A 72,089-nucleotide genomic window follows, 5' to 3' on the forward strand; every position below is an offset into this window, starting at 1 on the left:
AGAGTTTTCAAACACACCTCAATGGTTGATGAAGTTATCATCCACCAATTTCTGACGGCTAATTGGTCACATGGGTAAGTCATCCAAGCTGTCCAAAAGCTGGTCCCCAACATGAACATCAATAATCAGTGAGAAAATCAGGTGATCCACTCATCTAAATCAGCTTCCGATGAGTGAATTGGTCACCTTTGGACAGCTCCGATGCTCTATACATGCCGCATCGTCCATATACGAGTATATCCATTGAGGTGTATCAGAACACTTCATTTCTGGGTTTGATTAAGACAGCAATGGTACTACCTTCAATTCAAGCTCTGGCTGACTGATGTACCAGATCCAATTGATTCTTTGATTTTGGAGCTCATAAAGCACGCTGTGGGTCCCAGTGGCGAGATCAAAGTATAAGCATTTCCCAAGATCTGGATACACTCTTCGGAGGCCAGTGATGGTGTCTGAATTCTCATTTCCTGAAAAATCAAGAACCCCCCTCCACGCAGCATATCCCGAATACCTGTATCAGTGAAATGAAAACAGAATTCAATAAGTAAATGGACGATTGATCAGATAAATTATAATACTATGCGATTCGTGGGGAACAGAAAATGTAGAGTTCTACTCTCTACAGCTGAATTGCTATTTGAATTGTTGGATCAATCAATATCTCTTTAATCTATTTAGGGTGTTTTTGGATGCGGTATCCAACTGAATTGTAATAATGAGTTTAATAAGGTGGAGGTAACCCAATTGTGGTTATGTTTCTTACCATTCATGTTATAATCATGTTACTTCCAAGTTGGATTTGAAAGGAATGTCATTGCAGCTAGAACTCTAATTCCTCACTGTCCACACTACAATCCATCATTGGTTTTTTGCCATCTCTTGATTAAATTGAACATTTTCGCAGTTCAATTTGTTTGTGAACCCAAACGCAGCCTCAAGTACATTGTACAAATCACACGGGCAACACATGAAAGAAGTGAATTGATGGTTTCTCAAGGTACATGACATAATTCTTCTATTTGAGGTTTGCTTGCCCCACCTGTGAAGATCGATGTATACAAAAAGCAGCGTGGTTCACTCATCGGGAGGGCTACAGATGTATGTTGATGATTGACGATTTGCAAGTTTTTCAAATGGTCTATTCATTTCATATAGGGGTGGCCCACCTGATGATTTGATCCCCTTGATACGCACTTATGGGCATATCATGAGAGCCAACTAATGCATAGATCAGATGCCCCTTCTTCGCTAATTGCCATATTTCATTCACATAATTGAAAAGTTCATGCAACTGATTGATTAAAAATCTGCTAATGCAAGGTCTATCTTGAGAGCAAAATGCTTATTTCTTCATCCAAGCTGCATATAGAAGTAGGATTTCTGACATTTCATTCTGAAGCTATGATGAAAGAATCAATGTTAAAATAATTCAAAGAAAATCCATGTGGTGATTTATTTCCAAGATTCATAATACAGTATGAGTGAGAAACGGCGAATGCTCACCTTGTAAGCAGAAATGAAAATCAAAGCATCAACACTGAAGAAGACATCCTATGTTCTACTATATAATTCAAAGAAAACCCATGTGGTGATTTCCAAGATTCATAATACAGTATGAGTGAGAAACAGCGAATGCTCACCTTGTAAGCAGAAATGAAAATCAAAGCATCAACACTAAAGAAGACATCCTATGTTCTACTATAAGGGAGAACTGCCCACCTGTGTCTGAACTGCTAAAGTCAAATGTCTATTAAATTTGCAAGAAACCCAATGAAATTGGGTAGAGAATTGCATTTGGATACTCAATTGAATTGATTGTAATAAATCAATTTGGTAAGGAGAAAATGACCAGAGTGGTGTTGACACATTTTAGTTCATAATGCTGACCAAATGCTTAATTACAATTCCATGCATCTCAAGTTGGACTTGTAATCGATCATTGTGGTAATTCGGGTGCTAGGACCTCACTATTGCAATTTATTTAACCAAACGCACCTTAACACATGTATTGATACTTAAAAACTAAAACATGTCAGTATTTCCATTAAAGAAGAAAAACCCATTTGTGTTTCCAAATCGGATATCCAAACATCCATTCAAGCTTTAGAATTCCCAATTTTCCAAATCAAAGCATCAGCACTAAAGACATCTTCATATTCTACTAAAACCAAATGTTCCTTGAATTTCACAAAACCCAATGTAATTAGATGCAGAATTGTGTTTGGATGCTCAATTGATTTGAATTGCAATAAATCAAATCGATAAAGAGGAAATGATTGGTGTGGGGTTGGCACATTCTAGTTCATAATGCCAATCGAACCCTTGATCAATTCCATGCATCTCAAACTGGACTTGAAAAGATTATGATTGTAATTCAGGCACAAGGCTATTCTTTTCAACCAACATCCAACATTCTATATACATTTTGTTTTGAAATGAGATATCCAAACATCCAAACAAGCTCAAGAAATTTCAATTGCACTGGGAAAGAAGAACTGATTCTAAAAAGAACCCCACCACACAAATCAAGGGGTGTTTGGAACGCAAACCTCAATTTAAGATGGGGCAGGAAATGCTGTCTGATTGCAGATAGGCATCCATCTGCTGCAATGAGTAAATTCCCAACGATCTCAACAACCTCATCTGTTTGGAGGACTTTGGCTTCAGCTCTAACAGAGGCTCTGTCATGAGAAGTCTGGAAAGACAGGAACTGGTGGCCCCACAGAACGACATTGGACGGTAGAGATTTGTAAAGAAGGCTGTGGAGTTCAGACCAATGGGCTGCCCGGAAATTGAAGCTCTCATCTCTTGTTAGAGTCCAGCTGATCTTCTTCTCACTATCCGTTACTTGGTTCTGCTCGAAAATTCAAAATTAGGAGGGAAAATTAGTTGAACAATGCAAGTGGGAAATCTAGACCGTTCATCTGTTGGGCCCACCCTACTTTGGTTTGGAGATACCACAGAAAATCGTACATGTGAAGTCACTAACTACTGATTGGATGATTTTCGAGGGTTAGGATTGTGTGGTAGGGAAAATGTACAATAAATGGTCCACATTCCTTCCAATCGATGGCTAGGATCATCTAACCGGTATGAGTATTTACATATGGCCCACCAACAGTAATCTCCAACAGATGAACGGTTTGGATGTCATACATGTGTCCACGTGTATTAATTATGAAAATTTAATGTCTCTAACACACGTGTACAAATTCAGACCCTTCATTGGGTGTACCAAATCATGCGTGGGTCATTTATATAGCAATCAAGGAATCTCTACTATTCCTTTTAACTACAAGTGTGGCCCATCTGATGAGCGGCTTGGATCTCGCGTGTCGGCAATCGCAGGGTGAGAACACGTGTTAAAGAACACGTGACGGCTTGGATCTTGCTCTTTCCCACACGTTCTTACATGTTAAAGAGGTTTGCTAGCCGACCTGCATCTTAATGTGCGAAACACGTGCAAAAAGTCATGTGCGTGAGACATCTAAGCCGTGCAAAAGGTGGATCCGGTCGTAGATGATGATTTGGCGTGAAGATAAGGCGATTCCACTCATCAACCAAGCCACAGGCGTACGTCAAATTCAGACCGTTAAAGTTGTTATCACGTTTTCATACAGGTGGACTAACCTGATGAGTGGACCAGCCTAGCCTGCCAGTTCAATCTCACGTGGACCTCACCTCAGATCAGATGTCCACACACATGCCAGGTTCGCACGCGTGAAATGATGCGCTGGGGATAGGGAGCGGTAGCAGATGAGGCTCAAGAAAAACTCCCGTACTCTGGAAGAGTGGAGAAAATGATAGTTGATACGCAGGCGCTACAAATTGTATATTTGACATCCAAGAAGCTCAAACTGAGCCGTCCAAATTGCAGTCCCTAATTTAGATGGACCATAAACAAAAATTTTATACTGGTACGATTTCCTAACTGGACAATTGATGGACATTTACTGGACGGTCAGATGAAAACGATTCCATGCTACGAATTCAATCAGAGTTTGGATCATTTTATTTATCCGGTTTTGATATAATTACTGATAGGGCCCACATATGGGCGGTTCAGTATTAAGTAAATATATGCCAAATGTACAATATCCATGTACCTGCGCATCAACCTAGCACTCTATTAGAGTATCAAATTACGTTTGGTTGGAAGGGAATTTATCCAGGGATCCGTGCAACAAAAAGCTCTGTGGGGCCACATGATGAACGTGGATTGCCTACTGACACTGCTAGTACGGACTCGCTACAGTGCTCTGTTGGCCCACGATGACGGATTTTATTTTATTTTATTTTTATTATTATTATTTTTAATCCAAACCGTCTGTACATTTTGTCAGCTTATTTCAGGCATGAGGCCAAAAATGAGGCAGATCCAAATCTCAGGTGGTCCACAACACAGGAAGACCGTGGTGATTGAATCCCACCGTTAAAAACCTCCTACGGCTGTTGCTACCCAACCTGCTGATTAGATCACAAAGACCTAGATGATGGGAAAACACCAATGTGAATAGGTTAATGAGAATGGTGGGTTGGTTATATATTATTATGACCGATCTTTCTTGGAACCTTGTGGTATGTTTCGCCCTCTAAGCATATATGTGTTGCCTATTAACTATATATCAGATGAGAAACTCAATTCAACACTGCTGCTGAATCGTTGGACTTATCCAAGGTTTGGACCATATGATTAAATGGTATGGAATTACATTAGATGGAATTAACATCATTATTACACATTGATTACATGTCTGAAAATACATGATATTTTGACTGTCCAATCCGACGTTTGAGATCAAAATCTTACCTTGACAAATATATTGTATTAAGTGAAGCCTATGTTTGGTGGACCATGAAATTATAATCAACATATCAAATTTACGAAAGTTGTAAAGGGCACACATGGATTGACATCATGGATAAAACATATGCATCAATGTGGGGGTCACAAATACAATAGATTTTAAAATCCACCAAAAATCCTGTAGTATTTATTATTGGCTCTAGATGATATGATACTGCGATTAATCCAATCCTACTCGGTATTTGATGGAATTTGCATGGGACTAAATATAATTACATACCACCTAATACCATGTGCCAAGCAGGCAAGGGATTCATGGAATTTCAGTTTATGGATTGCTTTGGGAGAATCTACCAAAGCTCTGCAAATAGATAAAGGGAGAGCAAGAAACAAAATCAAATAATTATTTTAATGGCGGGATTCAATCACCATGTTTTTCCTATGATGTTGTCCACCTAAGATTTTGATCTGCCTCATTTTTTAGCTCATGCCCTAAAATAATAGTCCAGAAGAATAGATGGACAATGTGGATAAAACACATACATCATTGTGGGGCTCACAAAGCACCATCGAATAGCCACATTGCTCCTAGCAGTATTACTATGCAATTTGCGTCCACCATGATGTGTGTGATATCAACTGAATCCATTTGCACCAGCTCAAAAATTAAGCCGTGAGCTCAAAAATTAGGACGTGAGCCCAAAATTAAGCCCATCTAGAACTCAAGTGGGCCACACACACACACACACATGTGGGAAATGGGATGCCTCCTTCTTGAGTCCTAGCACGGTTTTAGATCAAGATGATAACTGGTTTTCCTCTCCATCCTAATGGAACACAACTTATGAAGGGGTTGGATGGCAATTGAACATCACGGCGGACCCATGAATTTCAATAATGGGCACTCCTATCCATGTTGTTCCCTCCATTGTGACCCACTTAATTCTTGGATTGGCATTATATTTTGGGTTCACATCTTAGCATGAGCTATCTCCAATGATGGGCGTTGTAGATGCAACACACCCATCACAATAGGTGCCACAAATCTTTTTTGTTGCACAAACTTCAAACATCATCATGTGATAGAGGTAGGTAATTGTTAGGCTAATCGCCAACACCTTGGCTGTAGATAAGGGACATTTTTAAAGGAAAAAACTATCATTTTACGTATGTCTCCGAGTTATTGTAGCTTATATAGGCTAAAAAGATTGTCATTTATCTTTGATTTATTTTTTTTTCCCTTGTACTAGCAAGAGTGGGAGGAGAAAGGGGACGCCATTTCTCTTCAATGGGATAGCTTTCTCTAAGGGCCTATATGGATTCATGGAAACGAAAGGAAAAGAAATATCGTTTTTAATAAGAGTCATTTTACATTGTTTATTTGCGCAGCTATGCGTACTAGGGCTGGAATGCTATAGCTGTCTTACGCAGACAGCAGTTTGAGTTGAACTAGGATGCTACAACATAGAGCATGGGAGAGAGAGTTGTGATGGGTTTCAAACTCCCTCTCCACAGACTCTATAAAAGAGAGTCGGGTCTTCGATCCTACACCACGGAAGAAATTCGAGTCCCATCTTGTGTATTGCAGAAAGGGTGTGAAGGAGAGGAAGATCCTAAGCTCTACAGGTTTTTCTGGTATTCTTATCCGGCTTCCATGGCGGCGTCTCAGCTAGGTAAGCTATCCGACCCCTAATCGCCATGTCCCATGCACACATGATCCGTGGGCCTATTCCGCATATAGATTAGATCCCACAGTTGGTAAAGACATATGTGCATAGGTATGGATGATCACATTCAACTATATCCGATCATATCGTGGATTTTCGAATTCTGAAATAGTTGTGATCGTATTTCCGAGTCCTCGAATCCGAAATATTAAGGTCGTGGATTTGAATTTCAAAACCCTAAAGACACATAAAGCAATTAGGAATTTCAATTTCCACATCCAGAATTTGGGATTTGAATTCGAATCCCCTATTCAGAGATCAATTGGGTTGTTCAATTAATCCCCAAAATTTGAAATTAGGGATTTTAATTCCAAATACAGAGCAATTAGGGATTTGAATCCCAAATCCAAAATTGGGAATTTCAGATGAATACCCCAAAATCCAGAGTAGATTAGGGATTTCAATTTCGAATCCCCAAATTAAAATATTAGGGGCTACAATTTCCAATCCCTAAAATCAGAATTTCAGATTAGGGATTTGGATTCGAAACCCTAAATTCAGAGTTTCAGATCACGATATTAGGGATTTTGAAAATCCCAAATCCAGTGGTTCAAATTGGGATTTCCATTCCCGAATTCGAGTTACCCGAAATCCCCTACCTTGATCTGTTGGACGGCAGCCATTGTTGAACCTTGTTCGTGCAGACGATGGTGATGGTTTTCGATCTCTTTTTCTTCCTCTGTCCGGAGCCATTGCCAGCGTCTCATGCTTTCGTGTCCATCAAAGGCAGCCACTGTCTCCGCCGCAGCCACTGCTTCCGATAAGGTTTGCAGAGATGAGAGGATCTCGATCTCTACTACTTGTATCGGACGGACAAGGGGAATAGCTAGGATTTGATCTTCCTTTCTCCCTCCTTTCAGACGCGGCTTGGAGTAGGGTGAGAACGATTTTTTTTTTTTTCTTTCTTCTTCTCGCTGTGAGTAATGGGTCGAAATCGACCTTATATGGAATCGGGTCTTCGGACCCGATTAAGCACATTTGGATCCGACTCCTATACCCGCGAACGGGAGCTATTCCACTCTCTTGTGACTTATCACTGGGCAGTGTGCTCACTGTTTTGATGGTGGGCCCTGAGTTAAAACTGGTCCATTAAATTTTTAAATATTGACCATCAAATATCGTCTCATGTTCATAATCTGGGCTGACTTATGGATATATTATGTCTAATTTGCTTGGTAGATTATTACGTGAACTTCCATCTATATTAAGTGTTTAAACTAATCTGTCCATCTTGTGGACACCTATGCATGGACCTAACCATCCAATTGCATAGTTCCGTACTATTTGTCTATCATGTGGATATTAGGAACTGGATTAGTCATGCTCATTGAACACTTTCACATCGTAAAGAGTACAGGTGCGACCCTATTATTGGCCCATCACCCATCTTTAAACGTTGATATGGACCGTTGGAATATAAAATGTGAAACCTATTTCACTTTAAGGAATTTCAAAAGGTCAGTATCAACTAACTTATGGACCGCATCGGACTAATTAAGAAATAATCCATAGAGAGGCAGGATTATAATAGCAATCTTAAAGTCTATATTTGTAGTTTTGGATTTAGTTGTGTTAGCCACCATAGTAACCTCAATCGATGAAAACTTTACAAGTACAGACTTGTAACATTGGGATTAGAAAGATTGCATACAGTTGCGTTCACTTTTTTCATGCGTACGGTAACGAAAACACAGACGATTACCGTTTGGCAGTCAAGTGAACGGGTGGAGTAAATGGTGTAGGTAATGTAAAGCTGAAAGACTCATCTCACCCACAGGTGTTGAGTGTCTCAGATTTACATCACTGACATCACTTAGCTTCATATTTAGGAGGATTACTAACATGTTGTCATTACCACCCACAGGAGGAATGATGATGATGTAACAGATTCTCACCAGGATGAGATGGTTGGGCCCATTGTCATCCTGAATGATTCAGTTGATGCCTCCCTTAGCAACTGAATTGATTAACTTTGCCTGATATTTATTTACATTCACTAAATTGCTTTGTGAAACTATGAACTAATGTGAGTATATGTGTATCTCTTATATTTCAGTCTCAATTCCAACTAATACGCATCAAGTTCCTGCCTTAAATGGGTCTAATTACACTCAATGGAAGAACGCCATTGAAGTTGTATTGGGCTGTCTTCAATTAGATCTTGCCCTGATAACACCAGAACCGCCAAAGCCATCTGATAATGCCACTGAAGCTGAATATAATAGATGGGTTGCATGGTTTAGATCAAATGATACATGCCTGAAAGTCATTAAATATTCAATTTCTGAATCGATGAAGGGTGCCATGCCTGAAACAGATAAGGCTAAAGTTTTCCTAACTGAAATGGGAAAACGATTCAAGAAATCTGATAAATCTGAAGTAGGCATTCTTCTGAATAAATTGACTCGCTCGTCCTACGATGGAAAAGGCAACATCCGTGAATACATTGTAGAGCAGATCGAAGTTGTTTCTAAGATCCGTGCTCTAGGGCTTGTACTCACTGATGATCAACTGGTTCATTTGATCATGAACAACCTACCTCCCCAATTCGGCACGTTCCTGGTAAACTATAACACTCTGAAGGACATGTGGACATTGGATGAACTCATCACTCAGTGCGTCCAAGAAGAAGACAGGATCAGACAGATGATAAAAGTTCAAAATGTTAATATGGTGACTTCAGGACAAGGGCATGGGCAAGGGAATAAAGGTAGAAAGAAGAGAAAACAAGGTTCTAATAATGGATTCTCTGGTCCTCCATCTGGAAACCATGAGAATCAATCTGGAAATGGATCTAAACGCAAACGGGTAAAAGGCAAGCCGTGCTACTTTTGTAAAAAGACGGGTCATCTAAAGAAAGACTGCGAAGGTTTTAAGGATTGGCTCATAAAGAAAGGTAATCATTCTGTTCTTGTCTGTTTTGAATCTAATCTGACCGATGTGTCAGTGGATTCCTGGTGGATAGATTCAGGAACTACTATTCACATATGCACTTCTATGCAGGAATTACTACAGGCCAGGCCACCAACTGATGCGGAGCGCTCAGTATACGTAGGCAATGGTGTCAAAGTTGACGTGGAGGCAATAGGAGTCTATAGGCTTAAGTTGAAGTCTGGTCATTTTTTGAATTTAGTAAATACATTGTGTGCCATCTATAAGGCGCAATTTAGTTTCAATTTTCTGTTTGGATAAGTTGGGATATTCGTTCCACTTTGGAAATAAAAGTTTTAGTATTTACTTTAATTCGATTAAAGTTGGAACCGGCTCTTTAGTAAACAACTTATACCAGTTAGACTTGATTGCCTCTCACGTCTATAATATTAATACCTTGCATGGAAATGTAGTGGGATCCAAGCGAAGATTAGACTATGAGAATTCCTCCATGTTGTGGCACAGGCGGCTATGCCATATATCTCGTGAGAGATTAGACAGGCTTGTGCGAGAAGGAATTTTGCATTCTCTAGACTTCTCTGACTATAAAGTATGCATTGATTGCATAAAAGGCAAACAGACTAGAACAAGAAAGAAAGGTGCAACCAGGAGTGTAGATCTATTAGAGGTTATACATACAGATATCTGTGGACCATTCCCTACAGCCTCATGGAGTGGCCACAAATATTTCATTACCTTTATAGATGACTACTCTCGCTTTGGGTACCTATACCTTATCAGTGAGAAATCAGATGCCCTGGATGCTTTTAAAATCTATAAAGCCGAGGTTGAAAATCAACTCGATAAGAGAATTAAAGTTGTCAGATCTGACCGTGGTGGTGAATACTATGGCAGATATGACGAATCAAGACGCAATCCAGGGCCATTCGCTAAATACCTACAGGATTGTGGCATTGTTGCTCAGTACACTATGCCTGGTACTCCAGAGCAGAATGGAGTTGCTGAGAGACGTAATCGCACCCTTATGGATATGGTGCGAAGTATGGTTAGCAATTCAACATTGCCAGAATCTCTGTGGGGTGATGCGATCAAAACTGCAGTTCATATATTAAACAGGGTTCCCAGCAAAGCAGTAAGCAAAACTCCTTTTGAGTTGTGGAATGGGAGAAAACCAAGTCTCCGATATCTACATGTTTGGGGTTGTTCTGCTGAGGCCAAAATTTATAACCCGCATGAAAAGAAGCTTGATCCTAGAACCATAAGTTGTTTCTTCATTGGATACCCAGAAAGATCAAAAGGCTATCGATTCTACTGTCCTTCCCACTCCATCAGGATTGTTGAGACTGGGAATGCCAGATTCATTGAGGACACTGAAAACAGTGGGAGCACGAACATAAGAAATTTTGTATTTGAGGAACAAAGGACTGTGACTCCTGTCATAGTCAATCCAGATCACGTGGACATTAATGATGCAGTCGATTCTGCAGTCACTGCAGAGCACCACGTAGAACCTCATATACAAACCACTGATGAGGAAAATCAAGATCAGACCCAACAAGCTGAACCATTAAGAAGATCTGAAAGAGAGAGAAGGCCTGTAAATCGAGACGATTACATCGTATACTTACAGGAACACGACTTTGACATAGGGGTGGAAAATGATCCTGAATCCTTTACACAAGTCAAACAAAGTGCTGATCCTTCTCGTTGGTTTAATGCCATGAAAGATGAGTTGAAATCCATGCAGGACAATAAAGTATGGGATCTTGTAGAGTTACCCACTGGAATAAGGCCGATTGGTTGTAAATGGATATTTAAAACCAAACGGGACTCCAAAGGTAATGTCGAACGATATAAAGCCAGACTTGTTGCCAAGGATTTTAACCAACGTGAGGGCATTGACTTTAAGGAGACTTTCTCACCAGTATTTAAGAAAGACTCATTCAGGATCATAATGGCTCTTGTAGCTCATATGGATTTAGAGTTACGTCAGATGGATGTAAAGACTGCATTTCTCAATGAGAATTTGAATGAGAATATGTACATGTTGCAGTCCGAAGGTTTTGTAACTACTAGCTCAGAACATTTGGTTTGCCAACTTAAGAAGTCCATTTATGGGTTGAAATAAGCGTCGCAACAGTGGTACCTTAAGTTTCATGAAGTAATTTCTTCATATGGCTTTGTAGAAAACACTGTAGATGAATGCATCTACATTAAAACCAATGGGAGTAAGTTCGTTATGATGATTTTGTATGTTGATGACATTCTGTTAGCTAGCAGTGATACCAGGATGTTGAGCGACACCAAGAAATTTTTATCTCAAAAGTTTGAAATGAAAGACCTTGGTGAAGCTTCTTACGTCATTGGCATTGAGATTCGCCGTGACAGAACACTTGGACTGCTCAGCTTGTCACAGAGGACCTATATTGCTAGGGTACTCAAAAGGTATAGCATGCAAAATTGTGCTTCAGAAAAGTCCCCCATTGTGAAGGGCGACAAATTTGGTTTATTTCAGTGTCCAAAGAATGATTTAGAAAAGAATCGAATGAAAGAATTTCCGTATGCATCGGTAGTAGGGAGCATCATGTATGCTCAAGTCTGTACGCGACCGGACATTGCCTTTGTCACTGGAATGTTGGGAAGATATCTATCTAATCTATGAATGCAACATTGGATCGCTGGAAAGAAAGTATTACGGTATCTTGAGAGAACGAAAGACTTCGGGCTCACATACAGAAGGATCTGATCGGTTGGAGTTGATCGGATATTCAGATGCAGCTTCGCAGGCTGCGTCGATACTAAGAAGTCTACTTCAGGATACATCTTCATGATGGTGGGAGGAGCGTGTCGTGGAAAAGCGTGAAACAATCTACCACTGACCTCATCCACTATGGAAGCTGAATTTATTGCTTGCCATGAGGCATCTAATCATGCACTATGGTTACAGAGTTTCTTCTCGGGTTTGCAGGGGTACCGGAGCATATCCCAAAACCATTGAGAATATTTTGTTATAATTCGGTTGTTATTTCCTTCTCTAGTGATAACAAGCATTCGTCAAGGTCGAGGCATATCGACATCAAGTACCTTGTTGTAAAGGAAAGAGTTCAGAATCATCAAGTGTCCGTGAAATTCATCGGCACTAAGCAGATGATTGCAGATCTGCTCACTAAAGGGCTCCCTATCACGCCATTTCAGGAGCATGTAACATCCATGGGAGTCATTGATCCCATAGATGTTTTCAGTTAGTGGGAGTTGAGTGTACTTTGATTTTCACAGACACTTAGAGATCTCGTTTTATACAGTTTGTTTGGATGATTTTGATATAAAGATTTATTTATGCTTCTCTATATATATGCGCAAATTTTGAGTAAGTAGAACTATAGTCGTGTCTCGTTGGAGACATGTAAAAGCTTCAGGACCTCTTAAGGATAGATACATAACACACACTAAAGTGTGTAATCCTTATACCACATTTCCTAATTCGTGATTTATGTCGTTAAGATTGAAAGTATTTGTGATCGCGCTTAGACTCACTTCGCCTAAATTAAATGTTGTGATGACTACCGCGTTTCGATACTGGCTATCTTGATGGACCAGATTGAATAGCATTACTCATACTGTCCAACTTTTTTCATTGGTTAACCATTTGGATATTTTCTTAAAAGTCAAAACTTGTTTTCAAAATTATTATATATATGACTATCATTGACGTTGCTCAATGAGGCCCAAGTGGGAGAATGTAAGAACTCTATTTAGTGGGCCTCACTGATCAACGGTCTGGATTGTCATACAGTTAGACTGGATGATTGAGTAGACCAGTGGGCCCCACTTCAGGTGACTGCGCAGCTCTGCGTACTAGGGGTGGAATGTTATAGCTGTCTTATGCAGACAGCAGTTTGAGTTGAACTAGGATGCTACAACGTGGAGCATGGGAGAGAGAGTTGTGATGGGTTTCAAACTCCCTCTCCACAGACTCTATAAAAGAGAGCTGGGTCCCCAATCCTACACCACAACAGAAATTCGAGTCCCATCTACCGATTTGCAGAAAGGGTGTGAAGGAGAGGAAAATCCTAAGCTCTACAGGTTTTCTGGTCTTCTTATCCGGCTTCCATGGCGGCGTCTCAGCTAGGTAAGCTATCCGACCAAGATTGTCATTTATCTTTGATTTATTTTTTTTTCCCTTGTACTAGCAAGAGTGGGAGGAGAAAGGGGACGCCATTTCTCTTCAATGGGATAGCTTTCTCTAAGGGCCTATATGGATTCATGGAAACGAAAGGAAAAGAAATATCGTTTTTAATAAGAGTCATTTTACATTGTTTATTGAACCTTTTTTGTAAGAATTTGTGGGAAACATTATTTTCTACCTTATATTTTTATTGAAAATTAACAAATTTATTTTCCTGACTCCTAAAAAAAGAATTTTCCCATGATGGAAGAAAATTGGTTTCTCAATGGTTAAGCCTAAATTTGCCACCATTCATCTTCAATTGCATCACGTGTGTCAAATGAGCCATTGTCCATCTTCAATTATGCCCCACATGTGCCACATGTCACATGTGTCACCATCCATCTTCTCTTGCCTCCTAAATGGGTAAAGCATTCCACATGTGCTAATGTGCCACATGTGACATCATTCATTTGCTCTTGCACCCCAGGTGTGCTAATGTGCCACATATACCACCATTCAAGGACTTGGATTGGGTACTACTCCCGCCTATTCCAAGCTAGTTTTGAGGGGCTCACCATGATGTATGGGTTTATCCACATTGTTCATCCATTTTTCTATATCATTTTATGGTATAAGCCTAAAAAAATGATGCATATCCAGTGCTCAAGTGGACCAAAGGGGATTAAAAATGTCCACCATTAAAAACTTAATTGGAGTTGCAGATCAAACTGGATAGCATGGATAAACTCATACATCACGGTGGGCCCTAGCATGTTCCAAGCTCAGGATAAGCAAGGTTAGTAATCATATCTGCATCAACCATTCATCTCATCTTGTGCCCCACTTGCATAAAGCACTCTAAATTAGCCACCATGTAATATATGCTATCATTCATCTTCAATTACTCCAAATATGTCACATGTGCCAATGGTGCCAATGTGCACAAGTGTTGTCACCTCGCTTTAAGCGCCTATGTGTCAAATGTGTTAATGCATGTCTTGTGCCAAAGCGTCTGTGTGTCAAACACACCTAAATCCATAACTCAACTGGCAGACTGAGTGGAAATACCTCGTTTCAACACTCGAGGTCTTGGTATCAATCCCTAGCGGGGGTGGCTAACATGGAGTGTATGTAATGACATGGGTGTGTACTAACAAGCTAAACCCCCACAAAAAAAAAAGCACCTATGTGTCAAATGTGTTAATGCATGTCTTGTGCCACATGTGTTAATTATTTGTGTCACAATTCAACTTCAAACACCCACAAAAGTAGGGTATACCTAACCTCTCACTATCCATTTTCAAGTCTCACATATATCATGTGTTGTAATTTATCACTTATTAGTAACTATCTATGATTTTTTTTGTGCAAAAAGATTTTCATTTTTTCAAACAATAAATTTAAAACTAGATCTTAAATTTCTAATAAAATCTTATTAAAAAATAGAGGAAAAAGCAGTTTTGAAAAATTTTTCTTCCTAAAATTTTTCATTGAGCCTTATTTTGGGAAGCGCACGTGCGAGTGAGAGTTCTGTTCGTTTTGAGTTCCCGTTTTTTCGCCACTAGAGTGACTTTGGAAGGCAACTTGGTAAATATCAAAGAGAACGAGGGGTAAAATTGGAAAAGTTGAAAAAAAAAGTTGAGGGTAAATGAACGGACCTGGTCGATTTCGAGAGGTATGGTGGAGGTGTGGAGGAGATCAGGTGAGGCGAGCCATGAGTGAAGGAATAGTTGGGACTGAGGATCCAGACCCAGACCAGCACCCGTCGGACTGCCCTTCGGAGGTGCGCACGTTTTCTCTAGGACCACTACTTCCCATCCTGCTGCGATGAGCGCATGTGCGCACGATAGACCTGCTATGCTTCCACCCACCACCACGGCTCTCCCTTTCCTTCTATCCATTTCTCCTCTCTCTCTCTCTCTCTCTCTCTCTCTCTAATTATTCGCCACAGGTGAATGCCGATGTGTGTTTTTGGCATCTACTAACCTGTGGAAGCTCAGCACTGTTCACATGACTCGAGTCCGTGCAGGCCAATTGGACGCGGATTGCGTTTTGAGTAACTCAGTACGCTATAGTAAACTTTGTGGGGCAACCTTGATTTATGTCTCTTATCCACGCCGTTCATCTATTTCACCAGGTTATTTTACGATAAGACTCTAAAATTGAAGCATGTTCAAAGCTTAAGTGGACCACACCATGGGAAACAGTGGGAATTGAATGCATGCCATTGAAAACTTCTTGGGGCCGCAGAAGTTTTGGATAAGCTGATATTTTTCTTTTCCTTTCATCCATACGTGTATTATCTTATGAATAGGTTGGATGACAAATAAACGTCTTTGTAGGTTCCAGGAAGTTTTGACAGGTAGATAGACGTCTCTATCCCTACTGTTTCTTTTTTTTTTTTTGTGGCCCACTTGAGATTTGGAACTACTTCAAATTTGTGACAATACCCTAAGATAATATGGTAAATTGGATGGACCGTATGGATAAGAGGCATAGGTGACGGTGGGCCCAATAGAGTTTACTCAGTACGCTTTCTGTGTCCATGCCGATCCAGACCGTACGAGCAGCGGGGCCCCATTTGGATAAAGCATGGACGTAAATCGTACTGATCAGACCGTCTTCTTTGTGCGAATGGTCAGACAGATGGTATATGAGGGGTATTAGAAGATGAGGTTAACATATATCACAATGACATGTGTGGTGTTTTAAGATGATCAGTGGCATGTGCCCCACATGTAAGATGGATGGCTACGCTGGTGCAACACTTGGAAGATATTAAGCAGCAAAGAAAGTACAAAAGACAATTTTTAAAATAAATGAGACAAGCGAAAATAACATTTCAAAAATTTTATCAAAATAAATAACAAAAACATAACTTCCTAGAAATAATATTTCCTCATTTATAATTTAAAGAACCCAAACCAGATTTTTTATTTTTTTAAAAAGCAATTTCTATTTTCAAGGTTTTCATAGTAGTATGGATATTAATTTTTTAAGAGAAATGTTAAAATACATGTATTCCACTCTACTATTAGCCACACCTCACTTGAGAATTGATATCAAGACTTCAGTATTCAAATAAGGTTAACTTCACTTAATCTACCACTTGAGATATGGATTAGTGTATAAATTCTCTATATTTTTACATACTCATAATGAAAATTTAAAAATGTAACTAATATGAAATTATTTAGCGATAGGATATCCTAAATAGGAAATCAATTTCCATAAAAATCTAATTTCCTTCCAATTGAGTAAAAAACAGAAGTGCGATGAAAACTGATCTCATTGGAAAAGTGCATGATGCTTTACTCTACAAATTAATTAAATAAAAACATGTTGGATTTTCTATTTTCATGATTATGAGATGAAGTAATTACTATGACAGTTGACCTTTTAATATTTGCATGAAAAACATCATTTCAAACCAAACAACAAAGTCATTATTGGATTTCCGAGTACTCAATTTCCTAAGATTTTATTGGGGTTTCAATTTCTCGAAGATTCCATTGAGGTTTTCCATGCTAATGTTTTGGATTTTCTCATCTGGATTGGAGCCAGAGATGGGACAATGGGATAATGGGCCGAATGCATGCAATCATTCCCTTGCACATAGTTGCATATGGAATCTTTGGTATTCACATCACTCTATACCATCCATGAGGTCCATTCCCCTCTTATTGCAAAATTCACAGCAACCAGATGGTCCTAACATCTGTCATGGGACCTATTTTTCATGACTGATCTTGTCCATTCATTTTTTATGCCATTACTGAATGGCTTGTATCATCCATTAGTCTGATTTTTTCGAGGCATCTTACAAAGAGTGGACTGATGAACCTAATAGATGATCCAGATTGGTGATGTAGATACAAATTGGCCCAATTTTCCATACACTTGGTCCACTTCATTTCCCTAAAAAAGAGGCCTCCCACACAACTGGATGGACAATATGTAATTGTCCAACTAGCGCTTAAATGTCAACCTGTTCAATGTGTTCAACGTCCAACCTATCTGAAAAGGTGGGCACCACCATGAAGAGCACATAGAGCAACAATTAGGCAAATCTACTGATAGTGGGTCACACCATAACAAACAATGGATATCCATCCATTTGGTCCAAAGTACAAGTGTGGCCCACCTAATCAGCTGGTTGGCCTATTTCTGTGTATTAAATGATCTTTTTGGATTGACCAATAGTTGTATTAAAATGATCTTCCTAGTGGGGCCAACTTGTTGAAAGGGTTGGATGGCATGCACACATAAGTGGGCAATTATGCACTAGTTAATTAGATGACAGTACTATAATCCTAACTGTTTCTGAGACTCTCTAAAACTATATGCATTGGAAGCACTTTATTCTTCTTCTTCTTCTTCTAAAATCATTTTAATAGCAATGAAGAGGGGTTGTTTGGATGACAATAAAAAGCTACTCCAACCCATTTTTATGCGTGATAGGCACAACAGATGTGCCAGTGCCCAGAGTTCAAACGTACCTCTCTAGAGCAAGGTTCTAAATCAGTATTCGGGTATCGCATCATTCACCACCAATACGGCCTAGTATCGCCCCTGTATTGGTCTGTTTTGAGCCGATACAGCTGTATCGTTCTTGGGAAATACCGGTATATATTGGAGGATATGTACCATTTTTTTTTTAAAAATAAAGCTTGCTCTATGGTGACCCGGTTGAAGAATGAAAGGCCCTGATTTTTTATTTTTTATTTTTGTATTGAGAGAGACGTCACGTGATGGCACACTTAATAGATGCTTTCGATCACACACGTGCACGTGCTGGGTGGCGGAAAATGATTACCTCCATTTTTTTTTCCGCGAAAGAGCTGAGAGCAATTTTCAGACAACATCAAACATGCCAAAAGAGATAATTAAAAAAATAACAAAGGGTAGTCATCCAAACAGGCCATGAGAAATGACCTTGGTGAGCTTTATTATTATTATTTTTACACACGCACTCACACCCCACACACGCCCACGCACTCACACCACACAGTGGGATTTTACCACAATGGGTACTCGAACCCATGACCTTGGTGAGCTTAACTTCATGGGTCTCTCTCAAATGTCACATTAGTCCGAGTGGCTTTAAATGTCACAGTTTGCTATTTGTTTCTCTACAATTGATTTTTTTTTTTTTTTGGTCATTAACTTTCTTTATCCAACCAAATCAACCTCAAAGAAGACTAATTTCTCAGTGATTATTATTATTATTATTATTATTTGTTGATAGATAAGCTGGGCTTAAACAAGGTCTCACTGCACGGCTCAGTGACAGACACGTGACATTTCAATACTGAGATCATGAGTTTGAGTGCCCATGTGGGGGGTGTGTGTGTGGATGTGTGTGTAAATTCAAAAAAGAAAAAGAAAAGAAAAGCACCACCTCAATGTTGAAATACACGCCGTCTGCCACTGAGATATGGGCTTGAACTCAAATGGCTCTCTAAGGACAGATAAATAATGATTTGATATCCTAAATGGCTGACTGGTGTACAGTTAGTGGACGAACCTAGTGAAAACATCAATGGTCCAAATTTCCCAAATAAGTGCTTATTAATCACATATTAGGATCTCTAAATCAGTCTGAGCTTTGGAAAATAATGTCTCTAACATGAGTCTCACAACTTGATGGTTTGATTGAGCTAATATATGCCACACGTACAATTTCAAGGTGCCTAAGCATCAATCATCATGCTACACAAGAGTAACAAATAACTCCAACTCCTCCACTCTCCACGTCATAAAAAAAAAACTTCATCTCCCTCCATGTGCATTGCCCGTGCCATATACACTATTAATAAGGAACTGAGAATCAATTTTTAAAACGCATATACTTAAAACTTGGATTGTGTAGTTTTGGTACTCTTTCAGAGCTCTATGGTAGCAGATCATTTCCATATGTTTGACATACGTATGTGAATGTGAATGTGCATTTTGGGTTAAATTGGATGAGTGGAAGATGGTTGCAAGGGGAAGTCTATATCCATGGATCTTTTAAATCCTAGATGAGCACAATGGATGTTGAGATTGTCCTGGATACCCACATCTGGAGTTCCATAGATGTTGAGATTGTGTTGAGATGATTACTGTGCCAAGTCATGTTCATGATTGAGAATTCAAGTGTATCACATCGCTAACATGGCACGTGTAGGAGATCAAAGTGGGTCCTGAAATGCAAACATGCTCTCCTGAATCTGGGCCATGTACCATTAGGTTACATCTATTGGAGTATAGTTACAGAATAGATGCGAAGCAGTGAGGAATTTTTGCAGATTATTTCAGATTTTGGTTGAAGCCTTGTGCGTGTGTCAAAACCTTTGTCAAATGGATGCTCTATTACTCAATGGTGGTCTACCCCAGCACACATTGTATGGATCATCTGCCAAAATCTCCAGTTTGAAGATCCGAGCCATTGGATCTTTGGCTTTTTTGTGACTGTAGACTGTTGTGCAGTTTCTTATGTTGATTTGCCTGATTGGTATGGAAGTATTTTGATTTTCCCATTTGGAAGATATTGGCATGGGCAATGTGTTTCACCGTATCAACTGTTTGGATAATCGAGGCTTGGGGCTTGTACAAACTGAAAATGAACAGACTCTCTAAGATGACCGCTTTATAATATTTTTTCTTCCTTGGCCTTCTGGCAAAAGAATGTATCACTAGATAACTACAACCAGCTACAGGTTAAGAAATAATCCATTTTTTAACTCTTGAAAGGAAAATGAATTTATGATTATCATTATTATTATAATAAAATGAGATTTCAGGGGCAAAAGTCCGAAGGCATAAAAAATTGGCTTGAAGAAAGAAATTTGTGTAATTGGTCCTTTCAGGCGATACCATTAAGGGGGTGTTTGGATCGTAAGTTACTTAAGATAAGCTACTCATGCCTCATGTAGCTTATCTTGGTTTCTACTAATTAAGCTGAAGTGATTAAAGTACCTTTAAGTAAAAAAGTTTCTCATAATTGATCTTAAAATGAACTTGCTTATCTCAAATATGTTACTTATCTGCTGCTGAAGTAGAAAAAATAATTTATTTGGTGGTATCCAAACGGGCCCTAAGGGTCTACGGACAGTTAGCAGTATCAAAATGAGTTCCCTTTGCAAGAATCAGAAGCTTAAAAATAAAATAAAAATGGTAGAATCATCCAAACACCAGATCAAAGATGGATATACCTCTCTCAAGCCCGATACACACAACTATTACATGTCTGCTTGCACTAGACTAATTTGTGGGTGGCAGAACAGTCACAATAGCTCCAGAGCCCATTTGAGATACAAAAAGATTTAATCTCCTTTTTTTGGTAAAATAAAGAGCCAGGCATGTCAATGACAGTACTCACCCTGCCTTTGATGGCCACGTCGCTTGAGCTGACATGATTATTCCCACGATCACTCCAAACAGCCCAAGTGCACTGCCGAAGATTTCAATCACTAAAATCTTCACAAAAAGCGTGGAATTCTGAGCATCAGATAGCGCGCAGCTGCTTCCAATTATTCCCACACAAAGCCTGTTGACAGAAAACACATATACTGCTGAGTGCACACAAGATTCCATTTGCATTTCAACTTTCCTGATATAATATGCTTTGGTTGAAGAGGAAAAGGCTGACATACCCACAGACCAGGTTAGCAAAACCTACGATGATCCCGGAAGCAAAAATCGCATATCCAGCTCGAAGAGACTCCGGTGCATGGATCTGGGATGCTGGCACGCTCTCTAGTTTTGTTTGTAAAATGATTGCCACTATAACACCGTATATTGCAACAGCCTCGCAGAAAATAACACTGGGAAATTTGGCTTTGTTAGGGCTATTGAGAAGAACATGGTAAGTGTTCTTCATACTATAACAGCAATGTCACTAAAATTCAATCACAGGCATCAATAACCAGCATGCATGCACATGACATGTACGCACAGTTCACATCATATACAAACATGGACATAGATGCACGCATACACAGATCATATATTCCAACCGTCTGCATGTATATGGATGCATGTATGTATCCAGGTATCTATATATGGGCTAGCTGGAAGCTGCTTTCTTCCCAACCTATTGGGAATGGCTAGCAGCCACTAAAAAAACATAGGATGTAGTTTATGCATGTTACTACAGAAAAACATAGGCTATGCATGCACAAACATCCATTGGTGGAAATATGAGATGGGTTGCCACTCTTGTCAAATATGGCTGTATGTGATATCCATAGAAGTTCCCAAATGGTAAATCACACGAACCCTCCCTTCCACCTTGTGTTTGGATTGGTAAGATGGGATTTGACCCCATTGGCTCTGTGGTGAAGAAGACCCCCACCTAATTGAGCCATATTCTCAACCCTAATTCTCACCTTTTTATTATACCAGTCTAATGTTGGTTTGGACATGATGATGGCCCTTTCAAGACCAGCGAATTAGGGACCCACGAAATGGATTTTTCTCATTCAGTCTAATTGTCTGAGGTGATTTAAGCAATGCTATCCCCTGGGCAGCAAGCCATCTCTTTGAATCATAGCACATTACCCCTTGAACACTTCATTCATCCATGTGCACCAAAGATGGGTGGGAATGTAGACAAAAGTCGGAAAGGTTGAATGCTAAGTCGTGGCTCAGGCAAATTTCCCCACTACAATAGAAGAGCTCATTGAGAAAGGGCGACCCTGGTCTTCTTCTTCTTCTTCTTCTTCTTCTTTTTATTTATTTATTTATTGAACCAGGCCTACCATCAGATTTTCAGGAAATCCCATGGCATGAAGAGGGTGGCTGCTGGTTCCAATCAAATCTCGTATGTCCAGGTTATGCAGAGAGGGAGGCATGGATGCCAGCTATGGACGAAAAGAGAGCGGGAGTTTGAGTAGGTAAATCTAAGTCATTGCAGGGTTTTTGTGGGTAAATCTGAACCATACATTGCCAAGCAGCCACGCTTCTGAATGGACCCTACTACCCTCAAATGTCCATTCAAAGCTCGAAGTTTGAGACTTTTTAAAGATTAATTGCAGGGGTTGCAGGGGTAAAATTGTCCATGGCTACTCCTGTTATATATTGTAGGGATAATATGCTTTATAAAGGACATTCGTTCAGATCAGTGATATGCACTAATTAGAAATGTAGGACACAGCAAATCAAAATATTTTTTCCAACCCAATAATTAACTTTTGAAGACCCACTCATCACCTTGTAGGTTCCAATAATCACCTTCACAAGATCCACTTATCCCCTTTACTAGACTCACTGTGTGGGACTCCTTATTCAACTTTTTAGGAGCTCTTAAACCATTCCTATAGGACCCACTAATCACCTTTCTGGGGCCAGTCTTGTGGAACCTTCAAATCACGTTTCTGGGGCCACTCTTGTGGAACCTTCAAATCACCTTTATGAGACCAACTTATCACCTTTGTAGGAGCAAATACACTTTTTAGGCCAATTAGTCATCAATAGATATGAATTCTTTAACCTTTTGGCCCAACCAAAAAAAAAAAAAATTTCTTTTGCTTGTTAAACCAAACACTTTGTTTTACTGCTAAAGCAATTTCTAAGAAATTATTTTTTAAATATATGTTTGGGAAACACGTTTCTTTTTGCATAAGCAATTCTAGAGAATTGGTTGGCAATGATAACGCAGTTGGCTGATGGGAAAGATTCACCCAAGTGTAGGCACCTTCAATCTAAGCATAAGAACCACAAACAAAGTAGAAAAAAAATCTGGAAATTTTATTCAATTCAAAGGTGCCTTGAGCCCTTAAATAGGCTCCTTAGATGTGCAAAGAAGGTAGGTTCATAATGTTATTGGCAATCAATAACTTATTACAAAATGAAAAAGTAATAAAAAGACAGTTAAGGGATAAGAATGAATTTAAGAAGATATGGCTAATTGATTTTGCATAGCTAGCTGTCTAACTAGGAGGCTTAGGCCTCCTTATTGATGGGCCAACTGTGAGCTTGGGCTTGGCCCATGGATCTTGAGCCCATTTCAGCCTACACTATCCTCCCCGGCTTGAAAGAACTCGACTCTAGCAAGTTAATGGTCTGATATTGCTCATAGAGGTAAGGATTCAGGCGCTGAAAATCTGTAGTTGTGATCCATGTAGCATCGGAGAGAGATCATGCTTGCCAATGGATAAAAAACGTATGGTAACCAAGATTGCAGCCTTAGATGACACCAATTCAGAAACAATCACACCACTCCCACGTCCCATATGAAACTCCAAACATTCAATCAAAGGGGAATCTATGCGGGTCCAAGCCCACACAGGCAAGGACGGGACCAATAACATAAGAAGCCAAACGATGTCAAAGGGAAATAAAATCAACTACTCATGCATAAAAATCAGTCCCTAATCCAAGGGATTCCCTAATTTCAATTCAAGGAACCCTAAGGTAATAAAAAGGGGTAAATCAATTAGGGATCATGTAATCTAAGGTTAGGATTCATGAAAAATGGCTATGAGAGGATAAAAGAGGATAAAAACCTGAGCCAAAAGATGATCTCGCTTGTGGACAGTAACAATGGCCCGGATGGACATGCGTGTGATCCCGACTGCACATGTATGGGGCCCACTATTCAGAAAAAGGCCACCTTGGCCCTGGTCGACCAGAGATGGAATCCAAAACCCCCAAATCTCAGCTCGATCCGATGTACGGTTTGTGCATGGTGCTTCGCTGAAGTTTCAGCTCGCCTGTGGGCCGAAATCTGAAAACCTACTGTAATGAAGAAATTTGTTGCAACAAAAGGATGAATTCAAAGTACGGATGGTGGGGGAAGATGAAAAAAAAAGATGATGGAAGATGGAGGTGAATTGGGATCGATGTGGCTTCGTACCACGGTAGTTAGCCCTTTGAAAAGGGAGGGCTTTGCACCCACTTTTGAATTCTTCCACAACTCACGAAGAGAGCAGAAAAATAAAGCAGAAATTTTTTATTAACTTCAATGAATAAAAAGAATTACAAGGGGTGCCTATTTATAGGGAGAACCCTATACCTAAAAACTCGCACCATGTGCGACACCTATTACTTGGTGATGAAGTAAACTAAAATAAAAACCAAACAAGAAAATCTAAAGCGTTTACGATATTCTAAATAATAATAATAAATAAAACCTAAAATGTAAAACCAATCCAACGAGTGGGCCACGATCATGAGATCCCATGGTAGGCTTTTCTTGACTATCGGGCCACTTTTCTGAACCAAAACTTGACTTCTAGCTAGAAGGCCCTCTCTGGACGTCGTCATCGAGCCAGATCAATGGTGGGGTCTTCCTTCTACGTACGTACGTGCGTAGGGGGGGCGGCATGAGCGCGAGTGTGCACGTGATGTCCCCATCAATTCTCCCCGGCTTAAAAGATTTCACCACTGGCAAAATAAAACTCCTAAACCGTTACAGGATGTCAGGATTAAGTCTTTGAAGCTCCTCCTCAGTGAGCCACGTGCTGTCTGAAGCTGGGCATGACTTCCATTTAACTAGGTACTTCTGAAACCCGCTGTCCGACGTTGAAACTATCTGATGGTCCAAGATATCCTCTATTTCCTTTTTGGGTGTGTGAAGGTTAGGTATGGGAGATAGAGGCTGGGAAAATGAGTCGGGAAGGATAGGTATGGGAGGTTGAGGCTGGGAAGATGGGTCGGGACGGGTAGGTATGGGAGGTAGAGGCTGGGAACATGGGTCGGGACGGGTAGGTATGGGACGCAGAAGCTGGAAAAATGGGTTGGGAAGGGTAGATATGGGAGGTAGAGGTTGGAAAAATGGGTCGGGACAGGTAGGTATGGGACGTAGAGGCTGAGAAAATGGGTCGGGAAGGGTAGGTATGGGAGGTAGATGCTGAGAAGAAAGGTTAGGAAAAGTAGATATGGGAGGTAGAGGTTGGAAAAATGGGTTGAGAAGGGGCCATGGTTCAAGGGATAAATATGGGGAATCAGGATGGGTGGGCGAAGGGCCGGACAAAGTATCAGTGGTCCCCTGAAAAGTAACTAAATCCTCCACATCAGATGTGAAACTAATTCCCATGGAAGGTGGAAGATCTACCTCATATACATTGAGACCGTTTCGTTTTATAATTTTGACGGGTCCAGCGCTACACACGTGTAACTTATGAACGGCCCTCGAAGGATACCGCTCGGGCCTGATGTAGACCATCACAGAGTCCCCAATATTGAATCCTTTGAAACATTTATACTGGTCTCTAGAAAATGTGTAATGTTCATTATTAGTCATGATCTTCTGCCTGATTTCTTGATGCCATGAATGAATGTGATGCGCAAAGGACTCTGCAGACTCTGACGGCCTATGGGACAGTGACATAATGACAAGATCAATAAGTTTCCTAGGTTTATAATCAGTAACGACTTCATGAGGACTTAGACCTGTGGACCTATCGACAAAATTATTCAACATAAACTCGGTTGTAGGTATTATGGTGTCCCATGTTCTGGTGTGCTCATATCCCTCCTAGTGGACTCATCAGGTGGATCATCGGGACAAACATCACGAAACTCATCCACTACCGGCATGACCTCAGTGGGTAACTCTACACTAACATCTGGTGCACTCTTTCCAGTCACAAGGCTACACATGTTGTACCCCTCAAAATAGTGGTCTTGATGTCCCTCATGGGGTGGGTACACGGGTGCACGCCCATAACTGATTCCTTGGCCAACTCCATTCATTGGTCTATCCTTCAGGCCACCTGCCTGAGATTGGACATCTACCCCAATGGTGGGGTTTGTCCTGGCGATGGTCTTTAGTCGGGCAATGCGTTCATCAAGCTGCTCAAAGCATTGGTCCATTTCCAAGCGCTTAATCATAAACTCCAACTTCTGGGACAACTTGTTTAGTGACTCTTGCAATTGTTCCATGTTTAGTGTAGGGTGCCAACCAAAATTCAGCAATATAGTTGTCAAAATATAAGAGTTTTTTTTTTTTAAAAAGAAACAACCTAGTTTCTAAAACGAAAAAGGAAAGTTTCTGAAAACAAATTAGGAAAGTTTCAAAAAAAAGCAACCTAGTTTCTAAAAACGTAAAAAAAAAAGTTTCTAAAAAACAAATTAGGAAAGTTTCTAAAAAAAAGTAACCTAGTTTCTAAAAACGAAAAAAGAAAGTTTCTAAAAAGCAACCTAGTTTCTAAAAAAAGGAAAATGAAAGTTTCTAAAAATAGAAAGTAAGCTAGTTTCTAAAAAGAAAAAGGAAAGTGAACTAGTTTCTAAAAAAGACAAAGGAAAGGAAATTAGTTTCTAAAAACAGATTAAGAAAGTTTCTAAAAAATTAGTTTCTAAAAACAGAAAAGGAAAGTTTCTAAATCTAGAAATAGAAAGCTAAGCTAATTTCTAAAATAATTCAAATAAGGGGATAACAGAAAATTTGAGCAGCTTATGCCAGGGTTTATGGACTTCTAAACAGCCATATATGATGAGAATTGATGCGTAATGGACATAAACAACCAAACCCTAAACATGTAATGAATTCCCCTACAAGAACCTTAGGCTCTGATACCAAATTTGATGCAGGACGTGAATTTAAATATGATATGCAAGATTGCAGGCTTAGATCACACCAATTCAGAAACAATCACACAAATTCCACATCCTACATGAAAATCCAAACATTCAATTAAAGGGGAATCTATGCGGGTCCAAGCCGACACAGGTTAGGACTGGACCAATAAAATTATAAGCCAAACAATGTCAAAGGGAAATAAAATCAACTACTCATGCATAAAAATCAGCCCCTAATCCAAGGGATTCTCTAATTTCAATTCAAGGAACCCTAAGGTGATAAAAAGGGGCAAATCAATTAGGGATCATGTAATATAGGGTTAGAATTCATAAAAAAAAGGGCTATGAGAGGATAAAAGAGGATAAAAATCTGAGCCAAAAGATGATCCCGCGTGTGGACAGCAATAATGGCCCAGACGGACGTGCGTGTGATCCCGGCCGCACGTGTGTGGGGCCCACTATTCAGAAAAAGGCCACCTTGGCTCTGGTCGCCCAGGGATGGACTCCAAAACCTCCAAATCTCAGCTCGATCCGATGTACGGTTTGTGCATGGTGCTCCGCTGAAGTTTCAGCTCGCCTGCGGGCCAAAATCTGGAAACCTGCTTCAATGAAGAAATCTGATGCAACAAAAGGACAAATTCGAAGTATGGATGGTGGGGGAAGATGGAAAAAAAAGATGATGGAAGATGGGGGTAAATTGGGATCGATGTGGCTTCGCACCACGGTAGTTAGCTCTTCGAAAAGGGAGGGCTTCGCACCCACTTTTGAATTCTTCCACAACTCACGAAGAGAGCAGAAAAATAAAGCAGGAATTTTTTTTTTAACTTCAATGAATGAAAAGAACTACAAGGGGTGTCTATTTATAGGGAGAACCCTATACCCAAAAACTCGCACCATATGCGACACCTATTACTTGGCGATGAAGCAAACTAAAATAAAAACCAAACAAGAAAATCTAAAGCGTTCACGATGTTCTAAATAATAACAATAAGCAAAACCTAAAATATAAAACCAATCCGACGAGTGGGCCACGATCATGAGATCCCATGGTGGGCTTTTCTTGACTATCGGGCCACTTTTCTGAACCAAAACTTGACTTCTAGCTAGGAGGCCCTCTCTGGACGTCGTCATCGAGCCAGATCGATGGTGGGGTCTTCCTTCTACGTACGTACGTGCGTAGGGGTAGTTGTGATCCATGTAGCATCGGAGAGAGATCATGCTTGCCAATGGATAAAAAACGTATGGTAACCACCTTGGCGAATGGAGATGATCTAATTGTCAAGAACATCAACAATCGTGTCTGTAGGTGGTAAAATGGTCGGAAGTGTGTAACTTATTGCTCGAACCATCATTAGTATGGTGCCCATAATAGATGAAAAGATTTTCTACATTGAAAGTAAAATTGATAGGTAAATCTGATGGGAGATCTAAAACATAAATATTGGCACTAATCTTTTTTATAATTTTGAATGGTCTAGCATCGCAGGGATGGAGCTTTTTCGAGGTATTGGGGGGTAACCATCAAAGACGAATATGGGACATAAACATATCGCATTCTGCAAATTCAACAAAACGACGTCTTGCATATGCATGTTGCTTACAACTTTTATTACTTGTGGCGATATTGTGTCGGACTTCTTCATGCACCTACTACATATAGCGGATGAAGTCATCAGCTTCTGCGCTTAGTCTCGACTCTATGGGTAGAGGAACCAAATCAATTGGAAAAAGCGATCGTATAACAATTACTGGTACAAAAGGTGGCATCCCTGTGGACCTATTGACTGAGTTATCGTATCAAATTCAGCCATGGGTATTACTAGGTCCCATGTCGCTATATGATCATGCACAAAATACCGTAATGACTTGTACAAGGTGCGGTAAACTACTTATGGCCAACCATCAGTCTGGGGTTGGTAGGCACTAGAGTACTAAAGTTTGATCTCCATTGCCATCCAGAATCTTCTAAAAATAGCTCATGAATTTGGTATCACGATCTGATACAATTGTCTTCGAAATCCCATAAACATGAACAACCTCTTGAAAAGTACTTGAGCAATCTTGAGGGAGTGTTGTATTTGAACATGGTATGAAATGAGCCATCTTTGAAAATTAGTCAACTACCACAAATACTAAATCAACTTTTTGAGCGGTCTTTAGCAAACTCGGGACGAAGTCTATGTTGAGATCTTCCCACAAAGCAAGTGGTATCGATAGTAGCTAATACAATCTGCTATTTTTCTTTTGACCATTAACAAGCTGGAAAACCCTCTACAATTGGTAGATCTTTGCAATATCTTATTTTAGACGCAGCTCAAAGTATCTATCTCCAATGACAGGTAGGGTCTTATAACAACCCAAGTGACCACTACACCCACTGACATGTAACTCCCTCACAACATACTTGCGGATGGATGTACAGGATAGGCAAAGTTATGTCCCCAGAACAAGTAGCCACCATGAATGTTGAAATGTGGGTATCTCTCATGCTCTCCACTAAGAATGTTTGTATAAATATGTCAAAAATCCTTGTCGTTAACATACACACGCCATAACTCTTCGAATCTTAGAATAGTGACAGACATCGATGACAAAAAATGTGCACAACATCTCAATGCATCAACAACCTGATTGTCCTTACCAGCCTCATGACGAATGACAAATGAGAACTTCTGAAGGTAAGTGGTCCACTTGACACAACGAGAGCTCTTCTTCTGCTAAAAATTTAGATACTTGAGTGCTTCATGATAAGAGTATAGAACAGATTCCTTGCCAACCAAATAGTGACACCAATGTTGTAGAGTCTGAACAACGGCATAAAACTCCAAGTCATAAGTGGAGTATCGTTGCTTTGCATTGGAGAGCTCGCCAAAGAATGTTATTGGGTGACTGTCCTGACTAAGAACCCCACCAAATGGTGATGTTAGAAGCATTGTAACACACCACAAATACATTCTCAAAGTCTAGAAGGCACATAACTGGAGCTTTAGTCATCTTACGTTTGACTCTATTAAATGCTCTCATTGATGCACTTGTCCATCGAAACTCTATTTGTTTCATTGGAGCCATTATGTTGCTGAAGTTCCAGACAAACGTTTGTAAAATGTGGTGAGGCCATAGAAACCACGAACTTTAGAGATAGTGGTAAGTGTCGGCCAATCAACAATGACTTTCACCTTGGCGTGATCTACCTCTACATCTTGTGATGAGATAATGTACGCTAAGAAGGCCACGGATGTACTAATGGATTTGCATTTTTATTTTTATTTTTAATATTAACGTAGAAGTGCTAGTAGATAAGGACTCTAGAGATAAGACTCGGGTGATTGGGGTGCTCCTTCAATTTATTGTAGATAAGAATGTCATCAAAGTAGACAAAGACAAACTTTCCAATAAAAGGTTGCAGCAACTGGGTCATGACGCGATGAAAGTGTTAGACACATTTGTGAAACCGAATAACATAACCAAACACTCGTACAAACCGTCCTTCATCTTAAATGCCGTCTTCCATTCGTCACCAGATTGAATGGGGATCTAGTGGTATTCACCATGAATATCAATCTTAAAGAAGACGCCGACACCTAGCATCAAGTCCAACATATCATTAAGCCGAGGAAAGGGGAAGTGGTACTTCACTGTGATTTTATTAATAACTCGACTGTTTACACACATACACCAACTCCCATCCTTCTTAGGGGTAAGAAAGGCTAGCACAATACATGGCCTGAGGCTCTCTCGGATGTAGCCCTTTTTTAGCGATTCACTAACTTGGCACTTCTCGACATGCTTAGTTGGACTCATTCGATATACCGGTAAGTTAGGTAATGACAGTCCAAGAACCAAATTTATGGCGAGTCGAATATCCCACAGCGGGTACAACTCGTCATGCAAATCGTTATGAACCAAATCTTAAAAGTTGTGAAGTATGGATTTAACTTTATCGGGAATAAGCTCATCCTGATCAATAACATACTCTCGTGACTAAGTAAACATTACACATTTCTCATTGCTCTCTTCCTCAAGCTTCTACATGTTAAGAACACAGGAGTTAAGGACAACAGCCAATGTCGACGATGCGGGCATGGATGAAAGAGGTGACGTAGGTTGCAATGGGGAAGGTGGATCTGATTCCCCTGCTATAGAAAAGTATACATATTAGCCTCATTGTCGCTTTGTACCTTTCTATCAAAAAGTCAAGGTCGACTGAGAGGGATGTGGGTGGCATTCATCATAATTATGTCACACCAAATGTTGTCTTCATAGATGTCGATTCTGAGGGAACCAAACACCTTCGAGTTAGGGGAATGACAATATCATCGACCCACACAACCTTATATAGTTTTGGATGCTTTTTAATTAGCAATTTGAGCTTTATCAATTTACCTCTTGTGGGACGATGTTCGTTGCGCTATAATCATTGATGATCATGACTGAAAAGGGGAGGGAGGTGGTTGGTAGCCCTGCGATGGAGTCAGGCTAAGATGTGGATTCAAACCTTTCCTTACGAAAGCTTCCCTGGCTAGAAAGCCAAAGCGTTGGAGAGTGCTACTATAGCTGCCATTCAACTTGTTGAGCCTTTCAATGAATATCGTTGACTGACTCGAAATCATACATGACCATCTCATGCTGGATCTCTAGGGATAGCCCTGTCTGATAGCGGTTAGCTGTTACATGATTTGTCTTTGCAAGCTTACAACAGACAAAATGCTCATTGAACTTCTCACTATAGTCATCCACCAATGAAGTTCCTTGTTTGAACGTAAAGAGCTCCTGAAGGAGGGTATCCATGTAGTCCAAAGGCATTATACTTACCTTTCAGCTTCTCTCCCATGTTAGTCTACCTAGTGATAGCAAAGTGGCCCATGATGAGATTGTTGTTGTCAATGATTCACAACCAGCTTCTTGATGGGCCCTTTAGCTTGACCTTGACAAAGGTCACTCACTGGACATCATCCATGTTGTACCATGCAAAATAATATTCAAGCGTTGTAATCCAATCAACAAAAGCCTTTGCATCAAGGCAACCCGTGAAGTTTAGAACTTCAACTCGTACTTTCTTGGAGATATCGTCATTCTTAGGCGTCTCCATCGAGGCATCATTGGCTCTCTCTGCAAAGAGCCATTGCATGAAGTTATGAACAAACTGTAAGGACCAATGCCATGTTGATTCACTGAAGGTTATGGCTAGAACCTTGGTTATGGATTGGGGTTACCATCAGGATCTTTAATGAAATCAGGTGTCTCTCTATGTTGTTCTCCACGCGACTGATCAACAGCGGCTCTTGTGAATAGCTCAATGATGCAATTGTTTGGCCCTTGATTAGTATGCGTCCCTCGATAGATGTGACCATTATGGGTAAACATCGTATTAAAAGAGTGACATCGACAAAGTAATGGACAAAATATAGGGTAGTTTCTGGTTTAGAACAAAAGATTGTTAATGGGCAGAGATTCTAGGTTTCAATGGGTTGGAAAAAGGGTTGTATTTGGATTGTTAATGGTTGGATTTTGGGCTTTAATGAATTGGGATAGGGGCTGGATTTGAATTGGAATATGACTAGTTTTCTGGGCTTTTAATGGGGTCGATTATGGGCTTATTATTAGGCTTTTAATGGCTTTTAATAGAGGCCGAATTTTGGGCTGGAATATGGTTGATTTTTAAGTCTTTTAATAGGCTGGAATAGGGGTTTGATTTTGGGATTTTAAAGGGCTGTAATAGGGGCTGGATTTGGGGCTGGAATAACGCTGATTTTTAATGAGCCGGAATAGGGGTTGGATTTTGGGCTTTTAATGGGCTGTAATAGCCTAATAGGGGCTAGATTCTAAGCTATTATTGGGCCTTTAATGGGCTGTAATAGGGGGTGGGCTTTGACTAGAATATAGATGATTTTTAGGGCTTTTAATATACTGAATTTTTGGGCTCTTACTAGGCCATAATAGGGGTTGGATTGGAGCGGAATATGGTTGATTTTTAGGACTTTTAATAGGCTGGAATAGGGCTGATTTTTGGAGGGTTTTAATGGGCTAGAATAGGGGTTGAATTTTAAAGTGTAGATGGCTGCCAAATTTTTGGTAGTCTCCCTTTGTCAATTAGACATTTGGGCTTTGTAAAAGAAATGGAAAAAGTGATTTTTTTTTTATGCAATGAAGAGCATAAAGGAAAATAAGCATAATTTTATGATTAAAGAACCTGGAAACATAATATTGAGATTGTTGTTGATCTAGAACTTTAATTCAGCCGTTCAAACCTACTTTGATAAAACCAAACTGGCACAGCCAACTGATGGGAAGGATCCGCTCAAGTGTAGGAACCTTCAATCTACGTATGAGAACCGCAAACAAAGTAGAAAGGAAAAATCCAAAAAATTTATTCAATTCGAGGATGTCTTAAGAGTTAAGACTACTCATTTAAGACCCTTAAATAAACTCCTTAGACGTACAAAGAAGGTAGGTTCGTAATGTCATTGACAACCAACGACTTATGACAAAAATGGAAAAGTAATAAAAAGATGCTCAAGTGATAAGAATGAATTTAAGAAGAAGAGTTGATTGATGCATAGCTAGCTGCCTAATTAAGAGGCTTGGGCCTTCTTATTGATGGGGCCAGTTGTGGGGCTTGGGCTTGGGCCTAATGGACCTGGGCTTGGCCCATGAATCTCAGCCTACATCAAATAAATTCATCGCTCACCACACTACCACCAAAACAAAAGACAAAAACAAGAAAAAAAAAATTTTTTATTTTTATTTTTAAAACTTCCTAGAAGCAACGCCAAACAAATCCCTATTTAAGTGCTTTTATGAATTACTATTGCTTAAAGCTTCTTCTTCTTCTTCTTCTTCTTCTTCTTCTTCCTTTTTTTTTTTTTTTTGAAAGATATATTCCTCAAAGGTGCTTGTTTAGAATATGGGATTAATTGCTATTTTACTTTGTGTAAACATTTAGAAGGTGTCAAAACAAAGAATGATCCTATCCATTGCATTAACTGATAATATGCCTTTGCCTTGCTTGTAATAAAAACTTGTTGCCTATAAAAAAGGCATAAGGAATGACCCAATGTACCAATTAAGGTTATTGATTCCTCCAATGAGAAGCGGAGATTATTCTAAATGGTCATGTCGGTATGAGAAGGATGAAGGCGCATTTCTAAAGGCAACCCACTACTTAGTGGCAAGAGTTAGTTATCTTGCATTAATCGGCAAGCAAAGCCATGGGAATTTGGTAGTCTCCCCAGTGGTTAGTTAAGTTAGATATTGTAGGATATTCCTAGACTTCAAGGATATGGTACTACTTTGCAACTTGATAGCTAGAGTGTTGTAACCTCTACTATGACAAATATGGTTACCCTCCTAATACGCCAAAATTTGCAGTGATTATTAGTTTTGATCCCTTATAATCCAGACTAAATGATGCCTTAAAGTTATTAGATAATTGGCTACATGACTCATACGAAGGGATCTGTTGGAGGAGATGTGGGGATGTCTTTGTTGGATAGCTAGCAAAAGTACTTAGGATCAACTTACTAGAGGGGATTCTTAAGATGGTTATTAGAGGGGATTCGTAAGATGGTTTTCTCCTATGGCACCGTATTCTTACTTTTCTAGGTTGGAAGTTGTGGAAACTAGATCTCACGGCATGATCATCATTCCCTTCCTTGTAAAGGTCCATTTTTTCCTTTGATGCATTGTCTTTCATAGAAAAGTGGTCCTAGAAAAGTAACATGTTGAAGTCTATCATGGAAGACACCCCACAATCTTAGAAAGAGATATTTGCATTTATAAAATCAAACTCAGTAACCATATGGACAACTCTTTTCTTGGACAGTCCTACAAGTCGTATTTAGATTGAATGGATGAAAAGAACTCTTCCATGGATGTATCTTTGAGGCAACCTGCTCATCAGGCATCTAAGCTCAAGAAAGTAATATGGCAAACAGCAAAAAACAAAATAAAAACAAAAGACAGATAACAAATAACAAATAACTGAAAAAAAAAAAAACCCTTCTACGTGGCAAAGAACTCTACATGCATGTATCTTCAAGGCGACCTGCTCATCATGCATATAAGCTCAAGAAAGTAATATGGCAAAAAGAAAAAGCCCTTCTACATAGTTATGCATGTTTGGGGATATTTAGATTGAATGAATGAAAAGAACTCTTTCATGCATTCATCTTCAAGGTGGCCTGCTCATCATGCATGTAAGTTCAAGAAAGTAATATGGCAAAAAAGCCCTTCCACATAGTTATGCATGTTTGGGGATGCTTAAATGGTAAAAGGGTATACAAGAAGCAATGCAACTCATTCCTTTGTCAGTAAATGATCAAGTACACAATTTACAATCTTGCCTGTAGGTAGATGATAGAAGAATATAGATGAATATGTATGTAAATAAAAGAAGATGAATTTACAAAGGGAGCTCTAAATGAACTCAAGCAATACAAAATAGCTTTTCGTGACCGTAGTTCATGGACTTCAGCACCACACTATCATGAACTCATGAGAAGAGTATGCCCAGCCTGCTAAAAGAAGGCTGGAGTGCATGAATGTAAAAGTTTAGCTAACTTTGTTGATCTCAATTCATATTTAATGAAGGACCTAAGTGACTGTTTTTCAAATCTTTCTACATTCTTACACTACAATAATTGACATTAACACAACAGCACTATCAGATAAATAAATTATATTGATGAATGCATTCATCAGGTTCCCATATCTTATCAAACTTTACTTCTTCATTTTCAGAGGAACCGACCGACCTCATGGTGTAGAAAAATACATCTAAAAGGTCATGGGATCCAAACTTATGGTGGCGCATGAAGGAATCACAACCATGCAGTGAAATCAAAACAGAGAATCCAAACCAAGTAACACTTTGAGTTTTGAAATTCTGATGGAATATTTATATAATGATAAAAAACCACGTTACAAGGAAATCAGTAATCAGAGCGACATTTCAATAGGAAGTTACACTGGGCTGCTAGTCAACCTGAACCCGACCAACTCAACCTGAGTTCGTATTGGGTTTAGTCAGGTTTTCAGGGACCTTGGGTCGGGTTGGGAACCTTGTTTTGAAATTTTGGGTTGGGTCAGGTTTGCAGTTTGGGTCCTCTTGAGGTTGGGTCAGGCTCGGGTTGAACCTCAACCTGACCCACCCTGCCCAAGTTGTACCCTAAGTTACACGGACGAGCTTCAACTTTTAGCAGGCAGAGGTATAAATTATTGGGTTTATCCATGCTGTACAATGTGCACGGTTCTATTTATCGTCACCATGAAATCTGATACACAGCTGTGGTCAAGATATTTGCTGTGTTCATCTCATGGGATTTGCATGGATGAGCCACACTCATAAAATCACATGAACCAAAAACTTCATCAATGAGGTAATCAATCCGACAAACTGAGCTCAATCCTATCTAATGGGCAATGCTTTATGTGAGCCACTATACAAAATTCGCATTAAACCCAAGAATTTTTTTCATTGCATGCATCCACTGCTGGTGAAAATTTCTTATACCATGATTTAAATGTCAACGATTGGAGGGTTATGACTATGCAACTGGTGAGATTTCTAGGCCATGGCCCATCCATGGTGGGGTCCACCAAAAGAATGGCCAGGCTACTGGATTCTATCTAGCTTTTGTTGATGGACATAACGATTCAAAGATCATCCGAATCATCTAGAAAACTAGCATAACCATGAAATTGAGACTCGGCAACTCAGACCAACTCATCCGGTCTCGACTCGTCCTGTCTCAAGCCAAGTCGTGACTAGATCGAGTGGGAGTGAATCAACCCAACTCATCCAGGTGACTTCTGCTGTCGAATCAAATCGGGGCCAATAAAGTCTGAGTCAACTAGCCTGAGTCGCACAGGTCTCGTCAAGTCCCAAAATCATTGCACATAACATATAATCTTTAAAAAAATAATTTAAAAAATCAAAATAATTTAAAAAATCAAAGTGTATTCTAATTGAAGACAGTAATGCATACCTAATGAGATTCTTAGAAGTGATACGAGGAGCTTTGACCGCTGCTCCAATCAAGCTGCTTCCAGTTATATATATTCCCCTAATATAAACAGAATTCACAATAACACACAAAAAATCAAACTTTAGGAAAATTGCTGAAATTTTGGGGAAAAAGGGGGAGAAAATTGAAATTTGGTAAAAGAAGGAGAATTCATTGATACCAAGCGGCGCCTAAGACGGAAACGCCGATAGAGATGGCGATTCCAATGGCGGCGAATGTGTACGGTGAGATCTGCACAAGTGCACGTGACCACGAGCTCGATGAAGCCATCGCCGTCGATCCAGACACCGATTCGTCGTTGATTGACAGAGACAGAGAGAATTCGGTTTTCTTACTTTCTCTTTTCTCGGAAAATGTGAGAATCTGAGGGGAATTGGGAAGGGATTTTAGGGTTTCTCGATTGAAGAAAGATCCGTCCTGAGAGAGAGAGAGAGAGAGAGAGAGAGAGAGCAGTTCGCTGCGGATCGGTGGAAAACGGAGAAGAAGAACCTCATCAATCATAAACACGTGTGATCGCGTTCGCGCACGTGCGCGGGAGGCTCGGGTCGGGTGAGGGAGTAATTTGTGATATGCGTGCGCCGCATCATTGTACGGTACACACGCGTTTTAAATTATGATGAGTGAGGCCATGATCGAGAATCCATACCATTGGATCATTGTAAAAAGGAAAATCATTAATCATAGTGATGATCTATGGGCGCGGCTTAGGTTGATGAAAGCGGATCGCGTACCGAGTAACTCAGTACGCTAATAGTACTGAGTAAACTCTGTGGGGTCTACTATGATTTATTTATTTTATCCACTCCGTCCATGCATTTTATCTGATCATTTTAGGGCGCCAAATAACTAAGCACGTCCAAAACTCAAGTGGACCACACCACACGAAACAGTGTAAATCGAACGTCTAACGTTGAAATTTTTCTTGGAGGCCACGTAAGTTTTGGATCGTGTTTTGCCTTAATCCACTTCCTTGTGATCTCATGAAGAGGCTGGATGACAAATAAACACCACTGTAAGCCCTGGCAAGGTTTCAACGGTGGAAATCATTATTCCCGCTGTATTTTTGTAGTGGGTCCACTTGAGCTTTGGATATGCTTCGATTTTGAGCTCAACCCCTAAAATTAGCTGCAAAAATTGGATGGACGGCGTACATTCACCGTGGGCCAACACAGAGTTTACTCAGTACGCTTTTACTCAATTCCATTTTTAGGTGCTTCCTTGACTGTGGGCCCACCGTCATGTATGTGCCTTACATCGTACGGTCCATCTGTTTTGACCCCTCATTTTAGGGTATTATCCCATGAATGAAGCGAATCCAAATCTTAAGTCGATCACACCACAGGAAATAGGGTGGAATGACTTTTAAAAACTCCTTGTTGGGAAAGTGAGATTTGAATCCCCTTCTCTTTTGACACCATGGCCTAGAGCCATCAAAACGGATGGATGGTGTGGATGTAAGGAACATACATCACAGTGGGCCCCATAATCAGGGATCCATTGAAATCCACCATGACCCGTGGTCTGACTGCAAATCTGTAATAATATTCTCACAGTGGACTCTAATTAATTGGAATAAGGGTTTAATTATGACAAAAATGATAGTTTGATAGTGCCTGTATGCTGGAGGCTAAAGCCACATTTATGGAAGTGTTTTAAGATACGATAAATGAGGTCCATCGTGGGAGAATCCAAACCATTGTTCCATTCTATCTCATCATCTAGAGACTGTTCCTATGGAATTAAATTGGATCTGCCTGATTCTTATACTCCTGCCCTATTGTTGTTTTTCAAAACCGATGGACGGAGTGGATTTGTCACGGGAATCTCTATGGACCCCACATAGCTTCCGTCCAGGAACTTCTTGTGGCCGGAGCCCAGGCAATCCGCGTCCCTGCTTGCATCTGTCAAGGCCAAAACCACGGAAACCGGATTAGGTAAGACCCCGGCCTCACCGAAGACGGTGCGGCCCTTACCGTGGGGCCCATCTTGATATATTTATTCCATATCCACACTGTCAATCCGTTTTTCCAGATCATTTTATTACATTATCGAAATAATAAACTAGATCCAATTATCAGGTGGACCATACCATAGGAAACAGTTTTGATTGAATTTCCTACCATTAAAAACTTCTTACGGCGCACCTTAATGTTGTAGTAATGTTTATTTAAAATCCAATCTGTTGATAATGTCACGAAGACATGGATGAAGGGAAAAACAAATATCATCTTGATCCAAAACTCTTATGGCCCATTAATAATAAATCACCACTCTTTCGTATGGTATGATCCACCTGATAATTTTATCTGTTTAATATTTGGTATAATTCACTGAAATGATTCGTAAAAACAGATGGACGGCGTGGATTTCTAATAAACACATTAAAGTAGGCCCCACGGTAAGGATCACACCGTCTGGTGTGAGTCCGGGGTCTCACCTAATCCGCTTCCAAACCACCGACGCCCCGCGCTGACAGACCCGGTCACCCAGTAAACGCTCTATATTCCAAGATCTCTCTCTCTCTCTCTCCGATCTAGCTCCAGGGCGTGTGGCAACTTCCCATTTCTAACATCCTCTCTTCCCTCCTTTCAGAACCCCCACCGAATCTCAGCCGTCCATTCCTCGTCACATTTCCCCCAAAATCCATCAGATCTAAGAACTCGAAACAAAGAAACCAAACCTCCTCCCACAATCCCTCTTCCATTCCAATGGCAAACTCGTAAATAAAACCCCCATTTCCCAAACCCCCACAACGGATCTTCCACTATAGTCACCCACAATGTCTTCAAAGCAATACTACACCACAACGAGTCTCGTTGTGGGCTACGCCCTCTGCTCGAGCCTCCTTGCAGTCATCAACAAATTCGCCATCACCAAATTCAACTTCCCGAGCCTCCTCACAGCACTGCAATACCTAACTTCCGCTGCCGGCGTTTGGATCTTCGGCAGGCTTGGATTCCTCTACCACGATCCCTTTACCCTCGAGACGGCAAAGAAATTCCTCCCGGCCGCTACCGTCTTCTACCTCGCCATCTTCACTAACACCAACCTCCTCCGCCACGCCAACGTGGATACCTTCATCGTCTTCCGGTCGCTGACTCCGCTCCTGGTGGCCGTCGCGGACACTACGTTCCGACGGCAGCCGTGCCCGTCCAAGCTCACCTTCATCTCGCTAGTGATCATCCTCGGCGGGGCGGTTGGGTATGTTGCGACGGATTCGGCATTCACCCTCACTGCATACTCATGGGCTCTGGCATATCTTGTCACGATCACGAGCGAGATGGTCTACATCAAACACATGGTCACGAATCTTGGGTTGAATACGTGGGGCTTTGTCTTCTACAACAATCTGCTGTCGTTGATGATGGCGCCACTGTTTTGGGTTCTGACTGGGGAGTATGCTGATGTGTTCTCAGCCATTGGATCAAACTCTGGGAATTGGGTGGACCCGGTCACGTTTGTGGCAGTGGCACTGTCATGTGTTTTCGGGTTGCTTATCAGCTTCTTTGGGTTTGCAGCCCGCAAGGCGATCTCCGCCACAGCATTTACAGTGACTGGGGTGGTTAATAAGTTTCTTACTGTTGTGATCAACGTGTTGATTTGGGATAAGCACGCGAGCCCATTTGGATTGGTGTGCCTGTTGTTTACGATTGTGGGGGGAGTTCTTTATCAGCAATCTGTTAGTGGTGGCGGAGGTGGCCCACCATCACGGGATGTATCGGCAGTTTCAAAGCAAGGGGACGGTGAAGATGGGGACTGCGAGTCATTGGATGAGAATCAACCATTGAAAGTGTCGGGTAAGTATTCCAGTGTATGAATTCTACTAATGAGTCATTTTCCTGTATTTTTTTTTCGATTGTTAAAGAGGCTAAATTGCAGTGTAATGAATCTTTATGCCCAGCATTAGTGCAAATTCAACCTTTGATATTTTTTGTTATATGAGTTAATTCTCATTGCTAGTTAGTATTTTTTTGGCTCTCTAATTGCTTGATGTGATGGTATGGTTCCTTTTGATATTGATAGCATACTTGGATACAGAGAAATTATAAGAAATGGGACCTGTGACATTGCATAGCATTTGCAGGTTATGAAATCTGATAAGTTGGTCCAATGGTCCAGTAATCCAGTTACCATTGATTTGCAGGTTATGAAATCTGATAAGTTGGTCCAATGGTCCAGTAATCCAGTTACCATTGATTTGCAGGTTATGAAATCTGATAAGTTGGTCCAATGGTCCAGTAATCCAGTTACCATTGATTTGCAGGTTATGAAATCTGATAGGACAATTTAACCTTTTGATCGGTAGCGTACAGATGGTAAGAATAGAAACACAACAATAGTTTGCATTCAATTGATAAACGTCCCGAGTTTGTTGCTTGGATCTTCCAATCTTGGAGAATTTTGATGCAATGTCTATCCATGGTGGGACATAACAAACGTATGCTCTGAATTATGGAATTATTGTTCCTACTTACCTGAACTGAAAACCCATGTATATCGTATGATACCTCTCATATATATGGACTTGAAGCAAGTTTTTTTTTTTTTTTTTTTTTTTTGGGGGGGGGGGGGGGTTGGCTTCTTTAATTGTCGAACGTAACAGATTCATGAAAAATGTGTGGTAAATCAGTACCCAATTTTATTGCTTAGTCCCATTTGTCATTTTTAGAAAAAGAGAGAAATAGCTGTAATATTCTTGATCCTGATATCTATTGACACTGACAATGTGGTAGTTGCTAGTGCAATCTTTGAACTCAAATAGCCTTCTTAATTTAGCGCATGGTAAAGGTAAGTGAAACTGGAAAGTTGACTATGAATCCTGATTGTCAAACACTTCTCTGATCTATATATAGTTGTCAATCCACCAAAGCCAAATCCCAACATTTTGATACTTCCTCCCCGGGCATGGCAATGAGATGGTTGCATTGGCATTACCCTATTACCCGTAGTACCCAGATATTGAGTATGGTTGGTCATTGGTTCTGCCGGAGCTGCTTAATACCACTTACTGAGAGGCTTCATCTGCCCAAATATACAATTCTCACCCTACGAAGACCCCCAAGTTATATACCACACTCATATTCCCCCAAAAATCAAATACTTGTGCATCTGAGGATCCTATCCTATTACAGCCCGAGTAAAACCCTGTTTTTCATTTGTGAACTCCTGCTATTACTATCTTATCTAAAGTGGATGAGTGTGATGAACACTTGTAGACAAAAAGGGAGGGTGGTTAAATACCGCCTTATACCTTAAAACATTTTGGCATGCCCTTGAGGGTGGTTAAATGTCGCCTTATACCTTAAAACATTTCGGCATGCCCTTGTGGTTGACTAGTGTGACCCTTGAGAAGGAAACTGATGCAGGACAACTAACCACTTGCTATATACCACACTCATATTCCCCCAAAAATCAAATACTCGTGTATCTGAGGATCCTATCCTATTGCAGCCCGAGTACAACCCTGTTTTTCATTTGTGAACTCCTGCCATTACTATCATCTAAAGTGGATGAGTGTGATGAACACTTGTAGACAAAAAGGGAGGGTGGTTAAATATTGCCTTATACCTTGAAATATTTTAACATGCCCTTGAGGGTGGTTAAATGTTGCCTTATACCTTAAAACATTTTGGCATGCCCTTGTGGTTGACTAGTGTGACCCTTGAGAAGGAAACTGATTTAGGACAACTAACCACTTGCTCTAACACGAGGTGCTTGCATCATACGGGCCGCCCACCCTGAGTATGTCCCTGCATTAATCACCTTTGGTGAGGAGTCTCAAACACAAGACCTCCCGCTTTGATACCACTTTAATGCCGAACAACTAATCATTTGATCTAAGAGCTTGAATTGATAGAGCATGGCAAATCAATCCCTTTATCTCATGGCCCAAGCCCCACATCTCATGGGTTAGGTTCTCAGCCAAACCCTCCTTGTGGGCCCCACATCACATGGGTTCCGCCTCACACGAGCCACCCACCTCACACGGGTGGTGCCCGCCTCACGGGTAGCCCACCCCAAGTGTGCCCCCATGCATCCCACAGGCCACCCCACTCAAGCAAAATGCCCAACATTAGAAACCTGCTATAATTTCTCAGCTATATGAGGAGAAGGCAGTCCCTTTGTGTTTGACATACATACGTACATATATATATATATATAATGTATTCCGTCTTACCTTGGAAACTTATGGAGATAGGTTTCACTGGAGGCCAACTTGAGCCTCAGTGCTTCGGATGAAAGGTGATTGATGATGAAATCAAGTGGTGTTTGCTACCATTATCTGCACCGCTTGGAAGGAAATCGATTGGAGAAAAATCTTTTTATTTCTGCTGCCAAATATTTAGGGATTGTAGCAACTGAAAAAAAAAATGTGAATTGACATACTTGATATAACATGTTTGATCATTTATGAGGATGGTCCTTCTGTCCATTGAAAGGTGCTTCAATTTACTTCCCTTGAATCCATTGAAAGGTGCTTCAATTTACTTCCCTTGAATTTTTCATTATCAAGTCCAAGAAACCCACTCATCCAGTTTTCTCTATGTACAAAGTTGCCCCAAGGTAAGCCTGAGGGAAGGGGTTTTCTTGGAATTCTAGTTTTGTGCTGGATGAGAGTATTCTGTTTAGAGGGAGCTTTTCTGATGATTAAAAAAAAAGAAGAAGAAAAAGAAACTCTTTTCAACATCAATAAACTGAACCGATTTCTCATGCATATAGAGAAAATAAAGTTAAAGTCTCCTTCAATGCAAAGTAGATGTCCTTGTGAATTGTTTCCAAGTGATGAATGGTGTCAGATGTACTCTGGTTGTTCTTTTCTACAGTATTTTTTATTAAAATTCAAGTCCAACTCTTGAATGCGCTGATGAATTGTGAAACAACCATATGTGTTACTAAAAGATCACTCAATAACACAAATATCTAATATACATGGTACAGGCAGCTAATCTGAGAAACCTTTCGTACTTAGTATAGTAACTTGATGTGCATGCTGCTGCAACTCTTGATGTTTTGAGCAAGAAGCTGGTGAGGGGCCTGAAATCTCAGTGCAGACACTTCTTATCTTCTTTGGAAGTTAAACACCATGACAGAAAAGGCAAAGACATGCAAAGAGAATAGCGGGCCCCAACAAAGATGAAAGAAACAACTTCCAGGAAGTCATATCTGCATCCAGAGTAGTTCCTCACAAACTCTGCCACATTCATGACTGATTCAAGTGTAAACTGCAAATGTTACCAAGATGGCTAAGCATCCCATCATTTCTCACCCTAGATTGCTTGATCCAGCTTCTGCACCATTTGTGATCTAGAGTCCTGATGCAGAAAGATTGAAAAGAAATCTTAACCTAATTAAGAATGGATGAATGCCTACCAATTAAGGCTCAATTTCTTTCAACATGTCACAATTCAATTAAGGTTTAATTTTTTTTTTTTTTTCCATGTTTCACAATTCGATTTCCAATGGTTCCATAAATCAGCAACAATGCTATAAAACAACAACTAAAACCATAACTTAGCTCCTTAATCAACGCTTTGTTTCTCCTACAATGTGAGGGTGGGAGGGAGGACATGGACGTTGGTGGTGAAAATGGGGGGAAAAGTGATTCTAGGGAAACTTTGCTAATGTTTACGTCTAATCAATGCTTTGTTTCTCCTACAATGTGAGAGAGGGAGGGAGAAAAAAGCGATTCTAGGGATTAGCTTTGCTGATGTTTAATGGATTGGGATAAGTTTCGGCTGGTTAATCATCTCCTTCTCAGCTCCTTAATCAATGCTTTGTTTCTCCTCCATGCTACCCATAAAAAAAGAGCTAAGAGATATGAGGTATGAAGAGAGGGAGGAGGGAATGAGCTTTTGGGCCTTCCCCTTGCCTTTTTAGAGCTTTCAACTTAAACCAACCCACTCCTAACCAATGCTGATTTTGGTTTCTATTGCACATGGCCAAATCATCCAAGTCTACTTTCCCTCATCTTCCTACTGATGGGTGCTATTCCTAAATTATGCGTTCATTTCCAATTCTATTCTTCCTTGCCGTGCCACTCATCCATCCCAACATCCTCATTTCATTGCCACTCATCAATATATGTATATTAAAAAATCTCATTTGAGCTATAATCATCATATGGACATGTTCTTCCTTGAATACCCAACATTCTGTCCCAAAAAGCATGGCTGCTTTTATCGCCATCCTATAAAATCTCCCCTTTAGTTTGATTGGCATGTGGTGATCGCATAAAACTCCCATGGCACGTCTCCACTTCATCCATCCAGCTCTAATTCTTTGAGCAACATCCTTCTCAATCTCTCTGCTCACATGAATTATTGACCCAAGGTATTGAAGATGGACATCGTGGGTGCTTGCTTGGCAATCTTAACTAATTTCTCATTTCCACTCCAATCGACACCAAAATTGCATTAATATACGTTTAGTCCAACTGATTTGCAAAACATTTAGATTCTAAAGCTTCCCTCCATAGCTCTAGCTTTACATTTACCCCCTCCCTGGTCTCGAGTTCTCATTTTGAATTGAAATGTAAAACAAAATCTTTGTATTTTTTGTTGCTGATAAATCCCATGAAGAAACACTCTAGATCCTGGCAGGCTCATCACATTTGTTAAGGGGCATGTCTATGGGGGTTGATTGATAGAAGCGCAAATGGGATTCCCTTTCTTTGTTTGATTGATGATTCACCTCAACATTTCTCAATTGAATGAGCTAGCCCTAGGTGCCTAGCATGATTGACTAAACTATTTCCTCTGGACGACATCTCAACAAGCTTGATTCTGTGGTTCTGTTTTTTAAGGCCTCTTCAGATAAGTGGCTTGAACTTTCTGATTGCTGCAGGGATCCAACCCAATACCTGAATTTTAGAATCTACCTTATGCTATAGAAATGTCTGTGAAATTTAAGAGAATTGACTGATGCTGCACGTCTGGCATGAGAAGATTGTTTGGATTAAGTTAGATTGGCCCCCCGATAAGGCCACTTAAAGGAATCTTCCCAATTAATTGGAATCTGTATCAAGTGCCAAACTCAATCATGAGATGATCGTCCTTTTTGACCGCATGTCTGGTCCACTTTTTTGATAATCACGATACCTTTATGCATAAATCTAAAACTTGCCGACTCAACTCAAAACTCGACTGAGTCAACTCAACATCGTGAGATTCTGAACCAATCACCGGGAAACTTGACATGACTCGGCGTGACTCGAATATATATATATATATATATATATATATATATATATATATATATATAGGGTGAGATTCAAATCCCCAACCTCAACCTAGCAAGGACACAACCTTAACTAGTGAACTAAAAGTTGGTTCTTTATCTAATGTTCTATATTACTTATACCGTGTTTAATTAGTTTAAATCTCTATTAAGGTTCCTAATATTTTCAAATTATAATGATTAAATATTGAGTCAAATCGTGTTAGAGTCTTTGAGTCAACCCGACTCGGCTGAACTTCAAGTCGAGCCTTCAGGTTTTTGATCTATGCCTTTACATGTTTCCAACTTTTCCTTAGGGATCCATTTGTTGGGATCACATTCTACTGCTATGTAGAGGGTGAGGCCCAACAACCCAAATCCTTTTATTTTTTTCTTTTTTTTTTTTTATGTTGAATGATCGATGCATAAATTATTTATATTTAACATACATGTTTTTTTTTTTCCTTTTCTTTTTGAAAAATGAGATTTTATTGCTGAAAAACAACAAGGATCTGAGAAACAAAAACAAAAAGAAAAAAAGAAAACAAAAACTAACCAGAAAGCCAAGAAAAAGGAAAATGATACAGAAACCAATACCACCACTGGCAGAAAGCCCCGAAAGAGATCTTCACTACAGAGCCCAATGTCTAAAAAAAAAACCAGCACCCTCGAAAAAACCCCTGCCGAAAAACATTCAGATTCCGGAAACAACAATTGTTTCTTTCAGCCCAAACAACCCAAAGAATGGCCAACAGGAGGGTCCTCCGTTTGCTTTTTCCTAGGCCTCCTCCAGGCTCCCCATGCCAACAGAGTTTGGCATTACCCAGGATACTCCAGCCATGCAAAGGATGCTCCACCAGATGTTGGAAGAGAAAGGGTAGTGGATAAAGAGGTGATCTACGATTTCTCTACTTGAATCCCCCTTTTCTCAAATTGTCAACCGTCAAAACTCTGTTCCGGCCCACCAACCACCCAAAAGCTGCGACCTTCAAAGGCACCCCATAGGACCACAACGGACCTGTGTGGCAGGAAGTAGAAGAGACCTCCGGAGTCGAAAGGGATCTATACAGTGATCTAACAGAGAACAAGGCTGAAGAGCGACCATAGGATGACATCTTCTCAATTTGGGGAGGGAGCGAAGGCCTGCAAGCAAGCAAGAAGCTGAATAAGATCCTGAATTTTTGCATCAGACAGGTTCCTTCTAAAAGGGGGAATCCACACCCCTCCCCTTTCATCCTCCACAGTATTCCTTCATCAATATGTTTGGGTTTGGACTAATGGCAAAGAAAGCTGGAAAGGAATCAGCCAGGGTGGAAGCTCCACACCAAGTATCCAACCAAAATTTAATTCTCATGCCATTTCCAAGGGAGAAAGAGACCCTTTCAAACACTATCAGGGCCATCCTTGCTATACCTTTCCAAATGGAGAAAGCATGATAGAGGGATGAGTCCTTAATCCACCATCCTTGAGGGGATAGGCCATATTTCGCAGCAACAATCTGTCTCCACAGGCTATCTCTCTATGTACCAAATCTCCAAATCCATCTACCAAGGAGGGCTTCGTTCATAACCATAAGATTCCTAATATTTGTTCCCCCTTCATTGTAGGGGGTGCAAACCTCACTCCATTTGAGAAGAGGAAATTTACTAACTACACCTCCTTGCCACAAGAAGTGCCTTCGAAGTTTGTCAATCTTAAGAATAACAGACTTCAGTCATTGGAAAAGGGAGAGAAAGTAGGTGGGCAGGTTAAAGAGAGAAGCCTTTATCAAGTTCAATCTGCTTACTAGCGACAACAAGTTTCCAATTCGAGAGCTCTCTCCAATCTTTCTAGGATCTCATCCCACAAAGATAAAGGAGGTTTACCTATGCACATAGGCAAGTCGAGATACAAAGTGGGAAGAGAACCAAAAGAAATGGCTAGAGATTCAGTTATTTCAGGAGTTAGATTAATCCCCAAAATCTCACTTTAAGAGAGATTGACTTTCAAGCCTGAAACAACCTTGAACCAACAAATAATCATTCCCAAAAAATTAACCATATTATCATCAGCCTCACAAAAAAGAAGTGTATCATCTGCAAACTGGAGATGGATAACAGGAAAATGGAAGTTTTTCAACGGGGAAACCTCTATAAGGCCCTCGTCCTGTCCCCTGGACAATATACCACTTAGAGCTTCAGTTACGATAACAAAGGAGAAGGAGAACAACGGATCGCCTTGTCAAAGGCCCCTGGAAGCTCTAAAATAACCAAACAGAGAACCATTTATGAGGACCAAATATTTAGGAGAAGAAATGCATATTCTAATCCAAGCCCTCTATCATCCTTTGCAACATATAGTCCAGAAAGGACTAATCTACGTGGTCATAAGCTTTTTCAAGACACAGCTTACAAAGAATCCCCGATTTCCTCGCACGAGCACAAAAATCCAAACATTCATTGGCTTATGGCACACAATCCAGAAATTGTCTTCCTTCCACAAAAGCAAACTGGAAGGGGGATATGACATTGGGGATGGCCATCCTAGGCCTTTGGCTCAACATTTTGGATATGATTTTACATGGGCTTCCAAGGAAGACGAATTTGATGAAAATCTTTAAAGTTCTAGGCTCCTTCCAATTCAAGGATAAGGGCTAAGAAGCTGCTCCCCCAATTTAGTGGCCAGACGATTGTGTTCAAAGAAATCCAGAATAAAAGAAAACAAGTCCTTCAATAAATCCCAAAACAATTGAAAGAAGGCAATAGGGAAACCGTTTGGACTAGGAACTTTTGTCATTCCTTACCCCCAAACTGCTTCTTTAACTTCTTCTATATCCACAAAATTTTCTGAAGCCAAAACATCCTCATCCGAGATGGTTCAGAAAGACAAGTGATCGATACGAGGACGGGCCAATTGTTCAGAGGTCAATAACTTAAGAGTAAAATTCCACAATAACTTGGCAGATGGATTTTTTTTTTTCTTTTTTTTTTTTCTTTTTTTTTTGTTTTTTTTTTTTTCAGTAACAATCTCGTCATCAATACAAAGGGAAGAAATAGAATTAGTTGCGCCCTCGCATTTGCCAAATTATGGAAGAACTTGGTATTGCAGTCTCCCTCCTTTAACCAAGTGGCCCGAGAGAGCTGATGTCATTTAATTTCTTCCTCTTTCAATCTGGCATAGTAATCATAAGCTAACTGAGCTTTGGAAGCCATGTCCCCCTCAGAGATCTAGCCAGCTTCCTCTCTAATATCAATTTCCTGAATAGTAGCCAATAGCTAGATCATTTCAGCTTCTCTCAGTCCAACCTGGTGAGTGGACCAGCCTGTTCTCTCCTAGTGGGACCTCTGGTTCGAACGGTATAGTGTATGCGCATGCATAGGTATCAAATAACGCGAAGCCCGTGTTATCTTTGTTGTTCAGTGGATGGTCCACTTGAAGAAATTCGGGTCAGAGGCGCGTTGCAGTGCCGCTTCTTGAGATTGTTCACACCTCCCAATGGTGCAATAGATTACATTGCGTAGCCCAAAACCTTGCATAGTACTAGAATAGTGTCTATTGTTGGTTTGCACTACTAAGAAGATATACTTTCATCTTTTTAATCTTACTAAAAAAACAAGAGGAATTCTCAAAGGAGAGAATGAGGAGAGAAGATTTTCCATACTATCTAAATGGGCTAAGGTTGGGTGTGTATAGGCTTTAGGTGACCTTTGGTGAAGAGTCACATATACATGAATGGAAGTAATATACTGAACATATCCATGCATCCTTTGGTGGATGTGTACCTGTCATTATGAATGGATGCATCTTTTGGTGTATTAATTTATATATTATATGATTGTACATGTACTTTTTGGAGGAGACATGTATGCACATTTAAGTAAAATACAAGAGACCTGTGAGGTACTGTATATTTGAAACACATATCCAATGGGGTGAGAGTCAATAGACTTGGCTAGAAAGTATGTTGAGTGAGAGGCAAGTAATGTATGGGCATGTACAACAATTGGGAGGCCCTAGTTAACCCAGCTAACATCAAAATTATGTCTAACCAAAAGTTTCAGTCAATTTGATTAGTTTTTGGATGGACCCTAGCTGCCTTATGGGAATTATTAGGTTTTTTAGGTGAAGAAGAGCTGCTATACAAAGATCTTGGTGAGTAGCAAGCAAACTGACAGATTCGTAGGGCTGCATCTTCATTAGGGGATTCAAAGCCGAATAACACCAGAAGAAGCATGGGTGGCCAGAAATCATAGCTCAAAAACCTGAAAATTCAGCAACTTGAAGTCTAGCTAGGTCAGGTCAACTTGAAGACTCAAACAAGTCTTTAGTTTACCTGACTTGACATTAAATAAATAAATTATTTGGTGTAGCCAAAAAAGAAGAAGAAGAAGAAGAAGAAGAAGAAGAAGAAGAGGAAGGGTCGCGGATTTCAGAACTATGGCTGGCAGAAACATTCACTTGCAAAGCTTATGTCTCGACATCCTTACAAAGGAGAAGATGAGCAGATGACAAAGAAAATGCCCTTTTAGGTTATTGCGAAGATTCAAAGACTTATCAATTTGATACTGCAGAATAGTTGCCTGTTTGGTTTCCAGAAATAGGCTTATCATTCTATATACTTGCTAAGAATTGTTAGAAGCTGTTTATGCTTTAATAGCTTCCTTTCATAGTTCCTCCTCTCAATAAATAGCCATACATCTGTATGGATCTAACTGCTCTGAAGATAGATTCACATAAATGCAGCAGGGCTGGAAAAGGCGAATGGGGGGTAGGCAGGGGCAGGGGCAGGGGCAGGGGCAGTGTAGGATATGAAGTCAGGGAATGCACTATTGTATGATGTGAATAAATGGCAATGCAAGTGGTAGGGAAGAGGTTGGGAAGATGTTATATAATCCAGGCTGCTGATTTCATATTGGGTGATGGACGAAACTTTCTTGAGCTTTCTTGTAATCACACCAAGGATACGTGGAGTCGGATGACGGATGTGGGAATTCCATGTAAATTCACTATTTGCCTCTGGTTGCAAGAACCTTCTATCAAGGTGATGCTGTGCCATTGAACTTGCTCTTCCACTTTCATCGTCTATCCTTTTTACACTTGCTAACATTTCTGAAGCGGACATCCCTACCCTATCGCTAGAGCTGTACACGAGTTGAATCGAGTCGAGCTTGGCACAGCTCGACTCGGCTCAGCCAGCAGCCAACCCTAGCTTGAACTTGGCTCGGCTTGGTTTGGTCCTCGAGCCAGACTAGCCAGCTCGACTTGGTTTGGTCAGTAGCTCGGGCAACTTCAAGCCCGTATGACATTTTCTCAAACTCATATATTGTATCTTCAATCTCCCACATTTCGAATGCAAATCAGTAAGAGCACTTTGCAGGCATTTCATCAAACACTCGGTGAGCAGCATCAAGATCAAGATATGAGGACAATCCTACAATGTAAAGTTTTTTTTTTTTTTTTTTTTTTTGTGTGTGTGTGTTTCTTCAATCCTCATTTGAATACTCGTTTCGAGAATACCCTGACATAAGGGCAGTCTAAGAAACAACACTTCATTAAGGCATTTCATCAAACACTCAGCGAGCAACATCAAGATCAAAACGACTAAGTCACCGAGCCGATTCAATCCGAGTTGATTCGAGTCGAGCTTGGGCAAGCTCGAACTCAGCTCAAAATGTTTTCAAGCTCCAAAAATCAGCTTGATTCGGTCCAAATTCAGTTTTTGAGTCGAGGCAACTTGAGCTTTTCCGAGTTTAGTTGAGTGAGCTGACTGAGGTAACTCGACTCGTGTACAGCTCTACCTATTGCCCAAGTGCACTTTCACTTCCCTTCATGCATTGTGCAACTAAGTGTATGTTTGTCAGTGAACTGTTAACACATGCAAATGCATTAACATTGTACAGTGCTTGAACCTATGTGCATAGTAAATATGTTTATTACGCAAGCAATTTACTATGCTTGTATTTTTGGTCCTTTTTTTTTTTTTTTCCTATCAAGTCATTTTCTTACGTTTGTTTCGCTCTACATATAGGTTCAAAAATATATTTGTGTTCGAAGTATGTGTCCAACAATGTATAGAATCTGTTTGTACTTGTTCCAAACACCATCCATCCAAAAGTAATGAAATCAGCCCCACAATGCACATCAACACATATGGAGCCCATATTTATGGGTCTAAGTAAGAAAGTGGATTTAGGCCTGTTTCGCACCTGTTCCAGAATTCTCTCACACACACACACACACACACAATTTGGTCCATGACCATCCATCTAGATCATTTCAAGTAGGCCCCACCTTTTAGAAAACATTTGGCCATCAATCATGTGGGTCCCACCCTTGATGGCCCATCCCTCTGAAATCACTTTGACTTGTTGCTCCTAGCCATCCGATTAATGGATTTGGAATTACACTAGAAAAGGTCTGATCATTGGTATAGACTGGTAATGGGTAAGGCTGAAAGTCGGTAGGGTTCAACCCGACCGACCCGTGACCGACCCGACATTGAGTCGTGCTCAAGTAGGATGGTATCGGGTTCAGTTTTGGGCTTGGGCTATACAAACACCAACCTGATAAAACTTGGGTCGGGCTCAGGTTGAGGTCTTGGGATGCCTGACCCAACCCGAACCCGATCGATATATAAGTTATAAATTATAATGGAATGTGGATCGTCTGTGTTGAAGGCACAAGAAATTCCACCGCCATCAGGTCTCATTTGGTCCACGTCATTTCCGATGACTCAAGCTAACAAGATTCACTAGATTTCTCTCCCTCCCAGTTGGTCCATGTCATTTCCGATTACTCAAGCTAACAAGATACACCAGATTTCTCTCTCCCCCAGATAGATTGCATGCTACACAACACGACTTTTAAAAGAGTAATTGTCTTGAATTTTAGCTTGTTTGTTTAGAAAAAAAAAAATGAAGTTCTTTACTATAAGTAACTACATAAATAATTAATAAAATTATAGGTACAAAAAATAGGATGCCTATTGAAATATAATATACTAATATAATAATGAAAATATTAGCATGTATACACCCGACCGAGCCTGCTTGGGTTGGGCTTGGGTTGAGAATTTCCAACCTGAGGTTGGGTTGGGTTAGGAACTTAGCCCGACCCAACGCGCTGGACTTCCAGCCCTACTTACAGGGAAGGAAATATATATATACGGTCCAGCTCATGGGAACTTTCCATGAGGTCGAGTTGTGTGGGCCCCATTGTGATGCGTGTTGAACATCTACCCCATCAGTCAGATGCACCATTCCATGGTGGGCCTCAGGCTTAAAATTCAAGTCAATCCATGACTTATGTGGGCCACACCACATACAAAAGTTGACAGGGGTTGCCCTTCCATTAAAACATTCATAATTATTTGTTGGGCCCACCAAGATGTGGTTCACAAATCCAGCCCATCCATTATGTGTGTCCCACTTGGATGAGGGGTCATAATAAGTTTCAAACGCATCCAAATTTCAGGTGGGCCCCACCAAGTGCTTTTATCTGTTTTAGGCATGTCTTCACATGATTTAAGATGGTATGGCCCACCTGAGTTCCGTATATGGCTGATTTTTGAGATATCCCATAATTTAAAGGGGACCCATCAAATGCACGGTGTTGATGTTCGACATACATCATGGTGGGGCCCACACAGCTCGACCTCATGGGAAGTTCCTGTGAGCTTGACTGCATAGAACCTTTTCCATACATATATAACATCAACACTCTGCATTTGATGGGTCCTCTTTAAATTATAGGATATCCCAAAAATCTCAGGTGGGCCATACCATCTAAAATCATGTGAAGACATGCCTAAAACATATAAAAGCACTTGGTGGTGTCCACCTAAAATTTGGATGCGTCTGAAACTTGGTCTAACCCGTCATCCAAGTGGGACACACATAATGGATGGGTTGGATTTGTGAAACACATCTCGGTGGGCCCAACAAATGATTATGAATGTTTTAATGAAGGGTAGCCCCTCTTAACTTTTGTATGTGGTGTGGCCCACACAAGTCACCGATTGACTTGATTTTTAAGCCCTAGACCCATGATGGAATGGTGCATCTGACTGATGGGGTAGATGTATGTCGAACATCAACACCGTGCATTTGATGGGTACCCTTTAAGTTATTGGATATCCCAAAAATCAGCCATACATGGAACTCAAGTGGGCCATACCATCTAAAATCATGTGAAGCCATGCCTAAAACATATAAAGGCACTTGATGGGCCCACCTGAAATTTGGATGTGTCTGAAACTTGGTCTGACCCGTCATCCAAGTGGGACACACATAATGGATGATCTAGATTTGTGAACCACATCTCGGTAGGCCCCACAAATGATTATGAATATTTTAATGGAGGGAAACCCCTTTCAACTTTTGTATGTGGCGTGACCCACACAAGTCACGGGTTGACTTGATTTTTAAGCCCTAGGCCCACCATGGAATGGTGCATCTGACTGATGGGGTAGATGTTCGACACACATCACGGTGGGGCCCACACAACTCAACCTCATGGGAAGTTCCCATGAGCTCAACCACATAGAACCTTTTCCATATATGCATATGTGTGTGTGTGTAGAGGGAAATGCTTACCTGCGCACTAGTTCGGTGCCAACTTTTTTGAGAACCCATCATACGTGATGTCTACTTGCATTGGAACAACCCTATCCATCGAGAGGTTTGCTAGGTTATTTCCCTATGCAATGTAATCTGACACGTCAAAACAACAATTGTTGGATCTGCTGTAACGTTCAACGATCCAAATCGTCTACATGATGAGCCTTACCATAGGGGAGTGGGTCACGTGCGGCCCCAGCCTCATCCAAGACAGTGCGGCCTGTGGAGCCCACCTTGATGTATGTATTCTATATCCGTTTTGCCAGATCATTTTATGGAATAGGTCCAAAAATGAAGCAGATCCAATTCTCAGGTGGACCATACCATAGGAAACAGTGGTGATTAATGGGCCACAAAAGTTTTGGATAAGCTGATATTTGTATTTTTTTTTCCCAGGTTTATGTAACCTGGTTGGATGGCAAATAAACATTACCGAAACCTTACAGTGGGCCTTAGAAAATTTTTAATTGTAGACGTTCAATCACCACTGTTTCCTATAGTATAGCCCACCTGAGATTTGGATATTCTTCATTTTTAGGCTCATACGACAAAATGATATGGTAAAACAGATGGACAGTTTTGATATAGAATACATACATCAAGGTGGGCTCACAGTAAGAGCTGCATGGTCTTGGGTGAGGCGGCCGTACCTAATCCGCTGGCAACCATGGATGGGATTCTCAAGTAATGAAATTCTAGTGTTGATCATTTAACTCTTTTACTTTGAATATAGATCATATTGTGTCTTGGTTTTCATTTTTAATGGGTCTTTGGTCCTAAGTTTAGAAATTTCCATTGTTTTCTGATTTTTGAGGCAACCACCTTTATCTGTGTATCTAGTATTGGGCATTGAGTTGAGTTGGACGGAGTTAGGGTTGACCCGTCTCGATTCAATTTTGAAATAGGCTTGACCCAAACTCCGGTACCAAGTTTAGCATGCCTGACCCGATCCGAGTCCGGGTCTAGCCTGGACTAATTCGGACCGAGTCTGACCCAATCACAAGAACCGAGTCGGGTCAAGTCAGCACCGAGTTGGGTCAGGTGCAGTGGGTATCCACTGGCTGAAATCACAACTCAAAACCTAGATTCACTTGCCATAATTGCAGCCTCTCCATCAGCTACACGGCATCTCAGATCTTAAACGTCATATCTGAGTGTTTTTTTTTTTTTTTTAATAAAATATATATGTACGAGTTGAGTTTTGGATTGAGTCCGGTCAGTACCGAGCTAGATTTCGGGTCGAGTCAATTCAAGTTACTGGGTGACTTGAACTCGACTTGGTTTGAATTCGGATTGGAGGAAGTCAACTTAATTCGGATCAATCACCCGCTCGGTTCAGATTGAGTCGGACAACAAACTCGACTCGTCCCGTGCCCAGCTCTATGCGTATCTCATAAAAAATCCGAGGGCTGTGGTCGTGACATTTCCTTATTGCCGTAAATCAACCCGAATTCCAGCAAACCTCTTCCATTGACGCTGGCCGGCGGGCTAGACCACTTTATTGGTGTCATCGGCTGGGCATGGGCTTAAATTTCATGACAGAGAAGTTTAAGCCTGGTAAGTAGTCGGCCAGGCCAGCCCAAAACTCTAACCCATTGACAATCCCGACCGACCTGTGTTACTAAAAGGAGAAATGCAACAGTGCTTTCAAAGCACTATTAGTTATAATGCTCCTAGTTGCATTGGGACACTAAAGATGATTCAATCCCTTGATCCAGACAATACATTAGGTCCAACACAAATTTTATGGGCCACGATGCAAATATCACACTAACATGACAATCCTACCATCTGATCACATTAGCTTTAATTTGGATGGTCGAGATCATATATGCAAAAAATAGGTCTAAAAACAATTTGATCATTCTATTTGTTGGAGCCATCATAGATTGTTTATGATTCTTAAGAGTCACTCTTTTCAGGCAATCCTAACCTTCTCATCCATTGCTCGGAAAAAAGGATGGCTACAAAAATAAGGACAACTAACGAATGGATTGGATCATCCAGTCAGACTTAATAGACTGTGCAGATTGATGGACTGGACTGTCCAAGTTCCGGATGAACTAGGAGCACTGAGGCATTTTTCTAAGATGCATTCCAAACTTTAGGGTTGGGAATCTTGGGCCATAATTCAATCATCTATACCATTTATGGAGGTCATTACCTACTCCTTCTCTTTTTTTTTTTTTTTTCACACCCGCCCACACACAACACACGGGCACTCGATCCCATGAACTTAATGTTGAAACAAAGTTTGTCTACCAATGAGCCATGGAGCTGGACTCAGTGTGGACCTTACCTTGGATGGGATATAAAATGAAATACAATATCTTAATGTTGGTTTAGAATTTGGTAGCAAGCATTTTGTGTGTGTGTGTGTGTGTGTGTGTGTGTGTGTTGGGAGTGTTAGAGCTAAAAATGGCTCAAGTCGAACTATATGCCTTGTGACCTTAGGCATAAAAAATATTTCGGTTAGGGCCAGATTTGTGAAGATCAACTTAACCACTCAACCACCAATACGTAGAATAAAGTGATGGTTCATCCTTTTAATGAGTTTTTTTCCCCCTTTAAAACAATGACTTTATTTATGATTATGTGTGTGATTTGCTTTCACACCATTTAACAATAGAAACATATAATTAAAAGAATAAATTAAGCTAAAGTTAATCAATTAACAAAATAGTTTTAAGGAATAAAGGAAAAAAAAAGAAGAAGATAATTAACAACCATATGTTCGTAGCAAGACTGTCATTGGATTTGACTGTCTGTATGTGGCAAGAAGTCATTGGTTCATGAGAATTGGACTACCTTGCTAAACTTAATTATATAAGACACTCATGGTTCATCGGAGGGTGGATGTTTGTCTGTCCCTTAGCTTCATGGTTGGACAATTGTTGTGGCAATTGTTTGTTCATCATGCGAGATTCTGTATCAAGACGGCCAATGGCAGAAGGATCATTCCCCGTACGATGAAGTTTTGTGATGAGATAGTTGTTGGGAACCAACAGTCCATTAGACACTTCACGATTGAGCTTCATTTGCAAGTCGGTTTTTATTTAAACAATTGATCCTTTGGCATTCAGCTACAATACTTCGTGACGGGAAGGGCGGTGGGGTGACGACTTATTCATCACTTCTGGTCCTCGATTCGCAGTAAGATAGTTGAAGAAACAACTATTTGTGTGTTACTTGGATCCTGAATTCATATGCAAGGTTGTTATGGGATGATTACCTATTCAGCAAGGAGGGTGTAGTTAACGATGACCTGTCTGTAATTTGGTCGAACTCAATGGCAGGATGGTCGGGCGAAATCATTAGGCATGTGGCAAGATGGCCTCACTGGCAATCCGTTCGAAACATAGGGATCTTCCTAGGTTTGATGACGTGGTCGTAGACATAAAAGTACATACTCTAACTTACTCTAATTCAATTAATTTGGGTTGGTTTTGTAGTATAACGATGGATTTAGCTGTGAATGAGTTAGATTGATGAATAATAATAATAAATGTCCATGACAAATGAAGAATAAGCAACACAAAGCTGAAAAATAGCGGTGTTGTATTGGAATGGAATGGTCCTTGAGTTCTTTATTCTTTGCTGAATTTATAAATGTTTAAGGTAGTTTATTGGAGACTTAGTTTATGAGATCTTCTTTTGATTAATTGACCAGTTAGCATTAGTAGCCAATTACACTTCTAACTGGAAGTGAGTTTGTAAGATTAATTTTCTCTTAATCAGCTGGTCATTAGACAAGTATAGCTAATTATGTCTCTAATTTAAGATAATCCCCCGTGATTTGCGACCGTTAACTTGCTTCCTAATGTGCTTGGCCAATCATGCCAGGGCATGTGTCACCCTATCACCACTTTAGTTAATCATGCATAATTTATCTCTTTACTAACACCGACGCATGAGTGCACCCAATCATTTTTTGTCATATTTCATGAAAAGCATCACCGCCTGTTAAAACAATACTCGTGACTTGTGTAGCTTTTCTCGTACTGTGATGTGTCACGCTACAATCTGGCCCTACAATCGCATCAACTGTGAAGATCTCTATCGATCTTTCGTACGATGGTGCCGCTACGCGCCGGCTTATTAGGTGTCAGATATAGTGTAGTCTGATGAAGTGTAAACACTTTCAAATGTAACATTTCAATGCATTGAATATGAATAATAAGGGCTGAAATGTTTTCATCCAAGAGATTTTATTATTATCTAGCGCAGGTGGGGCCCATCGTATAAACAGTCTACATCAGTCTGGATCGCCGAAAAGGATCCGGATCCAATGCTTGAAGTCCGGACGTATTTCTGCTGCGATATGTCGGGGTGTAATCTATCAAACCTCGTGCCAGCAATCTGCCTTTCAAACGATAAGGTTTTTGTATCCATATGCCGCCTTGCATTCTTTTTTGATGAACCATACCGTGAAAATGTCTCTGAAGGAATTGGAATCCTTTTCAACGCATGGATATAAAATCCACTCCGTACATCAGGTTCGATCTTTGATTTTTCCTATTGAAAATAAAAATCAACTAGATATGAAACTCAGGTGGGCCACACCAACGGGAAGAATATGAACAGGAGGTGAAACGCAGGTCTTTTTGTGGGGATCATCATCATGTTTATCTTTAATCAAACCTTTTAATCAGGTGTAAATTGCCAAGATGAAGTGAATATAAATAAAAATAGCCTGATCCAAAACTCAGGTGGGCCACACCATGTATACTTGGAGGTTTTAGGAGAAATTTCACTTTGTTTAGATTGGTGTGGCACATCAGAAAATTATATCATACTAATATTTTATATATACAGTTCAAAGAATGGTTCCCACCTGATTAATGGAGTGGATTTATATATACAACATGGTGGGCCCACAGAGCTAGTGTGTTTTACGCAGTTGCACAAAACAAGTGTCCTGTTCTTCTAGACGAATTAAATTCCACAATTTGAGGACCATGGGATTCTCTGGATATGACAGCATAGGACGCGGATTGCGTCCTACCTCCGCCGGACGGCAATCCGTCCGGGCAAGGCTCTGTGGGGCCCAACGTGATGTCAGTGTTTTATCCACGCCTTTCATCGTTTTTCTCAGGTCATTTTAAGGCATAAGCCAAAAAATGAGGCAGCTACAATCTTAAATGGACCACAAAGTGGGGATTGAATTTCCACCATTAAAAAATTCTTGGGCGCCAGAGGAGTTTCGGATCAAGCTGATATTTTTTTTTTCACTTCATCCACGTCTACATGACCTTATTAATAGGTTGGATGGTAAAAAAAACATCACTGTGGCTCTTAGAAAGGTTTCAACGGTGAGTGTCACTATCACTGCAGCTTCCTTTGGTGTGGTCGATTGGAGCTGTGGACCTGCTTCATAATCATGATCATAACTTAGAGTGATCTGATAAAAGCGATGAACGGCGTGGATAAAACAGTTACATTATGGTGGGCCCCACAGAGCCCTGCCCGGACGGATTGCCGTCCGGGCGGGGGTAGGACGCAATCCGCGTCCGACCGCATACTACCTGATTTTTATCCTTGCAAGTGAGGGCCATGTTGCAGGGATCCAGACCATTGATCTTCCGTACCCCATTGTAGATGAACCACAAGCCAAATATTTCCTCGTAAGGATAATCCTAAGTTTTCAATTTTTGGCCCATAAGCATAACGACGGCCCAGAACAAAGGTCCATGATTGTAGATTAGGATCTTCCACTGAAGATTCTTGTGGCATAGGTATCCCTGATGCTCAGATTAGATTAACGGTCTGGATTACTTGACCGTGATCCATTGGAAGCTGAAATCCCAGCAGAGGTGCAAATCCTCTGGGCATATGAACCTCCCTAACAGGGGCGACAATGGGTCCGGTCGTGTCCGATCTAGTCTGCAAAACCACCCACAGCCCATAATCCCGTGGCCTGACTCAACCCACTCGACCTAACTCTTTTAATTGTAATTGGGTTAGGCTTGACTGACTGGAACCAACCTAGCACATCCTGACTCGGGTCTAAAATGGTAAGTAAGGTTATGATATCCTATTTTTGCATGATCCATGGCACCTACTCATGGCTTAGTGGTAGGCTAAGAGTTTCAATGCCAAGGTTATGGGTTTGAGTGCCTATTGATGCAGAAATTTGGTTAGCCCTTCTTGGACTAGTGAACTTGCACAAAGGATAGACAAGGAAGACTCTGGTTCATGCATGCCTAAGTTAGAAAATGAATCTATGTTTAGTTGAATATTAGGAGTTTATGGTTAGAGATTGTGCATATCTTTCACCTTTGAGGGCTTTCTTATTTATAGGTGAGAAAAGGCGATGTCGTAGAGGGCACCTATCCTTGTTTGGCAAGAACTAATTATAATAGGATTCAGACTCTTTGAATGGCGAATCTTTTACATCCTTGGTTGGAAGCTCAAGATGATCCCTGTGGAAGTCGGTTTCCACGATCTTCGGCTGAGAACACGGACAGATTTGATTGAGGTCAGGTTGGATCCCACAGAGGGTGAGTTCATCTGTCTCGAAGTGTAGAGATAAGAATCAATTATGATTTTTCACTAATTTTCATTAAACGAAATAGAGTACATATACACAGAGGAATAACAAGATCACTCCTAAATACAAGAGGAAGTCATAGTCTTAAGAAAGACTCAACTATTCTGCTATATACAAGGAAATATTTGAATTTGAATAAAGATCTGATAACAGATCTTTGTTACATGCTGATATGCCCCCTCAAGATAGGCCACGTGTAGAGAGGCTAATCTTGTCTCGTAATTTCTGGAATTGAGAATGAGGCAAAGGTTTTGTTAGAAGATCAGCAAGCTGGTCTGCAGATGAAACATGAGCCACGCGAAAAGCACCAGATTGAACTTGATCATGGAGGAAGTGATAATCAACTACCATATGCTTCATCCGAGAATGGAAGACTGATTTGAACTTAACTGTGTTGCACCTACATTGTCGCAGTAGACAACTGGGGGGCTGACCAGATTGATGCAAAGTTCAGAGAGCAAAGAGCGAACCTAGCATAGTTCAACAGCAGTAGCAGCAACTGAGCGATATTCAGCCTCAGTAGAAGAACGAGCCACAGTTTTTTGCGTCTTAGAGCTCCAAGAAATGAGATTGCTGCCTAGGTAAACAAGGTAAGCACCAGTTGAAGAGTAGTCATCCTTGTTACCTGCCCAGTAAGCATCGGAGAAGGCATGAATCGAGTCGGAGAAAGCATAAAGGGATAGCGGTGAGTTGCGTTGAAGAAGAAGGCCATCATTTAAGGTGCCACTGAGGTAACGCAAAATTCTTTTAACCAGAGTCCAATGTTCATCTGTTGGTTGATGCATAAACTGAGACATTTTGTTAACAACAAATGAAATTTCTGGACGAGTGAGAGACAAGTATTGAAGGCTGCCCACTACAGTTCTATATTCCGTGGGGTCAAAGAGAGGTGATCCAAATGATAACTTGATGGAGGAGGAGCTGGTTGGTGAAGGTGTATGAACTGGTTTGGCAGCTTGCATATTGGTTCTAGTGAGCAGATCCTTTATATATCGCCTCTGTGAGAGTAGTAGTCCATGACGATGAGGAATAACTTCTACACCAAGAAAATATGATAGGGGCCCCAGATCTTTAAGAGAAAAACGCTGAGCTAGACACTCAACAACTTGGGATACAAGATCGTTACGATTCCCAGTGATTATAATGTCATCAACGTATACCAGCAGATATAGTAAGTTGGTTCCAGCTTTGAGAATAAACAGAGAAGTGTCAGAGTGAGAGTTCTTGAACCCAGAATCTACCAGAAATTGGCGTAATTCATGATACCATGCCCGAGGAGCCTGTTTGAGACCATAAATGGCTTTGTGAAGCTTGCATACATGGGTGGGTTTATCAGCGTCAATGAAGCCAGGAGGTTGTGCCATATAAACTATTTCTGATAGATTACCTTGGAGGAAGGCATTGTTTACATCCAATTGGCGAAGGGACCAGCCATTGCTTATGGCAATATTGAGCACAAGTCTCACAATAGTTGGCTTGATTACTGGACTGAATGTTTCAAGATAGTCCACACCTGGTCTTTGATGAAAGCCTTTGGCTACAAGGCGAGCTTTAAACCTGTCAATAGAACCGTCAGAGTTTCTTGTAATGCGAAATATCCACTTACAGCCTACAAGATTGGTGATGCCGATTGGAGAAACAAGTTCCCAAGTCCCATTGCGAACAAGGGCATCATACTCTTCGGACATAGCTTTGCACCAGTTTGAGTCTTTGACGGCCTGAGTAACAGATGTGGGTTCAGAACTGGGTGAAGAGGCTAGGTGTGTGTGGAGATTGAGTTTTTGGGGCATTCTAGTAATCAAGTATACAGCAGTACTGAATGCATGAGTCCAAAAGGTGAGAGGTAAGGAGGCATGGGAGAGTAAGGTAAGGCCAGTTTCGACAATGTGACGGTGTCTTCTTTCAGAGTAGCCATTGTGTTCGGGTGTATGAGGTGGACTAGTTAGATGGGTTATACCAGCGGTAGAAAGGTAATCTTTGAGGCCCAAATATTCTCCCCCATTGTCAGAATATAAAGTGATGATTTTGTGGTGGAAGTAATTTTCAACAATGGTTTTATAGCGTTTAAACACTTTGTGAATATCGGATTTTCGTTTGAGGGGATAAAACCAGATATATTTTGTAAAGTGGTCGACAAATATGACATAATATTTAAAGCCATTGGGAGACATAATGGGAGAGGTCCAAACATCAGAAAAGATAATTTGAAGAGGGTGTGTAGACACAAGTGATGAAGTAGAAAAATGTAATTTATGACTTTTATTGCAAAGGCATGCATTACATGAGAAATCTTTTAGCATAGAGGAAGATGATTCTAAACAAAAATTAGAGAGAATATGCTGTAAGATTGGAAGAGCTGGATGTCCTAAACGATGATGCCAGTTGATAGATGTTGTTTTGGCTGTAGAGAATGCTAGAATTGGGTTTTTGGGAGCCGTCCATTCATACACTCCATCTTTAGTACTGCCCTGGAATAGAATTGCCCCCGAGCGAAGATCCCTCACAAAAAAGGAAGATGGTAAGAATTCAACTGATGCATTGTTAGTGATGCAAAACTGAGAAATGGAAATCAAGTTTTTTTCATGGTGGGGACACAAAGAACATTAGATAAAGTGAAAGTTGATTGTGGAGATGAGAGAGTAGTGGAGCCTGTGTGTGTGATGGAAAGACCTGTACCATCCCCGATCATAACATCATCAATTCCGTTGTAAGGTGAGTGAAGGGACAGATTGTTTAGATCAGCCGTGACATGATGAGAGGCGCCACTGTCGAGTAACCAGGTCGGGTTTGGGGATGTGTTGTTGGCAGCAAAGTTAACTTGTGGCTGCCAAGGAGCAGTTGAGTTGTTGGATGATGAGGGTGAAGTGGTAGAAGATTGAATGGGAAGCACTTGAAAGGAGGGACATCTCTTGGCTGTATGTCCTTGGATTCCACAGATCTGACAGAAGCCTTGATAAGGTCTAGATGGAGGACGGTTGCTGCGATTTTGGAAGCGTTGATCTGAGTTCATTGGTGGACGGCCATTATTAGGTGCTGGTGGACGCCAATTCTGGTTGCCAGCAGGTGCATGTGAGGGAGAGGAGGTACGCCAATTAGTAGTTTTGTTTGGGCGCCATTGATGGTTTGTTTTGTTTGTTGGATTGGCAGTAATTGGAAGTGAAGTTTCTGAACTTGTGATGGCTGGTGCAGAGGCTTCAAAGGAGAGTAGCTTCTCGTGGAGCTCATCAAATGAGATGGAGGTGTCACGAGCTTGTACTGCACGGACCAGTTCCTTATAGTCGTCGCCTAGGCCATCTAGGATCTTGTCAGTGAGGTCTTCAGGATCCAGTGGTGCCCCTAGGATGGCTAGTTCATCAGCACAAGCTTTGACAGAGTGAAGATACTCTATGACATTTTGGCTGCCTTTTGTTGGATTCTTAAGTTTGGTTTTGACTTGTTTGATGCGACCACGTGAGGGTTTGGCATAGGTGTTAGCAAGGATAGTCCATGCTTCTTTGGCAGTCTTGGCTTAGGCAATAAAGGGAATGATAGTAGGGGAAAGAGAGTCAATTAAGGCATTTAACAGCAGTTGATCTTGACAAATCCAAAGTTTGTGAGAAGGATTAGTTGTGGCAGTGTTATTTGTTGTGATGGTGATGGGAGGACATGGTTTGGATCCATCGATATACCCAATGAGGTCATATCCAATAAATAAAGTTTCAAATTGCAGCTTCCAGGAGAGGTAATTTGTGGAGGTGAGTTTGAGTGGTGCTTGAGCGGATATGTTGATGGTGATAGGAGGAATTTCAGCGTTTGGAGGACTAGTGGCAAAGGTAATGTTGGTGGAGTTTGGTATTGTCATTTTGGTGTTTGACAGCAAGAGAGTTAGAGGGAAACAAGAGAGGAAAGAAGAGAAGGAGAGAAAAAAAAAATTTTAATGGGGAGGAATCGATATGGGCTCTGATACCATGTAGAGATGAGAATCAATTATGATTTTCACTAATTTTCATTAAACGAAATAGAGTACATATACACAGAGGAATAACAAGATCACTCCTAAATACAAGAGGAAGTACTAGTCTTAAGGAACACTCAACTATTCTGCTATATACAAGGAAATATTTGAATTTGAATAAAGATCTGATAACAGATCTTTGTTACATGCTGATAAGTAGTCTGATGTGGGTCACAGCCGAAGTCGGTGTTGCGTTCGTTTAAGGATGGATCTTGCCGACCTAAGGTGAGTTAGCTTATTTCCTTCAAATTGCAGTTGATTAATAACTCTCAACCTTATGCCTAGAGGTCGAGCTAAGCCTTTCCTCATACTTAGTCAAGGAGGTCGAGATCGGCCTTTCTCCATGCTTAGTCAAGGAGGCGGATGTCTAGCCACTAGATTGCACCAGTCGCTGCTGTTTGAATTGTTTACTTGACCAGTCAATAGTAGGTCAGTCTAGTTTCCCCATAACAGTGCCCATTATGGTATGTGTGGGTGTGAGTATTGCATATTGGACTTGGAGTTGCTACTAGGTAATTACTTAAATTTTTATAAATGACTGTAATCTTTAGAAATAAGTTACCAGACACCAATTGCTCAGGTTACATCATAATGCATCACTTGCCATATGGTGGGCATGATTTGGATGGTTGGATCAAAGGATAAAAAGTGTAATTTTGGACAAAAGGTGAGGGTAGAAGGGTCATTCCACCCTGGCATATTTGCCAAGGCATGCTCACTGATGTCACTACCTCACCTAACCCCCCCATAAAATTTGGCCCCACCATGTGGATGGGTTCCCATCTTTCATGGGGATTCCCTTTGGGTTGTATATCTTCTCTGGTTCAATTGAATTTGCTTTATTGTAGTCCTAAATGTTAATAAGCTTCAGCTTCGTCTCTGATGAGCTTTTCAGTCTTAAGTAGGGTGTTTGCTCTTGTTAACTAAACCCCTAACATTTTTTTGTTAAGATGTAAAGAGTCGTAGATGTGGACATAGACAATGGATGCGGATTTCCTGCATGTAGGAAGTTCTTGCACTGGGATGCTTGGTGAGGCCCACCAAGATGTTTGTGAGAAATCAACACCGTCCATCTATTTTGAGAGCTCATTTTAGGTCATGCGACTGAAAAACAAGTGGATCCAAAACTCAAGTGGGCATCATGAGAAGAAACAATGACCATTATTTGAATTATTCCTATAGCCACAAAGTTTCGTAGCAAACTAAGCTTTTGGTGTTTTCACTTCATCCTGGTAGGAATGACTTTATAAAGGGTTTGGATGGCATATAAACATTAAGTTAGATCTCAAGAAGATTTCAATGGTATGAAACTCTTTCCTCGATTTTTCCTCTCATATGGACACCTTGAGTTTTGAATTCAATTAATATTTGGTATCATGTCCTAAAATGATATGGAAAAATGGATGGACAGTGTAGATTTCTGAAAAACATCATGGTTGAAATCTGCATCCATGAACAATGATGTGGTCTCCTAAAATTTAAAGTTTATTATAATTAATGAAGGAAGAAACCTCATGTCAAGAGAAAATTGACTAGTTTTGTGTGAATTTTTTATATCCAAGCAGCCCTCGAAAGATTCAATTATTAATACTAGGATCTATTTCAGTTGAAGGTGGACCATTACTGTATTTCTCTTCTTAGCCATACATCTGCAATCTGCAAATAGAATCATTAGGATTGTCTGGTCATAGAAAATTTTCGAAACATAGTACATCCACAGTGGATTCAACGTACATATTATTTGGATTACGAAATAATGGGCCCCACTTTTCAGATTTAGAAATGCGTGTAAACTCTGCAAAGTGCCGCCATGCGCAGTGTATATACCTTACCAGCAAAAAGCCAAAAGATGAGGCATGCATGCGAAGTGATTTCACATGTCTGCCCTTCAAACGTGTTTGCAAGATAAATCAGCTCATCAACAAGAACTATCCAACAGATGGTCCAAATAATAAAAGGAAGATGGCCACATATAAAGTAGTACCTTTGATCATGCACCCCTTCTTCGGACACTTGACTTCCTAGAACCTGGAGCTCATTGGGTGAGGCCCGGGTAACAGCTTAGTGGGTGAGGTTCTGACCGTGGGGTCCACCTTGATGTATTTTTTGTATATCCACGCCGTCCATCAGTTTTTCCGGATCATTTCAGAGTGTGGTTGCAAAAATGAAGCACTTTCAACTCTTAATTGGACCACGCCAGAGGAAACAGTGGTCATTGAAGGCTCACCATTGAAAAATTCTTTAGGGTCGCAGTAATGTTTATTTGCCATCCCAACGTGTTGATAAGGTCACGGAGACGTGGTTGATGGGAAAAAAAAAATGTCAGCTTGATCCGAAACTTTTGTGGCCCTCAAGAAGGTTTTAGTGGTGGGAATTCAAGCCCTAGTGTGTGGTCTATTTGAGATTTGGTCTGCTTGATTTTTGGGACCACGCATGGAATGAGATGGAAAAACTGATGGACGGTGTAGATGTACAACACATACATCGATCAAGATAGGTCATGGTGGAAACACCCACTAACACTAAGCTCTTATTACCCCACCTCACCTAATGGACTCACCTTAGATCTCCTGTGGGGCCCACCATGATGTCTATGTTATATCCCACTCTGTCCACCCATTTTGAAAGTTCATTACGAAACATAAGCTCAAACATTACAGAGATCCAAAACTCAAGCGGGCCACACCATAAAAAAACAGTAGGGATTAGGGATTGAGTGCCACCGTTGAAACCTTTTAAGGGCCACATATATAAGTTTTGTATCAATCTGATATTTGTGGTTTCCCCTCATTCTAGCAAGAATCGACTTATGAATGCATTGATGTATATAACATCATGGTGGGCCTAAGAAAATGTTTCAACAACCGACACTTTTATTCCCCACCATTTCTTGTGGTGGGGTCGCCATGAGAGCTCATGTCTTAAAATGAGATGGCGAAATGGATGAACAAAATGGATATAACACAAACATCATGGGAGCCCATGGAGCTTATTCATGTAACGCACTAGTTAAAGGCAACTCCCATCTCCCACATCCAATTCTTTTAATGGTCTATTTCTTTTGCCATGTGTTACTTATACTCACACACCTTAGATAATCATAAGGCTACCTCAATTATCCTCCATTAAGATACTCTATAATGAAAACGATGGCCATAACAGCTACCACCGTTACTTTTACGATATGGGTTGTAACGGCTGATACAACCTTCTTTTTTATTAAAAAAATAAAATAAAATTCAAAAATCATGTGTATACAGCATACATTATATCATACTATTATGGGCTGCTACGCCTTTACTATCATAACGACAGTTAGGGATCAGTTTTATTTTTTTTTAATTTTTTTCATGATGGCCATTACAACTTCGTAACTTATAACGGTTACCACCATTACCTTTACATTTCCGTAACAGCTGTTACAACAAATTAGAATCTTCATGCCGGCTGGCTTTTCTCCTTAATATGGGCTCATCCATCAGCTTGTTGGAGAGCCGTGACCGTCCATTTCACAAGAAGGTTGAGAGGTATTTTTATAAATATAGCATTACAAGAATGGTTGATAATGATGAATGAAATCAATTACTTGCCCGAAAAATCTCAAACCCTCGCAAAACCTTGTACCCAGCTGGCAATCACCAGCCTCACTGCAACCGTGCGCACCTTCCATGATTGGCCATGTGTACCTTTGTACACTTGTGTGAGCTTAGTAAAGCTCATGAAAAAAGAATTAACTAATTAATGAAACTTTGGTTTTATTTAATCCTTCAATGATTTTTCTTTAGAGTATTATTTGTTGGAGAGATTCTATATTAGCTGTCATTACTTCAATCCTTGTCCTTACTACGATTTTTGGAATCACACGTACAGCTGTCTACCAAAGTTTTTTTTTTTTTTTAAATAAAATTAAAGATGGAAGGATCATATCATGTTTCTTTTAAGAAAACAATCAACTTCCATGTGTACAAAAGAGTGATCTTAATCATATGTAAGATGGGACATGTTCTGAATAATGCACCGATGGAATGATCCTAGCCGTTGGTCCAGCCAACTTTTGATAGTTGCCCTTTTTCTTTTTGAATTGTTTCATTAATAAGTAGGACTGTTAGATGGGTGCAACCATTTTCTATAGCCCATTCACTGATGGAATGAGTCACTGTCCAGAGAGAGAGAGAGAGAGTGTGTGTGTGTGTGTGTGTAAAAACATAGAGTTCCAATATTCAAAAGGGAATGTACACCTTCTAAGATTTGAAAACATTCCTAATATTCATTAATTTCAATTTTGAATTTTGAATACATTAATATACTGTAATTTTAATTTTAAAATTTGAATACATTTCTAACTTATAGTTGTGTTATTAAAAGAATTATATATTTCTTATGATGCCTTAATACGACCCCTCAAACTCAGCAGTAGAGATGTGATGGTGAGTTTTCTGTGAAGATGACTGAATCTGGTTATGGAGAGACCCTTTGTTAATACATCTACAAGCTGATCTTTTATTGAGATGAACTGAGCTTGAAGATCTTTCTTAGCCACTTTGTCACGAACAAAGTGAAAATTGACTTCAACATGTCTTGTTCGAGTATGAAAGATGGGTTTGCAGATAAATATGTGGCCTCTATGTTATCGGACCATAAGGTGGGTGAACGGCCTATGGTTTGCCGCTTGCGTAATTGGGCCAAAGTAATTGAGATGTCCACCTTGCCATTTTCGATCATCATGATAGCCTGCCCAATCTTTGTTGGAGTTGACCATGAGCTCATAGAAGTTGAAATTCTATCATAGGTACATACCTTTGGTCATAGGAACCTCCCAAAAAGGGGTGACAATGGGTCAACTCAAGTCCGGTCCGGTCTCGTCAAACCCGACCAATAACCTATTACCCTGTGGCCTAACTCAACCCACCTGACCTAAATCTTTTAATTGTAATTGGGTCAGGCTTGACTGACTGGATTCGACTTGGCGATCTGGCTTGGGTTTAAAATGGAATATAAGGTTAAGGTTTGCCCAAGTATCTGTATCTATGCTTATCCTCCAACTTGTTGTGTCTTTTGGGTTAAGGTCAGACTGGTCATATGGCTTGCCCATTGATAAGCAACATGGATGGGTTGGGTTAGAAGGGTTCAATCTGACCCCGGCTCATTTACATAAACAGACCACTTTTTCTAGCCCAAGCCTGACCTATCATCCATTTAGCCTGGCTGAAACCTGACCCAAAAGTTGGTTAGGGCAAGTCACCTGGACCCATTGCTACCCTTAATCATAAGTGAGGATAATATGAAATATGTAGGCCACATGTTTATGTAGTAGACAGATTTTCAAATCCCAATAAGTGGAGCACATTACTTAGCCTTTTCAGTTTAGATGCAAGGAATCGCAATGTGGATATGGATAACTTGATGAAAATTTAGGTAAATTATGGTAAAAGCATTATAATAAGAGGATGTTTGAAAATTTGGGAGAATTTCATCTCAGATTTTGTTCAAAGCTCATCATCTCATAGAGGCGAAAACTATGTAGGCTCCACTATGATGTATGTGTTATATTTACACTTTCCATTCATTTTCTTAGATTATTTTAAGACATGAGCCTAAAAACAAGGTAGATCTAAGGGCTTGTTTGGGAACGTGGATTTGAAAACCCCTAGATTAAGAACCCCTTGGATTTGAAACCCCTGGATTTGAAATCCTCTTGTTGTGTTTGGCACCATAGATTGAGAATCAACTTTAATCCAAAAGTAACTATTCATAGTATATTTGCAGGAGTTTGAATTTAATTACTAAATCAACTTTGATATCTGTAATTAGTGAACTTATGTAATTTTTGACACAATTGTTGTAATAAGTCCGCTGAAATATATACTTTGCCAGCCTCAGATGGGCCACAAGCATAAGTTCACGTCCGAGTGACTAACTATCGATTTTTAACCGTTGATTTACATGGACAATGTTTGGACGGTGCTGATCATTGTATTAAAGTAATTATAATGATGCAATTGATAATCTAATTATTTTAGGATATCATTAGTGGGCCATGTGTCCAATAGATTAATAGTCTAGTGATACACATGTTACACATACGACTATAGGAATGATTTTAGATGCAATCCAAGGTCTCACCTTGGATTTCAAACCCTCTGATTTGAAACCAATTATCTTTGGTGCCAAAAAACCTCCAAATCCACGGTGCCAAACGACCCCTAAAGCTTGGTGTGTTTGTTTTCTCCCTAGATTATAGCAAGGTAGTTTTACAGTAGAAAATTATAATGATTAAATTTTTTTTTTTAAATATACATTCATGTGCTATAATTCCAGTGTTAACAAACACATTTCAAAGATAATATGGTTCATTTACTTGTTTGGAAAAACAAATGGGTCCTAAGATTTTTTTCGTTTTAGAAAATCTTGAAGCATAATCTCTTGAATTAAACAAACAAATTATTTGGATTACCAAACCATGGGCCCCACCTTTCGTTTTTAAATGCACATTTTGCAAATTGCCGCCATGCATTGCATATTCCTCGCATGTCTGTGGTTCAAACATGTTTGCAAGATCCAATCAGCTCATTAACCAGAAATACCCTACAGATGCTCCAATTATTTT

General features: G+C 40.4%; 3 protein-coding genes across 3 annotated transcripts in view; 1 reads left to right on the top strand and 2 right to left on the bottom strand.

The window, feature by feature from the left end:
* The window catches only part of LOC131223273 (uncharacterized), a 17,139-nt gene extending 1,583 nt beyond the window's left edge, over positions 1-15,556 (bottom strand). Inside the window, exons 1-3 of the mRNA XM_058218621.1 lie at positions 15,253-15,556; positions 2,550-2,854; positions 301-511 (exon numbers count right to left, since the gene is read on the bottom strand). Coding sequence (XP_058074604.1) covers positions 301-511; positions 2,550-2,854; positions 15,253-15,495 — 759 coding nt within the window. The 5' untranslated portion in view covers positions 15,496-15,556. The remainder of the gene's footprint in view (positions 1-300; positions 512-2,549; positions 2,855-15,252) is intronic.
* Positions 15,557-20,755: 5,199 nt separating this feature from the next.
* On the bottom strand, positions 20,756-37,598 carry LOC131223274 (V-type proton ATPase subunit c''1). Its single transcript, XM_058218622.1, has 4 exons — positions 37,286-37,598; positions 37,087-37,164; positions 21,232-21,402; positions 20,756-21,125 (listed from the first exon to the last, which is right to left on the bottom strand). Exons 1-4 carry the CDS (start codon positions 37,393-37,395, stop codon positions 20,954-20,956), a joined length of 531 nt encoding a protein of 176 aa, XP_058074605.1. The 5' UTR covers positions 37,396-37,598; the 3' UTR covers positions 20,756-20,953.
* Positions 37,599-39,620: 2,022 nt separating this feature from the next.
* Positions 39,621-41,064, top strand: LOC131223275 (GDP-fucose transporter 1). The gene has a single exon (XM_058218623.1). The coding sequence runs from the start codon at positions 39,905-39,907 to the stop codon at positions 40,940-40,942; it is 1,038 nt and encodes a 345-aa protein (XP_058074606.1). The 5' UTR covers positions 39,621-39,904; the 3' UTR covers positions 40,943-41,064.
* The last annotated feature ends 31,025 nt before the right edge of the window (positions 41,065-72,089 follow it).

The sequence above is a fragment of the Magnolia sinica genome, chromosome 13 (assembly GCF_029962835.1).
Source record: "Magnolia sinica isolate HGM2019 chromosome 13, MsV1, whole genome shotgun sequence".
In the NCBI taxonomy this organism is placed as follows: domain Eukaryota; kingdom Viridiplantae; phylum Streptophyta; class Magnoliopsida; order Magnoliales; family Magnoliaceae; genus Magnolia; species Magnolia sinica.

What these genes read in the sequence shown, in the direction of transcription:
- LOC131223274 (XM_058218622.1), bottom strand. Translation starts at nt 37,395, where the DNA reads ATGGCTTCATCGAGCTCGTGGTCACGTGCACTTGTGCAGATCTCACCG. An exon ending in ACTTCTAAGAATCTCATTAG is followed by an intron (nt 21,403 to 37,086) that starts GTATGCATTACT and finishes CAAATTTCCCAG; the next exon opens with TGTTATTTTCTGCGAGGCTG. An exon ending in TTTGCTAACCTGGTCTGTGG is followed by an intron (nt 21,126 to 21,231) that starts GTATGTCAGCCT and finishes TTCTGTCAACAG; the next exon opens with GCTTTGTGTGGGAATAATTG.
- LOC131223275 (XM_058218623.1), top strand. Translation starts at nt 39,905, where the DNA reads ATGTCTTCAAAGCAATACTACACCACAACGAGTCTCGTTGTGGGCTAC.